This window comes from Mangifera indica, unplaced genomic scaffold (genome assembly GCF_011075055.1).
Source record: "Mangifera indica cultivar Alphonso unplaced genomic scaffold, CATAS_Mindica_2.1 Un_0019, whole genome shotgun sequence".
In the NCBI taxonomy this organism is placed as follows: Eukaryota; Viridiplantae; Streptophyta; class Magnoliopsida; order Sapindales; family Anacardiaceae; genus Mangifera; species Mangifera indica.
In genome coordinates, this window is record NW_025401111.1 from 287457 (window position 1) to 359545 (window position 72089).

The 72089-nt window shown below is 30.3% G+C and overlaps 6 protein-coding genes across 8 annotated transcripts; 3 read left to right on the forward strand and 3 right to left on the reverse strand.

Moving 5' to 3' along the window:
- The first annotated feature begins 24884 nt into the window (after positions 1–24884).
- LOC123205906 (lipid droplet phospholipase 1-like) lies at positions 24885–28432 on the forward strand. The gene is made up of 11 exons (XM_044622973.1): positions 24885–25210; positions 25368–25435; positions 25829–25899; positions 26034–26276; positions 26571–26734; positions 26818–26873; positions 26985–27037; positions 27132–27240; positions 27686–27783; positions 28044–28171; positions 28243–28432. Exons 1-10 carry the CDS (start codon positions 25074–25076, stop codon positions 28113–28115), a joined length of 1071 nt encoding a protein of 356 aa, XP_044478908.1. The 5' UTR covers positions 24885–25073; the 3' UTR covers positions 28116–28171; positions 28243–28432.
- A 4488-nt stretch (positions 28433–32920) lies between these two features.
- On the forward strand, positions 32921–45819 carry LOC123205919 (ATP-dependent 6-phosphofructokinase 4, chloroplastic-like). Of its 3 annotated transcripts, none has more exons than XR_006499912.1 (15): positions 32921–33296; positions 34046–34092; positions 34242–34281; positions 34362–34424; positions 34506–34643; positions 41589–41747; positions 41826–41879; positions 42028–42096; positions 42367–42496; positions 42592–42632; positions 43080–43304; positions 43773–43821; positions 44078–44232; positions 44432–44689; positions 45341–45819. XR_006499912.1 is itself a non-coding variant. In XM_044622997.1 (14 exons), the coding sequence occupies exons 1-14, from the start codon at positions 33045–33047 to the stop codon at positions 44588–44590; spliced, it is 1581 nt and encodes a 526-aa protein (XP_044478932.1). In that variant the 5' UTR covers positions 32921–33044; the 3' UTR covers positions 44591–44924. The 3 variants fall into 3 exon arrangements, 1 of the variants encoding a protein (XP_044478932.1); XR_006499913.1 differs by having other exon boundaries at positions 45347–45819; XM_044622997.1 differs by lacking the exon at positions 45341–45819 and having other exon boundaries at positions 44432–44924.
- A 273-nt stretch (positions 45820–46092) lies between these two features.
- Positions 46093–46943, reverse strand: LOC123205921 (ethylene-responsive transcription factor ERF106-like). The gene has a single exon (XM_044622998.1). The coding sequence runs from the start codon at positions 46789–46791 to the stop codon at positions 46234–46236; it is 558 nt and encodes a 185-aa protein (XP_044478933.1). The 5' UTR covers positions 46792–46943; the 3' UTR covers positions 46093–46233.
- A 16488-nt stretch (positions 46944–63431) lies between these two features.
- Positions 63432–65014, forward strand: LOC123205910 (mavicyanin-like). The gene is made up of 2 exons (XM_044622981.1): positions 63432–63647; positions 64526–65014. Exons 1-2 carry the CDS (start codon positions 63479–63481, stop codon positions 64939–64941), a joined length of 585 nt encoding a protein of 194 aa, XP_044478916.1. The 5' UTR covers positions 63432–63478; the 3' UTR covers positions 64942–65014.
- Positions 65015–65290: 276 nt separating this feature from the next.
- On the reverse strand, positions 65291–66256 carry LOC123205909 (ethylene-responsive transcription factor ERF105-like). The gene has a single exon (XM_044622980.1). The coding sequence runs from the start codon at positions 66190–66192 to the stop codon at positions 65407–65409; it is 786 nt and encodes a 261-aa protein (XP_044478915.1). The 5' UTR covers positions 66193–66256; the 3' UTR covers positions 65291–65406.
- Positions 66257–67612: 1356 nt separating this feature from the next.
- Positions 67613–68706, reverse strand: LOC123205905 (ethylene-responsive transcription factor ERF104-like). Its single transcript, XM_044622972.1, has one exon. It carries the CDS (start codon positions 68605–68607, stop codon positions 67807–67809), a length of 801 nt encoding a protein of 266 aa, XP_044478907.1. The 5' UTR covers positions 68608–68706; the 3' UTR covers positions 67613–67806.
- Positions 68707–72089: the final 3383 nt, after the last annotated feature.

The following is a 72089-nucleotide window of genomic DNA, read 5'->3' on the forward strand; positions in this document are numbered from 1 at the left end:
ATATGTAGATGCTGGTTATCTTTGTGACCCCCATAAGGCCCGTTCACAAACGGGATATGTTTTTATTTATAATGACATAACTATATCATGGTGCTTCACCAAACAAACCTTGGTTGCAACTTCTTCAAATCATTCAGAAATTTTAGCTCTCCATGAAGCCAGTTGAGAATGTATATGGTTGTAGTCTATTATCCATCATATCTGGAATGCATGCAGTCTTCCTTCTACAATAAACACTCCTTCCATGTTATATGAAGACAATGCAGCATGTATAGCCCGAATTAGAAGTAGATACATCAAAGGAGACAAAACCAAACATATCTCATCGAAGTTTTTTTACACTCATGAGCTCCAATAGAGTAAAAAGATTGATATCAAACAAATAAGATCCAGTGAGAATCTTGCAAATTTGTTCACTAAGACAATACCTATATCAATATTTGAGAAGTTAATGTATAACATTGGTATGCGGAGGCTTAACAAGTAATCAAGTTAATGCTACTACAAAGAAGGGGAACGTTCATTGGGGAGAGCATTCATCATGCAAAAGTATGAAGTTTATCAAATATTGGACAAAAGGTACACTATACTATTTTTTTCTTTACTAGGTTTTGTCTCTCTAGGTTTTCCTAGTAAGGTTTTTAATGAGGTAGTTTAAGCACGTCTAACACCAACTTACAGGATATTTAATAATTATGTTCCTTTGCTTTAGTTTTTATCCCACTGGGTTTTTCTTTAGCAAAGTTAATATAATTATCTGTAAGTGGTGGAAATCCAAGGGGGAGTGTAACAAATCCAAGTGACTTTCCACCAAATGAAGTCAAGAAAAGTGGTGGGAACCCATTTATTATTGTAAGCACATGGAAGAAGAAATTGGTGAAGCTGACACAGGAGAAGAAATTTTGGCCAAAAGAGTGTGAATGCATTAATGGCATTAGAAAAATTGACTTGGAAATTTCCCATCTTTGTTGACTGGAGGGGCATCAAATTCTTTATAAATAACCCCCCTCCTCTCTTTACGTAACATACAATTTTTCTTCTCTTCATCCGGAACTTATATAAAATTATTCTCTCAATTGCTTTCTCTCCTTTCTTCTCAATTCTTCTTTAATCATTTATCTTTTCATATTTGTTAATTAAATTTATAACAATCTACATAATTTATTTAGGTACATCTTATTAGAGTTAGATTTGAATTGAGCTAAATTCGAGCTCGTTTAAGCTTAAGTTCGACTCAACTTATATATAATTGAGCTTGAATTTGAGTTTAAACTCATCGAGCTCGTGAAAGCCAAGCTCAAACTCGATTCAAATTGGGTTCGATTCATTTTTTGTTATTAAAACGACATCATTTTAATACATATTAGTTAAAACGATATCGTTTTGTATCAAAATTTTTAATTAGAAAATCTGACGAATAGCTCAAGCTCGGCTAAGGCTAACTTGTTTTAGGCTCGTCTGAACCGAGCTCGAGCTAACTCGATTCGAGCCTAGCCCTACATCTTATCACTAATTATGTTATTATTCTATTTATATAATACAAATATAAATATCTTAATTATAATATTATCATATTTATAAAATATACCCTATGGGTGTTTCAATTATTATTCTGTTTAATTTTTTCACTATATTTATATTTCTGTTTGTGCAAAGCAAACTACAATTATGTTAATTTTTATAATTATTTCATATTTATAAATAAAAATTATAATTGTATCTTATTTGCAATTTGAAGTTTATAAAATCATAAATCTGAACCTGAAATTTTGAATAAATTTATAATTTGAAGTTTGTAATATTATGAATTTGAGTATGAAGTTCTAAATATCATTTAAATATTTATTTATATTATAATAATTGTAACTGATTTGCAACCTAAAGTTTTCAAAATTATGAGAAAAAAAAAAATAAATAAATATATATATATATATATATATATATATATATATGTATATAGATGCACTTAATGTCTCAAATTTCATAAAAATATTTATTTGTTTTATATTAATTATATCACATTTGTAACCTAAAGTTTGCTTAAATTATAAAAAATATTAACTTGCAGTCCGAAATATAATCAAAATTAAATTTTTAAATACTAATTATCAAACCAGAAGTTTTGTAAATATGAGATAATATCTGAACTTAAAGTTTAAAAAATTAATCTCAATATTTTCTCTACAGAACCATCTGTTTAGTAAATACGAGATAATATTTTAACCCAAAGTTTTAAATATTAATCCCAATATATTATTTGGAAAACCATAAATTTTGTGAATATGAAAGTATTTAAACCTGAAGTTTCTAAAATTGGATGAATAATATTTAATAGGTTTTTTGCATGATTTTCCACTTAGAATTTGAGTCTTGAAAAACTGATTAAATAAAATGTCATAAAAAGACAAATCTAAGGCCACTATTTTACGGGTATCACATTCCTGAAGGATCATAGACTGAATATGTGGATATAATAGTAGATCTACTAGATTTATGAAAAAATTTGAAAGATAAATTTGAACATTAAATTCAATAATATTCATAATAGCTCTATAATTTAGTACAACTTTATAATATTCAGAATTTTTCCTTGATCGAGATAATGTGAAAAAAAAAATTCTTCACCTTTCATTTTTTTAATAATATGTTATTGTAGTAGCAATATTAAGAAAAAAATTCTAAATTAATATTATATTTTCTCATTAATGAAAAACCATCAAACTGAACTTATAAATATCGCATCATTCCTTGAAGTAAACACAACTATCAGTAATAGTTATCATCATAGGTGTGAGTAAGGTCATAAATAAAATATTTTTTTATCTGAGGACGGGTATAATAGAAAATCTCAGTTATACTATTAAAAGTGGACTAAGATTATAGGAAAATGAAGAATAATGCAAAATAAACAACAAAATAAGAAGTGCGATTGTAAATGTCATTGGTTGTGTACCAATAGTACACATAAACATTGGGTAGTTTTACATTAAAGATCTATAAAAATTAAATTTATTGACAATTTAGATTCTATCGATCAATGAATCTTGATGTTTTAAGACATTTTTCAAAAATAAAAATATAGGTCACTTGACTAATGACGTGAATGCCCAAGATTTTTATAATTAGAATCCATCGTATTTAATTATTTTAGAGTCATGAATATTATTTTGTATTTTATTATCATGTTATTCTCCTTTTCACTATTTTGTGTATGTTATGAGTAACGCAATTTTTAAATGAAAGAAAATGGATTCCAAACTTAAAGCGTTAACTTCAAAAGTTGATGATAGAGACATGTATTTGATGGATAGTACAACAATGCATAGAATTATAAAAGAAATTTTTTTTTTTTAACTTTAGCACCAATTGAATTCTAAGTAAATACTATATCAAGACCAATAAATGTGATTGAAAGCTCTAGAAAAGTCACAATTTTGTTAAAAAAATTGAATTAAATTAAGCATTAATGATGCATTATATTCAAGTAAATCCAAGAGAAATCTACTTAGTTTTAAAAATATAAGAAATAATGGTTATCACATTAAAACCATAAGTGAAAATGGTGCAAAGTTCATATGTATAACCAATAAAACATTTAGAAGAAGACTTATACTAGAAAAATTGTTCGCTTTATCATCTAAATTGTATTATATAATCATAAAGATAATTGAAACATACACAATATCAAACTAAAAATTCTCTAATCTAAAAGTCTTTATGCTTTAGAATGACCATCTAGGTCATCCAAGATCTACAATGATGTGTAGAATTGTTAAAAATTCACATAAACATATATTAAATAACCATAAGATTTTATTGTCTAGTGAAAAATTCTGCCCCACTTGTTCACAAGACAAATTAGTAATTAAACCATCTCCCTTCAAAGTTGGAGTTGAATTCTCATCATTTATACAAAAGATTTAAAGAGACATATATGGACTAATTCATCCACCAAGTGTGTCATTTTATTTTTTTATGCTCTTAATTGATGCATTTATATGATGGTCTCATGTTTATTTATTGTTAACTCGAAATGTTGTTTTTACTAAACTATTAACTCAAATTATCAAATCAAAGACACATTTAATAAATTGTTCGATCAAGTCAATACGGCTAGATAATGTTGACGAATTTACATTGAAAACATTTAATGATTATTACATGTATATGAGGATTGATGTTGAATATCCAGTCTCGTATGTTTACACTCAGAATGGATTAGCTGAGTCTTTTATCAAATGAATCTAAGTAATTGCACATACTTTATTGCTAAGAACTTAATTACCAACTTCTATATTGTAATATACTATATTACATGTTGCAGTGTTAATTCACTTGTGATCTTTTTTTTATTATTAATATTCTCCCTTACAATTGATTCTTGATCACCAATCTAATATATCTCATTTAAGAATATTTGGTTGTATTGTATATGTCTCTATTGTATTTTCTTAAAATACAAAAATGAGACCTTAACTTCATTTGAGAATTTATGTTGGATATAATTCCACATTCATTATCAGGTATCTTGAACCATTAACAAATGATATTTTTATTGCACGATTTACAAATTATCACTCTGATGAGATAATATTCCCACTATTGGGAAAAAAGAAAATGTCTTCTAAAATTAGGAATGAACTTCCTTGGTACAAATCTATCATATCTCATCTAGATCTTTGCACATCTCGAAGTGAAACTAAAGTGTAAAGGATAGTGTGTTTACAAATTATTGTCAACCAAATGTCTAATGCATTTGTAGATATGACAAAAATGACAAGATCATATGTATCAGATACCAACGCACTAGCAAGAATTAATATCATCAACATATATTGAAAAATTGTTACCTATTAATCACATATAATACTTATCCATTAATCAATAATGGTTGATACTTGTAGATCGAGCACAATTCACCAATAACAAAAATGACAAGATTATAAATTATTGTCAACTAAATGTCTACTATCTAATGTTTACAGATCGAATACAATTCAAATGAAATACTTATCCATCAATCAACGTATATTGAAAAATTGTTAAAACACTTTAATATGGATAAGGTTTATCCTTTAAGCACCCTAATGGTTGTTCGATTTTTTGATCTAAAAAATCACTCATTTTGTCCTAAAAAAGAAGATGAAAAGATACTCAGTCCTGAAGTATTATATCTTAATGTTATTGGAGCTTTATTATATTTGGATAAATGCATTAGACCATATACATCATTCGCAGTAAATTTATTGGGTTAATTTAGCTCTACATCAACTTGTCACCACTGGAATGAAATCAAACATATATTATGTTACTTATGTAAAATTAGAGATTTGAGATTATTCTATTCCATCATATCCCCTAAAAATCCTAGTTTGGTTAGATATACAGTAGTTAATAATGTCATGGCGCTTTACCAAACAGACATTGGTTGCAACATCTTCAAATCATTCAAAGATTCTAGCTCTTTATGAAACCAATCGAAAATGCATTTGGTTACGATCTGTCATCCATAAAAACAAGAATACATGCGGTATTCCTTCCGCAAAAGACACTTCTTTCATATTATATGAAAACAATGTAGTATGTATTGCCCAAATTAGTGATGAATACATTAAAGGAGACAAAACAAAATATATCTCACCGAAGTTCTTTTATATTTATGAGCTCTAGCATAACCGAAAGATTGATATAAAACAAATACAATCTAATGAGAATCTTAAAGATTTGTTCACCAAGACATTACTGACATCAATATTTGAAAAGTAAGTGTATAACATCAATATGCATTGGTTTAACAAGCAACCAAATTAATTTCACTACAATCAGGGGGAACATTCATCAGAAGAAACACTTATCAAGGGAAGCAAATTGTTTAAGTGTGACACATATTAAACAAAATATACACTATGTTCTTTTTTTTTCATTAGATTTTGTCCTACTGAATTTTCTTAGTAAGATTTTTAATGACGCAGTTTTAGTACGTCCAACCCCACTTTATAAGATATTAAATAATTATATTTTTTTGTGTTGATTTTTATCATATTGAGTTTTTTCTTAAGAAGTTTAATATAATTATTTATAAGCGATAGAAATTCAAAGAGGAGTGTTACATATCCAAGTGGCATTCCAACTAATCAAGTCAATGGATGTAGTGGGAATGCATTTAAAATTGAGGGCGCATGGATAAAAAAAAGAGAGTGAGTTTTGAATCTTTAAACAGACAATCAATACATCAAAGACAAAACTTGTGCACTATAAATACCCCTTCTTCTCTTCCTTTGTAATATACATACAACCTTCTCTTTTGTAATTCTCCTCCCCTCAAAAGCGCATATCTTCATTTTAAGGAAACTTCAAAATGGTATCAAAGTCAAACCATCATTGCTGTAGTAGACCTTCCAAACAAACAACAGGCGGTAGTGCACGGGGTATGTGAAAAGCCTGATGTTAAGAAGCAAATGTCAATCATGCCATAACGAGGGGGTGCACCAGGTGGAAGACAGGGGTCTTTCGGGGTGTCAACTGCTCCTGACATGATGGGGGGATGTCGCGCTTGACAGGGAGGTCAAGCGTCCCTTTAGCCAATAATGGGGGACACTCATCATGTGGTCTGATGCGACCAGTGGGGACTGGGGGTATTTTGCGAGCGAGCAGAGCACGAGGGCGTGCTCCATTTTTCATGGGGGAAGGTTTGTCACGGGCTCAGGCTAGGAGTCGTGGCAGGGCTTTGGGCAGCTAGGAGATGGTGGCGATCTTGAAAGTGAGTATGTGTGATCATTGGGTTCGTGAGGCAATGCCTATAGATGGGAGTGCTCCAACCACGGGGCGTGCACAATGCTATCTCACTCCAGCATTGAAGAGGGGATTAGGCCAACCTTGCACAAACTGGTCGGGAGCTGGAGCCGCTCTCCTAATGAGTCCAAGGCAGGATGAAACCAGTGATTCGATGCCATAATATAGGCGCATGCAAGGCTGATCCTCGAGACGGTCCATCGAGGATGCCACACAGGCTAGTTGAGGGAATTAGCCCTGTGACAAATATATATATATATATATATATATATATATATATATATATCAATTGGTGATGAGCTATTATATACATATATATATATATATATATATATATATATATATATATATATATATATGTTATAAAATAATAACTGGCCAGAGAAAGATGAAAAAAAGAATAATATTGAAGTTTCCTTAAAATGAAGATATGCGCTTTTGAGGGGAGGAGAATTACAAAAGAGAAGGTTGTATGTATATTACAAAGGAAGAGGAGAAGGGGCATTTATAGTGCACAAGTTTTGTCTTTGATGTATATATATATATATATATATAGAAAATTATGAGTTTTATGCACGGTAAACTAAAAGAGCAATGACTTGGAATCTGTAAGACTTAAGTATGTCTATTATGATATATTAAAATGTAAACAAAAGAAAATAAATGTAAAGAGATAAAACACATGATTTTAATATGATTTGAATCTATAATCAGACTGTCTATGTGCACGGTATTGTTATTAATAGAGATGTATTACAACAAAATTGCAAAATTTTAAGTTAAAATCAAAATTAATTGTAAATAATTTTTCACAGCAAACTCGTATTATATTTTCCCATATAATTATAATATAGTTTTGTAAAAGATAAATATATTTTCAATGAAATATTATAATGGAGAATGGACAGCTTTAGCCCATCTTCAAATTAAAAACCTATCTCTGATCCAATAATGACTATGTTTAGTATACTTTGGTTCAAAATATAAAATTAGCTCAAGTTATTCAAAAATTATAGTTTCATTTGGTTTAATTTATAAAATGGTTTGTTTTGAATTGACAAATTTTGAAATGGTTTAGGTTGCGGTTCGACAGTTTCCAAACTAAACCTTAAACCATATTTTTTCAAACCCACTCAAGGTTTAATGAAATGAAAAGTTTCCACATTTAAGTTTGAGAAAAAACCATTTTCCTACTCATTTGTGCAATTTATTAATAAAATTTATTAATTTTTCGTGAATTTGTTCAAAAGAAAAACCATCAAGTTAAATAACAGTTTGTCATCAAATTTTTGTTAAATAATTTTTTTGTATCCCTAATTATATTCATTTCAATTAAAAATTAAAAAAATTACAAGTATATATTGGGATGTCAATAATGTGTAGCCGTATATTAGGAGTGAATTGTAATTTTTGAAAATTTTACAAGTGTTAATATTATATGTTTATGTCATGTCATGGATAATTATAATTTAATTATTATTTATTAAGTAGAAATATTGGAGAGGGAATGATTTTTAATAGATTCAAACTATAATTTTAATTAAATTAAATTGTATTTTTTTAATTTTATTTGATTTGAAATCTAAAATAGTTTGGTTTGGTTCGTTTTGAAAATTTTTTTACATTATTTTGTTCTTCTTTTAAAGTTTAGTTTTAAAAAGTTTTTAAATTACATCAAACTGAACTTTACACACCTCAATAGATACTTGAACCTTTAGGATTACAGGCATTGTAAGAGGCCGAATTGGCCCGTTAAAAATGTATGACCTGCCTTTGCATAGCCCACAAAACACGCAAGTCAACCTTTAGGGAAGAGGCAGAATTGACCCGTTAAAAATGCATGACCTGCCTTGGCAAAGCCCACAAAACACGCAAGTCGTTATGTTAAAAACTCATAGAGGCACAATCCAAGGAACTTTTAGCCTTGCGTTAAGTCTTACTTTTCAGTAAGTCTTTGCTTGTCATAAGCCGTAAGCTTGGCAGGCCATGCCAAATTAAGCCTGGCACTGTCAACAAGCATTTCTATTTAGGAATTTTCCATTGTTGTTTATGTGATAATAGTTTATTATTTTCGGTAAAAGCTGGAGATGATGGATTTGAAAGAATGTCAATGAATTGTAGTGGTTAATTAAGAGACAAGTCCAGGGTTGGAGGAGGTTGATTGAAGCTAGACTTGGTCTTCTAAACTCTAATCCACAGGAAAGAATCTTTCCTGCCATCTTTTTAATTGTATTTGTAGGACCTTTAATAACAATAAAATCTGGTATAAATAACTTAGAACTTAGCCTATTTTTAGCCCAACTTGATTGGGTATCATCCTGTCCTTTCCAAGAATTATAACTGCTAATGTGATTATCAGAATACATAGCTGACAAAGAAAACTGATTAAAAGTTAATGTCATCATATTTTATCATAATTAGGTTAATAATGCTATATACGATCAAGCGAAAGTAAATTAAATATCCTATACTCATGTGCCCAAAGCAAAAAGGCTTACTTTATAAGGACTTAAACAAAAATACCCACAATTCAAATTACTTAAGGCAAAAACTCCTAACTTTTGTTTTAAAATATCAAAAATACCCTTCATGCGTTCTATATAAACCCTCACCCTTCATGCTTTTTTCATACCATTCAGATTTGGCTTTTCACTCAAATTTTGATACTATAAATTTGATTAAAAGAAAATAAGTTCGTGTTTCTGAATTTGATTGGAAAAAAATTTTGTTCCATTGTTGGTCTCCAAACACACATCTGCAATACCAATGACATTAGCCAAATTGTCATTGTCCATCTTAACACATCTAAAATTACCAAATGTATAAGAGGTAAAGAAATCTCTGCGAGATGTAGCATAAATGGATACATTGCTATCTATCACCAACTAGTCTTATGGTATACAAGATTGACAACATTAGCGTCATAAATGAGAAGAAAGTCTGAAGTGGTTGTGGTAACTTGATTATCCTCACCAACATCATCATTCTTCTTCTCCTTCACTTTCCCTTATTTAATGTCTCTCTTTAGCTGGCAACAATACTTTTTTATATGCCCTTTCATATCACGAAAGTAACACTCAATATTGGCAAACTTTGTTAGACCTGTTTCTTCATTTATCTTTATTTTTCAAACCTCTGCTTTTACTTCTTTCCATTTTTTAGTAACTAACACTTCTAATTGTGATGAACATTGTGCTTTTCTTTTTATCTCTTCGTTCAGAACATTACTTTTTTCCAACTCCATATTAATTATACCATCAACGGTAGAATTAGATAAAGTCGTTTGAAATGTCTCTCGAGAGTCTAGTAAAGTGCCAAGCAACTATAGTCCTTGCCCTTCATCATCAAACCTGATTTCCATTTCTGCTAACTAATTAAGAATCCCTTGAAAGTATTCAAGTAATCAGTCATGGCAGCATCTTCTTCATACCTCAACATCATCAGTTACTTAATTAAAAACAACTTATTTTTTCTAGTTTTTTGAGCATAAAGTTGTTCAAGCTTTGTCCATAATGTACATGCATGTGTCTCACTGTTGGCATGATTCAAAGTATTGTCATCAACCTATTGTTTGATGTAACCACAAACTTGTCTATGAAATAAGTTCCATTGTTCATTGGATTTATCTTTTGGCTTCTCAGAACTAATTACTGACAAATAATATTCTTTCACATATAAGAGGTCTTCCATCTTACCTTTCCATACATGGTAATTTGAGCCAATAAGGGTAACCATTCTACTTGTATTTGCTTCCATCATTCAATGCAAAACAACAAGATTCAATAACCTAAGGCTTTGATACCATGTTGTTGGGAGAAGCCATACAATGATACAACCCAATTGTAAATTCATACAATCAATCAATACTCAACAGTGTAATTTTCTCCCAATTTGTGTGAACCGAAAAATATAGAAGCAAACAAAAACAAGTAGCACAAAACACAAGCAATTTTAACGTGGAAACCTCATCAATGTAAGAGAGGAAAAGCCATAGGGTTGTTGCCCGTAGTCCACCCAAAAATTTTCCACTATCAATAAGATTTGGTACAAATCTCTCTAGTTAAAACTAAAGACAAAATTCCATGACTCTTCAAGAACAAATCTTATTGGCAAATGCAACAAATTTCCACAACAGATATAGAAAAGTCTCACAAAAAACAAAGGTGTGTTTAAGGGTTGAATGATAACTTTCTAGAATTCCAAATATGATCTCTACCGTTTAGAATGATGATGCTCTTAAAATTTCAATTCAATCGAACCATAGCTTGACCTTGATCAAGCTATTGATCAAACATGAATGAAATGTTCTTACCAAAAAAAATCTGCACATTTCCTCTCTGTTTATTGTTATAAAAACCAATTCTACCATCTACTTACTCCCTTAAACTTTTGAGATTTTAATCTCTTAACTAGTTATCAAAATTACCAATTTAGCCTTCCTCCGAGTGAAAAAAAAAAAAAGAAGTTGACTTGGGTTTCACTTTTAATAAGTGAACTTTGAGTCATCCTTCACATAGAGGGAAATCCAACCCAATAATTTTTTAATATGGTTTGAATTGATGATTGGAATGGCTATGTGCATGGTATTGTTATTACTAGAGATGTATAACAACCAAATTGAAAAATTTTTAGTAAAACTCAAAATTAATTGTAAATAATTTTTTATGGCAATTTGGTATTATATTTCCACATATAATTATAATCCAGTTTTGTAAAAGAAAAATATATTTTCAATAAATATTATAATTGAGAATGGATAGCTTTAGCCCATAAGTTATTCAAATTAAAGACTCATCTCTGTTCCAATAGTGACTATATTCAGTATACTGAATGGTGTGTATAATTCAATTTAAATTATAAACTTAAATTGAGTTATTAAAAAATTATAATTTCATTTGGTTTGATTTATAAAATGATTTATTTTGAGTGAGTAAATTTTGGAAAAAATGGTTTATGGTTTGGGTTGCGGTTTGACACTATCCAAATCAAAACTTAAGCCATATATATATATATATATATTAGTACATATAAGTAAAATAACTATGTCCCACTCAAAATTTGATGAAATGACAAATTTCCACATTTAAGTTTAAGAAAAAAATAATTTTCCTACTCATATGTAAAATTTATTAATTTTTCAAGAATTTGTTGAATAGAAGAAAAAACCAACAAGCTAAATAACACTTTGCCATCGAATTTTTGTTAAATAATTTTTTTGTATCCCTAATTTATATTAATTTCAATTAAAAATTAAAAAAATTATAAGTACAAGTATATATTTGGGTGTCAATAATATATAGTCATATATTTAGAGTGAATTGTAATTTTTAAAAATTTTACAAGTGCTAATGTTACATGTTTATGTCATGTCCTAAATAACTATAATTTAATTATTATCTATCAAGTAGAAATATTTTAGAGGGAATTACTTTTAATAAATTCAAACCGTAATTTTAATCAAACTAAACCGTATTTTTTTAGTTTGATTTGATTTGACTTGAAACCTGAAATAGTTTGTTTTGGTTCGTTTTGAAATTTTTTTCATACCGTTTTGATTTTTTTTTTTTACCAATTTGGTTTGAAAAAGTTTTTAAATCACACAAAATCAAATTTTGCACACATCGATAGATACTTGAACCTTTAAGACTACATAACTTAAAAGGGCATGACCTGCCTTGGTAAAGCCCACAAAACGCACAAGTTGATATGTGAAAAACTCACAAAGGCATGACTAAAGAAATTGTTGGCCTTGCCCTAAATCTTACTCTTAAAAAATGTATCGTTATATGATTAGATATCATGTTGCCCCTCAATAGTTGAAAATGCATTGTATTAATGCATTTTAAACTCGAATCATATCAGAATGGTGTTAATATTGTGAAAATCTCACTAAAATGATATAATTTTAGTTGGAATTATACAAAAATGATGCAATTAAGCCAAAATTAAATTATCGATTCTTGTTGAAATCAAACCATTTTGGTGTAATTATAATTAAAATCTCATCATTATATTGTGATTTTAACAGGAATTGCACTATATTGATACTATTCTAATTAGAATTGCACAAATATGATGTGTCTCAATTGAATCACACAAATTTAATGTAATGTTTGTGCTTTATGGTAATGAGTATGTGAGTGGTAGACAAAATATTAGTGGCTTGTTACTTCCTCTTTGGATATTTATTTGTGTAAAAAGTTGTCTAAAGCCAATGAATTGTTCTTTGGGACAATCTCGTAGTTGTTTGAAATTGATTAATTGTCCCTTCAAACAACTTTTAAGTAGTGCAAAACTAATAATTAACTATCCTTTTGTGTATTTCTATAAAAAAAATCTTAAAAATTTTTGTATTTATTATAAAAAAGTTCTCTAATTGTCATGTACAATTAATTAAGATAATGTTGAATGTAAATGTTTTTATAAGATGAAATTCATCTTTTCCTCCGTGTATTTGAAGGAGATAATGAATAAATAATTAAAATAATAAGGTACTGAATTATTATCTATCAAAAATTTCTCAATAATACAACAATGAGCACTGCTTAGAAAATAGAAAGAATTTAACAGTACAAATTAAAAGACAAGACAAAGCGACAACAAGTGATGTTAGCCCTCTTCTGAACAGTACAATAAAATGACGGAAATAAAATCAATTAGTTAGTGGCCAAAGGACTATTTTCTAGCCAAGTTTTAATACAAAGATAAATATATAAATGTGAGGTTTAAAAATTTAAATATTCACTCATAAATTAATAACTGTTAAAATTTTCTTTGACTTTGTCAACAAAGAGACGACTTCTTCGTCAACAAAGGTGAAGATTCATTTGTTGGAGATGGTCGTCAAGTCTCTGTCTCGTCTTCAGATAGTCACCGTTGCCAGAAATGATCACTAAAGAGGGGAAAAAGAAAATCTAGGGATTTGGGGGTGAAACGATCACTTTTCAAAACTCGAAAACTTTGAATAGGGGAATATTGTGAGATTTTTAAACATGAGAAGAAAAATGTAATAAAACTTTAATTTTTTAAATTTTTTTAGTAAATAATAGTTTTATCCCCAACCAAAACTGAAATTTTTAATAGAAATTGAATCATAGGTGGATATTTGAGTTTTTAAAACCTTACGGATATGTATTTGTCTTTGCATTAGGGTGGGAAATAGTCCTTTGGCCTTAGTTATATTAGCTAAGCAAGGAAGGAGAGGGGATTTTATACAATGTGATGGTAAATTCTACTGCAAGCATCTTTAAATTCTAACATTACAAAGACTACTCAGAAGAGAGATGATAATATACAATATGATAGCATATATGCTTTGGTAACTTTGTATATCCAAACCAATTATTTACACAAATTAACTAAAATAAGCTTATAGTTTTTGCCATAATTTGGAGCTTTTATATTGTCTCATGGCAATAACATAAGCTTACATCAGATGACATGTGAAACTAGATTAGATATGTGAAGGTCTAACTTGAGTTGCCTATCGTGTCCAACTCAAGTGCCTTTGGATATTTTTTTCTCTTTTCTTAGTGGTCTTGCACTATATTTTACCATGACACTGTATGTAAATCTAAGAGTTTGTGTTATAGGATTGTGTTTGTGTCATGTCAATATCGATTTTATGTCAGACACATTTAATTTTAATCCAATCATAATTAAAATTATATCAAAATTTTTTAACTGTATATCTGACCGTTTAATATTTAGGTTGACATGACATAGTTCAAATTGACTATAAATTATTTATTGTTTTCACTCTCTTATGTGTTTTTGGTATTTTAATTTATTTATCAAATTATCCCGACCTACTATTAATAAAATACACAATATAATATTTTCTTTTGTTTACAAATGCTCTAGAAATTACATATCAAGACTTTTAAAACACATTAATAATTTTATTAAACAAATCACATTTTTACCATTGGATAATAAAATAATTATTTAAATAAAAATCAAGAATAATATGAATAATTACAACTACGTAAATATACAATTATATATAATATATAAGGATTTAAACTGTTATTGATAATATTCTTCAACAATTCTATAATTTATTTTTAACAAATTTTTTTAAAGTAATATTTTGTTAAACATTTGAGTTAGTTCAAGTTACTTTCGTGTTAACTATAATATTATTTAATTTAGGTTTGAATTATATCTGATTGACCCGAAATAAATTTTATATAAAAAACTCAATCCTAAACTAATATTTTTCATGTTGTGTCATATTAAGTTAACGGATTGTATTAAAAATTGTCTAACTCCACCAGCATGCAACTCTGTCCTTGCAAGTAGACACGTCAATTGGGCTGGGCTAAATGGAGGCCCGACCCGAAGTAGGAAAAAAAAGCCCATCACGAGAAGCCCGGCTAGACACTGTTGCGTATCGGGCTAGGCCCATGAGCCTATCGGAGCAAGCTTAGGGCTTTAATATTAAGCCTATGGGCTAGCTCGGCCCGACATTGTATATAAAAAATAAAAATAAAAAAATATATTTTTTTTTACTTCAGCCTTGTCTGCCTTGCTTTAGCCACAAGGCAGAGGCAGAATCTGCTTTTGCCTTTTGTGGCAGAAGTCGTTGGCCTCTACTTAATTTTTTTTAATTTTTTATATAAATTAATTCTATTTTCTTTCATTTTCACTTTTATTTACAAATCTTTTAATCTCTCAATCTCAATTATTTCATTATATTTTCAATCTCATTTTCTCTCATTAACTCTCTTTTGAAAAATATCTGAATTCGTAAATAATAATTATTTATATTTATAATTTCATTTTTATTTTTATTTTATCATTACAAAATATTATAAAATATCTGAATTCGCAAATAATAATTTTTTATCTTTGAAGAATTCAGAGATTTAGATATAGAAGATGAGTAGATAAATGTTATATAGTAGATATATTTTATTTATATTTTCTAATTTATACAATATGTAAATTAATTTATTTATATTATGTTATCAATTTATAATATTTTTCATCATGTAATTATGATATTTTTTTGCCACAAGTGAGAAATTATAAATAAAATATTTCGAGATACTGTCTTTGTTTTAATAATTGAAAAATAATTTGTGTTTAAAAATTTTAATTAAATTATTTTTTAAAAAATTGATTAAATAGGTCAGCCCGGCCCGATCCAATTAAAGTCCGACCCAATTAAGGTCTATTATTATATGAGCCGGGTCTTGTGCATTTATATATCAGTAGGCTAACCTGACCCAAAGACCCATTACTGTTTGGGCCCGATCCAACCCATTAGCACAATGGGCTGAGCCAGAGCTGATCTGGCCATTGACACCACTACTTGCAAGTCAGCAATTGTAACTATCTGATGTTGCCTTTAGATGTCATTGTGCACAAGTCATCGTCCTTAAATCATGTGTCAGCAAGCATTATCTGTACAGCATAAGAAAAGAGATAAAAGGCCTGAAGAAATAAACCCACAACAAAAATAGTATTTAAACTCAAAACTCATATAAATCTTAAACTCCAATGTTGGCATAAATGGAAATGAACCTGCTTTTTCTGGATGAAACCATTGAGTTTCAAACAAAAAATGTAGATTTGCTAACAAATAACAAAATAAAAATCCTCATATTTAAAAACATTGTCAAATTTAGCCACAAAGACAATAATAAAAAACCTCATATTTAAAAACATTAGGAGTAAACACATGCTTTATATTATAAAACATGAAAATGTTGAGGTTAATTTCACAAGATTAAGACAAAATAAATCATTCACTTGGCTTGAAAATGGAGAGATTTTTTGAAAAGGTAAAAGAAGTTCACCCTAATAGTTTATGCTTGAAGATGAAGATATAGGATTATATTATTAAGTTAAGGGGCATTTGGTTAAAGGGGATTAAATATTATTTTGGTAATTAATATTTTATTATTTAGATCGTTTTATTTGATTTAAAAGTAATAAATAATTTCGATAATTTTTTATTACCAATAGTAATGTAATATATAATATAAGAAATAATCTGATTATTATTTCCACTTTAAGTATTACAAAATTATCAAAATAATCTTGATTTTATTATAATTATATCCCTATTTATTAACTTTTTTAGAAAAAAATAATCTCATTTTCAATTAATATAACAAATAACATAAAAAATATTTCAGAATAATTATACCTAATAACATTTAAGTAAAATAATATATTAATAATTTTTTATTATCTGTAACCAAACACAATAATTATTTATACCTATCATTTTTTATTAAATTTTATCAAATATAGAAATAATTTATACTCAGTAATCTTTAAAATATTCTATCTTCAAGATAATATTTTAATTTTAATAATAAAATATTCATCAAACCAAACATCCCTAAAATGTATTTATTTGTTGTGATAAGAAAAGTGAACGATAACAAAAAGTGATTTATAATTAGATTAAAAAATTAATAAAATTTTGTGACAAATATTCATGAAAAGTAGAGAAATGACATTTACCTAAAGAAAATGTAAAATATACTTGTTCTTAATTCTTACTCCCAAATTGCATCATTCAATATAATTATTCAATAACTTTGTTTCTTATATGGATTTTGTTGTACCTACTAGAGCATCTTTCATGGTAGATGACTTTCGGGGCGATTACTTTATTCTATTAAGGCAAGAAAATGTGATACCTTATAATTAAGTGTTCAAAATTATAAGTTTGATATTATACCTAATAATAAAAAATGTTAACATACTTTAACGTAAAAGTGTATGCAAATGATTTGGTGATTGACCATAAGAATTAATAAAATTAATAGAGTATTAAAATTTTTAAAGAGAAACCCTGAGTTTGAATCTCTGTCATGTTTATAAAATTTTGATTTATTTGATTCGATAATTATGAATTCAATTATTGTATTCTAAATTTATCTGTTTAACATATACGGGCGAATTCCTCAAGTACAAAAGAAAAAAAATTGGAACATCATATATATGACAAGCCTTTCTCAAACTTTAGTTCTGGTGAAAATATCTTAAAAGTCAAACTAGTAAATTTTTACTTGAAGCTTTGAAGGTAGGCAATATTGCTCTGTGGGTCATTTAAATATTTTATTTTATTATTTGGAGAATATGATTTAGTTAATAAAATTATTAGCTTGCTTTAAAGGTTTAGGTTACAATTTTTACACTATTTGCAAACATTAAAAAAATATTATATTATATGTTTTATTCATAGTAGGTTGAAGTAATTTGATGAAGAAATTAAAACACTAAAAACACTTAGAAAAATAAAAATAATAGATAATTTTATGTTAATTTATATTGAGTTGGGCTAACCCGAATATTAAATAATTGGGTTAGGACTGAAAAAAGTTGTCACAATTCTAATTCGAATCTGGTTAAATTTAAAAGTTTTTTATCTGAAATCTAAACTGATATAATACAAACACAATCTGATAACACAAACTATCAGATCTATACTCACCCTTTGTAGCCCTCTCATCTTATGGACAAATTTACCCCTGATTAGCCTTGGTTACCTAGAGTTGAAAGTGACACAATTTTAACTTTCTTATCATGATAGCCTTCTTATTTTCGAATTGACATATAACCCCAAAATGATTACGTGAAACTTCTTTCTTCTAGGCGTGTTAAAATAAAGTTGTGGATGACAATACCGTAATTTGGTATTAGAATTTGATGAAATCTAGGTTTAGTAAATCTGGTATTCACATTTTATTCTGCCGCAGTACAACCAACCTTTTTTGCTTTCTGTAAGGAGGGCAAACACCTAACTTATTGGCTCCAATTACCAAATGTTATCTTCCCAAAAGCATAGTTGATTATTGAGTACAGTACGTCTCACCTAAGGCCAAAAACTTGACATGGAATGTTGGAAGTAATGGTGGAGAAACAAGAAACAGTTAGACATCTTAAATATTCTGTCATTACTCAGAATTCGAATTACACACAAAGAGAATCAAATTACCCTCATGAGATAGTTTAAGTGAGAAAAGAAGAAACTTCATATAGAAGAGAACATGGGTTCAAGTCTCTTCCAATAACATATCAAAATCAAATTTTTAATTTGACTGATTTAATAATTGTAAGATCGGTTATCGAATCTGAATTTATCTTACTCATTATGGTTGGTTCGATCTTAAAAATGACGATCCGGTTCAAGTGGGATTCATCATTACATAGGAAAAAAAAACAGTGAATCAAATTAATTCATGGTGAATATAAAATATTATCTTTCCAATGTCATTTAAGTATTGAACTATAACATAATAGAGCCAACCTCCTCCTACTAAATTCACAACTCTTTCAAATGTTGAATTACAAAATTGATGGTGCATGTGTTTGTCAACATTTGATAGTAAATTGGGGTTAATAAAACTAGTGGAATGTTCAAATTTTCAGAGAAAATGTTTGTATTTGAGTTTCTACCATGTTTGTGAAACTTTGATTTGAATTACTTAAAAAGAAAACTATTTGTTAGTAAATTGATGGTTGGTGGACCTATAAATAGGTCATTATAAACCTATTGTCTAAATAAATTGAGTAAAAGTTTTATTACGCATATATGTCTATATATCAAAATTACATGATGAAACCTATTTACATCACAATTACATAATGGAACCAATCTCATTCACAATATATGCTTGTTGACTCAATGACTCATTATGCTTTTATTTTGATGATAATAAACTAATATGTTCCTAAATATATTAACTAATGATTTTACTTGAGTGTGAGCTTAGATTGCAAGAATTTATCTAATGCACTTGAAAAAGTTTCAAGATGGAAATAAAAGAGAAAACTCAATTGAAGAATTCTTGAAGATTTGAAGAAAACCTCAAGTTTTAGGTAGATATATTTGTAATTTGGAGCATTCGTTTTGATTAGAATATTTATTTGCATGAGATAGCTCACTTGAAAACTCATTATGATATCTTTCACATTTTGGGTTAAAATGTCATTTTTTAAACTTATTGGGTTAAGCCAATTTTTTCACCAAAGTTTATTAATTCATTTAAAATGATGAAGTTTTGTGAACTACATTTTCATATCTTAAAGTTGGTTTTGAAAGAATTTTAAAAAATGGGTTAAATTGTCACTTTTCAAAGTTTTACGGGTCAAATTAATTTTTTAAAATTCAAGGGGTAAAATGCAATAAAATTTGGTCTACCGAATTCTTCAATGGCAGCTTCCAAATTGTCCAAAAGCCATGTATTTTGGCTTTCAAAAATTCGGTTGGGTGAATTAAATCCGATTGACCGAATTTTGGTTTGAACTCTCTAACAGCTAGTACCACGTAGGCACCACGAGAGTACCACATCACATCCGGTTGATCGAATTACATCCGATCGATCGAATTGTGTGTTTTCTGGAAAGCTAAAACGGCTATTCTTTGTGCACAACGGTAACTTTCCTTATTTTCCTCTATATAAACCCAATTAAATTCATTCGAAATGAACTTTTGCCACGAAAAACTTTCATAAATTTGAGAGCAAATTAGTTTTGAGCTATTCACTTGCAAATTTTGTTCTCTAATCAAAACCTTTGCTCATATACTTTGTAATTTTATTTTGTATTGGGTTGTACTAAGCTTAACTTTCATATACACTCTTTGAGAGAGATCACACTTTGAATTCATACTAAAATTCGTACTATAAAAAAGTGAGGTTCACTCTTGGAGAGATTAGAAAATTTCTAGTGAGAGAAATTGAGCTTTAACACTTGTAAAGGTTAATAGCACCTTGGAAGCTATTGTGTTGTGAAGAAAGTTTGGAGGAGTGGACGTAGGCCGAGTTGAGTCGAACCACTATACATCGCGTGTTTGATTTTCTCTTCCCTTAAACTCATACTTTATTTTATGTTATTTTGATTGTATTGATTATTTGAAATATTTTTGTTATTTTGATTGTATTGATTATTTGAAATATTTTTGTTATTCTCATAAATTGGATTAAAAATTAGGCAATATTCATTGATTTGAATAAATTGTCTTAATTTTCTAATTTGGTAAAAATTGTTTTAAATTGTCTAACTCACCCCCCCTCTTAGGCCATTCAATCCTACAATACTCATGTTAGAGTAATTGCCCTAAAGTCAATTGTTATAGATGTATAAATTGTTGTAATAATTATTTTAAAACCTATATTCTAATTGCAATAGCTTATGTGACTCATATGACTAGTTGCCAAATCTCTTAGTCCGATCAACATAATTATGTGATGTTTCAAAGAAAAAAAAGATGTTTTATGAAAAATACCTTCACCAAAATGAATTTTATATGCATTGTATTTTTTGTCATCCCAGTTTTGATTCGTAGGTGTACCCTAGATGAATAAATACATAAGTTAAGGAATATAAGTTTTAAGTGTGAAAGGAATCAAAATAGAAGACATATGAGACCTAGTGTCTTCAACTTTATTAAGTGATTATCACTCACTTTTTTTCTTTAATGTTTTATAGCTAATTACAGGTAATGATGACGGTTGCGTAGAGACAGGTCACCTAAAGGTGTGCATGGTGGACACATTCTAATATGTTATATTAAGAGTTACAAACATTATGTTTATGATTTATATTATGTTTTTTAGACTCATGGTATATTATGATTTAGTTATGCTACATACATTATGTTGTTTTAGATTGTGATATTGTTTGTACGCTTGTCACTTTACGAAGTTTTAATATAATAAGGTATTTAACTAATTTTAAATGATAAATTTTGTATGTTTTATGTTCGAGTTATAATCATGCAAGGTTAGTCAAATAAGTGACATTTCTTTTTAGGGTGGTATCTTTGGAGAGAGATGTTACACTTCCAAACTATTTGAATTACACAATTGATAGTTTATGTACTTCTCAAAATTCTTTGCTATCAGTAGTCCAAGGGACCTATGCTAGGTTTCTTATATACATTCTTCTCATCTATAATACTCATCTTTAAATATATATCCCCATATAGAATATGACCCAAAAAGACATATACAACTTAAACTTTTTGTTAACCATAATGGACATACAATATGATATAAAACACTTACATAAAATGCGCATAAAAAGTTTGAAATAACTTAAATGCTCAATTGAGAAATACTAATATTATATCATCAACCATATAACATCCACATGTCTTAATATAATCCCAAGTACATAAATATGCTTTAAAAGTCTCAACTAATAAAATCGGTGCATATGTGAAGGAAAATTGGTAAGGGAGGGAAACTTAATTTATAACTATAGCATAAAAAGTCATAAATATGCATAAATATGGTAAGGGAAGGAAAATTTATTGCAGTCTCTCCCTTACCATATATGCATAGTTATAGGATTGTTGACTAGATTATCATCCTAAGATGACTTCTACCATGAGTATACATGTGATACATCCAGCTGATCACATGAGGATACTACTAATACAACAATCTCGTACCAGACATGCCTAAACTGAAATAAGTGGCTAATGTGTCTTGGCGTCAAGTGCATAATACATTTTATAAAAATACTACTAATATAACAATCTCATACTATGCACACCTAAATTGAAATAAATGGCTCATGTGTCTTAGTGTTGAGTGCATAATGTATCTTATGAGTATCTAACTCTTGTATAATCCTATTGTTTTCGCATATAATGCCACTTTTGCACAAAACTGGTGGCTATTTCAATATACATCATTTTTGCCTACTTTCTCTATTTTCAAATATTATTTGCTTTAGTTAGGGTTTGTGTCGTCTTCCACACAACCAGACACGTTTGATTAACTAGTTACCTTAATTTCGCCTTTAATAGGCATTTCTAACTTTATCTCTACTCTAACACATAATATAGAGAAAAAATAGTACTTTAATTTGCTCTATATTAACAAGAATCACTAGCCTTTGCTTACTATGCATCTCACTAAGCTTGTGCATGAGTGTTTGCATTTTGTTATGAGTAGGCGTTCATTATTCTTTTGACTAATGACAAACTAACATTGACTAACTTTGTTAAGTCTCTTTATCTTTAACTAATGGTCTTTCTTCCCATAATCTTATCGTTCGTCTTAAGACACCATGAATAGATGTTTGTCCCAAGATACTATGAACGGACGTTCGTCCCGTACCGAATGATTGTTCAAGTTTAAACCCTAGAATAAACGTGCATCAAATGAATGGGAAGTGTTCTTATTTCTAAGGGATGAACATGCATCCATGCTTGTGTGAACAACTGTTCATCTACATCTAAAAATTGCGATCTTACTGGTTTTTACTATTTTCGATCAACCAACAACAATTCAAGCAGTTATAAGTATATCAAACTAGACCAAAACATTCTAAACATATCTCTGTCGATCAAAAATCCATAAACACACTTCAGATATTCAAATCGCAAAAATCATCCTCAATATTCAACTACATGTATCCAACTATAACAACATCACACTTTTCAACATGTTTTACCAATATATCATCATAAAATCCTCTTAATAGAAGTATTTACATCAGCAAAGTCATCAAAACATACATATATTTATAGATATTGCCAAAACCATAGCAAATTTGAATCAAACTAAAGGGTGAAGGTCACCAACTTACTTGCCCTCTAAAGACCTTGCTTTTCTTTACTTGGCTTGGCAAAAATCAGATGATCCAATCCTCTCTTTTGCTTTCTGGCTCTTAACTTCTTTGGTTTGCTATTTAATTTCTAAAACTAATAAAACAATACTTAGCCAAACAATGCAACAACTATTTTTTTATTTTGCCAAAATAACAACATGAACGGTGGTCCCTTCCATTTCCCACTTCATAATAAATCTTGAAATCATTACTAAATTGTTAATTATCCAATTTCAAATTTGACAAATGGATGAACGGGCATCATCTTGATCATAAACAATCGCTTGTTCTTACATTTAGACAATTTCATGCGTTTAACATGAAATGACCATTCTGCCCTTGTTCAGGCATCAACGTGGATCCACCTTTGTGATGTATGACTGTTCATACGCTTCAACAACATATACTCAATTAAATCACATAGTGTTGGAGGAAAAGATTTAAATTCTCTTAGACATACCTATGAGTGTTATACCATCTAAGAACGTAACTACAAGGGAAATGGTGAAGCGAATATGAATCATCTTATGTGTTGAATTAATTGTTGGAGCAATTTTTAGAGAGGAAAACTCAACCATTATCTCTTTATTTAACTAACTATGAGTAGTTACAATGATATTGGAGAGAGAAAGCCAACAAAAACCAGATTGAGGGAGAGAAAGAAGGAACCATATTAATCAATGAAGAAGTAGTATTAGTGGAAGTAAAGAGAGATTTGAGATTGGTGATGACAATGACGATATTGATGAGAGGATTGGTGGTCATTTGGGTAAGGTGGCCTCCGTCCAATGTTTTTGATTGAGTGGGAGATGAGGTGAAATGTTTGCTGGTTGGCCATAAATTCATTTTCACCTAGCAAGATCTAGTGGGTTTATTTTATGTGGTGATGAGGTTAATATAGTAAATTTTAGTTAGGGCAAAATAGTAAATTCTGAAAAAGTGAAACAATTAAGAGTAATATGGTGATTACAATATGTGCATTGAGTTTTTTTCGTAAACAAAGTTTAATTTTGGATTTAAAAAAGCAATTTATGCCATTAAATGGTGGAAAAATGTTTTTGGGCTAAGCCTCAAGTGGAAAAAATGTAATTTACCTTTTGAGTATCATATAAATTATAATTTTAAAAGATAGTAAAAAAATAAATTTTATAATTTTTTTTTTTTTGCAGGTATGACCAAGTTTTGTGTAATTATCAAATCATAATTAGTCAATATTTAATGAAATTTATAATAAATTTAATTTCAAATAATATTGTTATTAAAATTTCCATAACTTAAATCTATAAAAAAATAAAACAGTAATTATGAATTAATGTTATTAAGTAACAGTTAATGTATATTTACCAGTAAATTTTAAAAATAGTAGATCTTGAATTTTGACGAAGATCTCAAATCACCCTTTCTGCTTACGTGGCGACAAATCACCGGCCATTGCTGTCTACCTAATTTTCTTTTAAATCGTACACCCCTCACGTTTTCCTTTCCATAAATAGTTTCTTACGGTCTAAGGTCCGTCTTCTTACTCTCTCATCAAACTTTCCCACCTGTGTTCCCATTTTCGTCCACTTTCTCCCCCTTTTTTTTCCCAATTCTCCCGAGAATATTATCAATCCTAAACACCTTTGATTCGATCTTCATTTTTCGGTTATTTATAATCAAATGCGTAATTAGATAACGACATAACTGTAATTATGGAGAACGGAATAGTGGAGAACGGAGTTTGCTCAAAAGAATCAGTGAATGGGAGTCGCGATGTGTGGAGTTGTGAGGATTCAGATTCTTCTTCTGCTGATCATCTCGTAGTTATGGTCCATGGTATTCTCGGAAGGTCTGATTTTTTTTTGAATTCTCTAATTGTTTTGGTTGATCATGATTAATTGTTAATCTGATTTGTTTATTCAGTTTTTATTACTTTTGGAATTGTAGGATTCAATTGAATGTTAATTTTTCCATAATTGAGTGGTGAATTTATGTTGATTGTGCAGTGCTACTGATTGGAAATTTGGAGCAGAGCAGTTTGTTAAAAGGCTGCCTGATAAAGTGTTTGTTCATTGTAAGAAGGATTTGTCCTTGTGTTATGCTTTCCAAAATTCTCTCACATTTGTGCTTATCTAACACGTTTGCAGGTGTTATAATTTCTGGTGTTAATCATCATTTTCGTAACGAGATACAAAGAAGGGCTTTTTTTCGTTTGATTGAGATGGCATGATTTGCTCTTAAATATGATTAGCCTTATTTCCCAGAAATTCTGTTTTTCCCCCCGATTCTTACTTGTAAAATTGTTGTAAAATCAGTGGCTTATTCAAGTGGATTGTCAACTACCAAATGTTTCAATTTTTGTGTCCTTTGTCATCTTAATGTCTATGTTTCATGCTCAAGTGGGTATTTGTAAACTGTTGTGAAATGGTTATATGAACATCAATTATATTTTTGGCTTGTTCTGCAGGTAGTGAACGAAATATGTCTAGACTGACTCTGGATGGTGTGGATGTGATGGGTCAGCGGTTGACACAAGAGGTTGGTATGTGTGGATTGGCATAAAATAATGTTACTATCAATGTGTTGAGATCTCTCAGATCTGTTCAACATTTCATAAGAGATCCATCAACTACATCTTCTGTCTAGTAATTAATGAAATGCTTCAATAATAGGTCCTTGAAGTTATACAAAGAAAGCCAAATTTGTGTAAAATCTCTTTTGTTGCTCATTCTGTTGGAGGTTTAGTAGCAAGATATGCAGTTGGTAAACTATATAAACCTCCTAGGATTGAAAATGTTGACAATCCATCAGCTGATACGTGTGAAAAGAATTCATGTGGCACAATAGGTGGCCTGGAGGCTATGAATTTCATCACTGTTGCTACCCCACATCTTGGTTCTAGGGGTAATAAGCAGGTATTCTTTCAATCTACTTTTTTTTTTTTTTTTATCAGATTAATTAGTTAAGAACTTGTGAATATTATGAACATTTATTTCCCATTTATATAATGAATAGGCTATGTAAGTGGAAATTATTGTCAAGTACTAAGTTCTTGGTCTATGATATAGACTTCCTCCATCCCATTAATTGTGTGTTGTCATTCCACACCCTGCTCTATGTCAACTATTAGTTATTTTTTTGTTCCGTATATCTATATAAAATAAAACTTCCCTGTTAGTTGACTTCAAAAACTTGGTATTTTTTCCCAGGTACCTTTTCTCTTTGGTGTAAGTGCCTTTGAGAAAGTTGCAAATGCTGTTATTCATTTGATTTTTGGGAGAACAGGTCGGCATCTTTTTCTAAATGATAATGATGAGGGAAAGCCTCCATTGCTAAGATGCATGATAGAAGATGATGGTGAAAACTATTTCATGTATGATACATGTCTAAACCTTTTTGCATGTGTTGTTTTATAGTTACAACAGTTAATGAATAATACTCCACCTTTTTATGCAGGTCTGCACTGTGCACTTTCAAACGGCGGGTGGCTTATTCAAACGTGGGCTATGACCGTATCCTTTTTTTATGATTTATGTAGCTCTTTGGGTGCAGCTCTATTGCTGTTTGCTTCTAATTTCTGTGAAACATTGTCTACTTGTTTTCCATTATAAATTTAAATATAGATATCGTTGGCTGGAGAACATCATCAATAAGACGTGATAGTGAATTGCCAAATGTATTATTATTATCTACTTTACTTTGTTAGTTTACATTCCATTTCCCGACCTTTTGGTTAGAGTATAACAAGCAAATTGTGTTTTGGTGAACAGTGGGAAGATTCACTTAATGAGAAATATCCACACATTGTAAATGAAGAACACTGCAAGGCATGTGATGCAGAACCTAATTCAGTGGAAGATTCTGGTGACAAGCTAGAGGGTCAGTAACAAATAAACTTTTGAACTATAGTTTTAGTACTGATAGTTTGCTTGTGCTGATTGTGATTCATCAGACAAAGTCCTTTGAATGACAAAAATTACATGTCATATTTGACTTGAAGATGCATTAATGTTGCATGTCAGAAGTAGTCTCAAATGTGAAAATTGAAAATGTTTGTTATGATTTTGTAAAATATCTGGTGTCCTTGATCAGGGCCTTGAGTTTATACATTTAATGCCTGTCATTCCGGGTGAAATTACAATTCTGTTTAATTTGGTTGAACATAATCAATCATAACTTTTTAGGCTCTATATGGATGATAATATTGAGATGTAAGTGTCTGTTAAGTGGGTCCTTCTTCAATAATTGCAAAAGAATTGTGCGATATGTTTTAATATAATGATTTTTCATGTAACATGGATATTTCTTGGACCATTTTCTACAGAGGAACTGGTGACAGGCCTATCTCGAGTTTCATGGGAAAAAGTAGATGTTAGCTTTCACAGCAGCAGACAGAGGTTTGCTGCTCATAGTGTTATACAGGTAAAGCAGATAATGTGCACACATACACTGAGACTCTGAACAGATATATGTATGAAATTTTGTATAAGAATTACAATGCATGCAAAATTTTTTATTCTGTGGGTTTCTTGATGTGTCATATATTTGCACTTTTTGATGTTTGGAGTGCTGATTTTATGGAACACCTTAATAGTTGACAGAAATTAAACAAATATAAAAGAATATACAAAAGTTATATTTTCTATCCTGGAGGGGCAAATTAGTGAGTATCTTTTTTACAGGTGAAGGATGAAGTCATGCATGTTGAAGGTGCAGATGTCATACATCATATGATCGATCATTTTCTTACTTAGAAGTCATTTACTCTCAGAATTAACACATACAAGCCAGTGGTAGAAGGTTCGCCTAGGTAAGCACAATGAATGTTGCTGGAGAAATCCCTCTTTCCAAACCAACCTTCTGAGATCTCTGTTGTTGCAGGTGAATATGTCGTGAATCTAGGAGTGGACCAGTTGCATAATATGCGATTAAATTCAGTCACAAGAAATTTTATTTATTTATCAACTATTATTTTGTACATGTTTACAATATTTGTTTATCGATTGATTAAACTATGTATACAAATAATATGTAAAATTTTATATACAAGTAACAATGTATGATTATATAATTGGGTGCCGTTTTAGCTTTAATTTTAAATTACTCAATTATATGTTGCTTCATTATTGTTTATGTATAAAATTATATAAATTATTTGTATACATAACATTATTAGATTGTTAATATATCTTGACACTACACCTATTTCTACATGTTATATATATTATATATAACCTCATATGTGATAACAGAATCAATTATTTTTTAAAATAAATATCTAAATGTTCAGTAATCTTAATTTGTTAGTTATAATTTAGGGGTATTAATTAAAATAAATATTATTTATGACAAAAGATGATTTTGTTTGTTTAGAAACACACGATTATGAGTATAAAAATTGATGTCAAAATTATTTTTATATAAGTATTTTAAAAAGTGTTTATTTTAATATCTCTACAATTTAAGATATGAGTGAGTAAATAAAGAAGGCACAAGCATATTCAACTGGGAAAGTGAAATTTTTACCGCTCGTACAAATATACTTGGCTTTTATTTCGTTAAACATTTATATCACAAATTGTTATTTCGTTAAACATTTATGCCATAAATTCAACAAAGTCTCTAAATTACTCCTCAGTTTAAGCACTCATTTAGGGAAAAGGACTATTTCTCACCCAACTTTTAGGCTATTCTCAAACCTATACTCACGGGAAATGAAAAACTCCTATTTCCATCCATAGACAAATTTCTGTTAATTTTTTCTGTTAAAGAAAAGGGTAAAATAATCATTTTACTATTTACATTAAAAAGTTATAAAATTTATTACTCCCTGTCTCCCCAGGTTTTAGAAACTAACATTTCACTTTTACTTAAAGTTTTTAAACTTTGAAAAGTAACATTTTCACCCCCAAACCTAGGGTTTCCACTTTTTTAAAACTCAGCCGAACCCTATATCTTTCAAAAATAGTAGTTTCAACCCCATTCTTCAACTTCATCTTCTGGTGTCGTCTCCGGCCTCCTTCTCTTAGTGCGACAACGGTGGTGTGATAAAGAGACCTTCATCTCCTCATCGCACAGTGCGACAAAAAGACGAAGATCTCTTCGTCACTCTACCCAGACAACGAAGGATGACTCTTCGTAGTCCTTTGTCACTAGTCGTGTCATCCAGACGCAACAACGAAGGACAACGAAGTGTTGTCCTTCGTTTGTTCTTTCAGATTTAGACGACGCTTCGTCATCTAGATCTGGGTTACAAAGGGTCGTCTTTCGTCATCTTTTATAGTCAGAGATGAGAGATCGGTGGAGTGAGTCAGCCATCGGTGGTGGCCGGAGAATGAAGCAAACCCTAGGGGTGAAATTAAACTTTTCAATCTTTGAGGATGTGTTAAGGTGTTAGTTTTTAAAACCTAGAGGGGGAAAATGGTGAAATTTTAAAGTTTTAAAGTTTATAGTTAAAATGACAATTTTACCCCTGTCTCTAACTAAAAATTTGGACGACAGTTTGGTCATGGGTGGAAATAAGGGTTTCTCATCTCCCGTGGGTGTAGGTTTGAGAATGATCTAAAAATTAGGTGGGAACTAGTCCTTTTCCCACGCCTTTATTAAAAGGATTCAAACAGTTGGACGAGGTCTCAAAACACCGCTCCAAAATTCACTCACCCAAAGACAACCGACACCCAAAAACTGCTCACCCAAACACACCTAACCATAGTTAGAAGTCGAGCGACGTTACAATGGTAGACGAGGTGAGTTCTTTGTTGCTTTTTGATATAAGATTAATGGATTTTGATGATGATTGCATTTGGGTTATAAATTTTCAATTTAAAAATCGCATTTTGTTGAAGGATAGTGTTTGGTTGTTTGTTTAATTCGGGATTTACTGATGTTTGCTTTTGTGTGTCGCAAGAAAGTGTCATTGTTGTTAGCGGCTTGGCTATTAAAATTAGGGTTATTTTAGGAAAAATATGATTTTTTTTTAAGTTCAAAATGAATGCTTTGTGTTGGAAAGACAAATATTTACAATTATGTATTATAACACCCTTCCATGAAATATGACCTGAAGAGATGTGTATAATTTGACTTGTTAATTCAAATAGTGAAAAATAGCATGATATTAGATTCTTAAACTTAAATACGTGTGAAAAGGTGTAACTAGAAAATTAACTGAAATACTTTATTTATTAAACATTGTAAACTAATGTGTTTGAAAACTCAGTACGAATAATTATTATGCATAAACATCCACAAAACAGTAATTGAAATGACAAAACACATGAATAAAATTACTCTGAAAAATGACGATTGCCCCTTGCCCTTATGTAATAGCACGACTAGATCTTTGATTTCTCTGCATGCCTCGTTACTTACCTCTATCTACAAAACCACAAAAAAAAAAACACATAAGTGAAAACACTCAGTAAGTCAATGTCCTCTCGGTACTTTGTATAAAACATAAAATTGAAAAAAAAATTTGACGTCCCACTAGTTAATCTTAGTATGGTCATAACTTGACTGCTCTTACCCTAACATAGGTTATCTATAAAGGTAACTAAGGCCTCTCTTATCTCAAGATATATGATATTTTGGTGAAAGCATATGACACCTTGTGTATCTACTCATTATCGTGTCTTGTGTACATGTCATACAATCTATTGAGCTAGCTAATTGTGATACCCTGGTCACATGTAGAATCTGGTCACAATCCCTCTTTTACCATATACACTAGCTATGGGACTACTATCTACAAACCATCCTCGAATGGCCCCTACCATAGGTATGTATGTAATGCATCCTATTAATCACTTGAGAAATTAACTAAAAAGGTCACATCCCTTACCATGCACACTTGAACTAAACTGAACTGTGTGGCTAATGTGCTTTAACGCCAAATACATGATGCATCTTATGGGTATCTATCTCTCATATAACTCTATTGCTTTTATGTGTCTTGCCACTTACATACATAGTTGGTGGTCATCTAAGTATTCACTACTTTTCTTAATTTTCTTTATTTTTTATTGGAATTTGACTCTATTAGGGTCTATGTCAACTTCCACACAATCGAGCACATTTCTTGAAGCTAGCTAACTTCTTTTGTCTTAGTAAAAAAAAACATAAGATTAGGGGTTTGGATTACTACTAACCTAAATTAAGATAAATTTTATTCAAAATATTTGCAAAATAACTGTTATTTTATAGTCAAAAGTTAGTTGAAGCTTTTGTTTTTAAGGTTGAAGATAAAGGTAATCTTGACATTATACTAGACTTTGTAGTATAGATGTATAATAAAAAAGGAAGTTGAGTAAAATTGTATAGATAGGAGAAAATCATGTTAAAATTTTCAATTTCCCATATTGATGGACAAAAATGCATGCATTCAACCATATGGTATTTAGGGCTCTTAATTAGGTCTGTGGAATCGGGCTTGGTTTATTCAAGCCTGAGTTTGTAAAAAAATTTCTCACTTGAGTTTTGGGCTTGTCTATTAGGGCCTAAGAGTATTTTTTTTTTTCCAATTCATTTTGTTAAAAAATTTTGGGTTTTAAACTTGTTTTGAACTAATTTCAAGATTGTTTTATAATTTTAAGGGACTGTTTGATTTTGGAAATATTTTATTGTTAAAGTTGAAAGATTACTTTGAAGATATGTTACCTTAAAACTTAATAAGTATAAATTATTACTATATTTAATAAGATTTCGTAAAAATGAGTGAGTATAAATAATTATTGTGTTTGGTTAAAGGTAATAAAAAAATACTAGTATATTATTTTACTTAAATAGCCTTAGGTATAATTATTTTAAAATATTTTTTATGCTATTTATTATATTAAATGAAAATAAGATTATTTTTGTTGTAAAAAAATTAATAAATAAACTATATATTATAATAAAATCAAGATTGTCTCGATAATCTTTTAATACTTAAGGTGAAAGTGATAATCAGATTATCTCTTATATTATCTTCTCTATCACCATTGATAATAGAAGATTATCAGAATCTCTTTATTACTTATAAACCAAATAAAGTAATGCATTTTTAGGCTTATCAGGTCTCCGATTTGAACAATCTTTGTTCAAGCTCAACCCTGATGATTCAATGGACAGTTTTTTCTGTCCATGTATACCCAAGACCCCAATTCTATTAACTTCAAAGTCAATTTTTTGGATCAAATAATTAGGCTTATGCTTAGCCAAACCAATGACAGTTCTGACTGTATTGCATTTGTATGGTATATCAATATCTTGCAATAAATTGCATGGCAAATGAGATGCTAGAAAGTCATGTTAAAATAAACGCGACAAAATTTTAATTTTCCACATTATTATAATAAAACTCAGTTATTCTCTAAATTACTAGATTAATAATAATTGATTTTTCAATTTGTAAATTAATAATAATTTTGTCGTAGACTGTTGCCTGTCACATTATAAAGGCACTGCCTAATTGCGTCTTCCATTTTGGCAGCAGAGTTGAAAAGTCAAAAGCTTGTGTCTTTGATTTGACCATCTCACGATTTAATTACTTGGCAACTGGAATTTGCGTTGGCAGCTGCCCTTCCCCTGGAACGATCCCGTTTTGTCACTTCGTTTTTCTAATCTCTTAACAAATCTATCTTTCCTCTTTATAATAAAAAATTTGTACAATCAACTTCTTAACATTTTCAAATCTTTTGGTTTTTTTTATGGATCTTTCAATTTCTTCTCGTTGGTTTTCTGTCTCTCCGCCTCCAGTTTCATTCAATTCCAATAACTGCATGATTCTCAATCCACTATTACGCAGCTGGAATTTCGATTCCAGAAACTTCCAAATTAAGCCGTTGGTTTCGCGCCAAAATCGTCCAGTCAGATGTCAGGTTTTGGATCAACCGCCCATGGACGACGGTTTTGTTCTCGAGGATGTTCCGCACTTGACTAATTTTCTCCCCGAATTACCGGTAATCGCTCTTCTTCTTCTTCTTTTTTTCTTTTTCATTTTAACTTATCAGTAAAACTTGTTCATATTTAAATTTTAATTGCTTGCTCAGATCGTAAAGTGTATAAGTATACATTTATAGTACAATTGCATTTGACAATAATGAGAAGTGAATTTTCAATTGAAAACTAGGGAGTATAATGTAGTTTGAAGGAAATTAACGTAAATTTTGAGGCATAGAATTTGACACAGAGATGAAATCAGGAAGCTTGATCCTGTCAAATTCAAAAACAGTTAAAAAGGCGTTCAGTTTTGTGTTTGAAAGCAGGGTTTGAAAAACACATTGCTCCTGTGTATTTTTTCTTCTATAAACGTAGCTGAAGGATTTTTACTATTTCTGTTTTCAGAAAATGATTGCTTTACCGGACTCATTCTTAGATATTTAAAAGGAAAAAATTTCAAATTCTCAATTTCATAAAGTTGACCAATTGTTTGGTTATATGCAATGCACCCATATGCATTGGTGGAGTTTAGGTTGAAAAACGTGAATGGGAGGATTAGGATTTAACAGCATGGAATTGTGAGAAAGAACTCACAAGATCATCTTTTGGTTGAGTTGTGACTTATATTTAGTCTAGAAATCCTCCATTGAAAATTTGTTAACGAGGACGTTCTTACCCTTTCGTTGGGGCTTGATATTTGGATGGTTCTTTTGTCTTTTGAACTATTTGATGGATATGTAACACAGGCATGCTTGTCCCTTTCTTTCAGTCATACCCTAATCCACTGGAAAAGAGCCAAGCATATGCTATTGTCAAGTAAGGCATTTCAATTTTTCATGAAGTTCCATTTGAGCTAGTAATTAGGCCAAGTATTTGTGGACTTATCTTACTAGTTTTTCTCCTACTCTCAAGAATCTCAGTTCTGATTATTGATTTATTGTGCATATATTCTTTTGTTTTGGTAGGAAAACATTCGTTAGCCCTGAGGATGTGGTTGCCCAAAGAGTAAGTAGAAGTTTTCAATTTAATTTTGATATGTGATGTTTCTTGCTCTCTCTTACTTAATTTTGGTGCATTTGATTCAGATAGTTTTACAAAAAGATAGTCCTAGAGGAGTACATTTTCGGCGTGCAGGACCACGAGCGAAGGTAAGCTTTCTTTTTGAAGGACCAATATAGGTTCTTTTTGATAGAAAATACAAAATATGATTAAAATATTCCCGATATTAGGTGTATTTCAAGCCAGAAGATGTGTGTGCTTGCATTGTGACTTGTGGGGGTTTATGCCCTGGGATCAATACAGTCATTCGGGAGATAATATGTGGCCTGAATTACATGTATGGGGTTGATAATATACTTGGCATTGAGGTGAGTTCAATTGATAGTCAAGTTCCATCACTTGATAGGGTTTTCCCTTAATAGTTCAATTTATCTTCCATCATTTTTTCTTTGTTTATACAAAATTTTGTACCAAACCTATTGCTAAAGAATTGTGGTAACTTTTATATGCTTATTGGTTTTTGCTTATTGAATTGACATCTTTTTTCCTTGTAAGCATTGAGAGATGAAATTTTGGATAGTGATCACGCTAACTTTAGAAGGAGAATTAGGAATGGTGCTTTTTTTAAAATAAAATAAAAATGGATAAACATAAACTTAAAATTGAAGAAATATTTTAAGCATCTCGTCATGTGCCTACCATTTCTAATTCCTTGTATTTGGTATTGCCGGAATTGTCCTTCTCCTTCCTTGTCTTTTATGCATATTAGTGCCACTCTCAATTGGCAAGATTTTCAATGGTGATTCGTCTCATACTTTTCATCACACCAAAAACATAGTCTTTTCTCTAACTTTGATTGAATTTTGGCTTTCAACAATCTCCAAATATTCCCATACCTTTGTGCACTTGAAATTGACTCGTAGGATCTGATGGGTTGATAAGTACCTAAAGATGACTTATTGCTTTTGATTAGGCTTCTTCTTTTCTCTAGTTACAAGGGGCTAGTGCCTAAGAATGAAGTTGGTTATTTGAAACTATTGCAATTCTATTGAATAGAATGTAAAGTGTTAAGTTCACTCAATCAATAAAACAGTGATGTTCTTGTAATCATATAACTTCTCTATATTAAATGAAATGTTTTCAATAACAAATATTTTCTTGCATACATAGCAGTTTCCAACAAGTAAAAGAGTAACAGAAAATTCGTAAATCTAGAAATGCTAATGACTCAGGAACTCATAACATAACACTTAAACATTCAGTAATCCTTCATCCAGCATATGAGAGGTTGAGACTTTCCTGTTTTCCTCAATTCATGATTTTTCTTCTCTGCCTCCCTATCGCTCTCTAGGTGCTCTTTTTCTTTTTGCTCACCCTTGCTGCTCTTCCAATCAGATGGTGCCGCTTCAGTGAAGAATAATTTTGTGGTCTCTCTTCTAGGCAATTGGTTCTGACATATTGGTTGTTGGTCTGTTGTGTTGGTTGTCTGCTCCTTGCTTGGATGAGTGTCATTTTGATAGGTGTCAAGAGTCACTTGAGCTGATGTATCAACAGCAAATCAAGAGACTCTCCCAGCAAGAAGAAATTCCGACGGATATCCAACCACAACCTTGCCAACGGCTCAAATATATTGATATTGTATATGGATAAATGTATGAGACAGAGATGTAATAACTTCTGTGTGTATTATATATTTTACTGGAAAATGAATACAAAGTTCAATCCCTAATCACTGTTGTTTCATACACTAAACTGATTAATAACCAAAATGCAAAAGATTAACAAGCCAGTAACAAAAAAGTAGCAAGCCAAAATATATTCGACTAATCCAGCATTCGAGAGGTTGGTCTCTCCCTTACTCTACTTCTTCTTCTTCAATGTTCTGCCCTTCTCCTTCCGTTCTCCAGGTTTTCGTAATTTTCCTACCCTTCGTTCTCTAGGTTTTTGTAATTTTCCTACCCTCATTTCTCATTGTTCCTCCATTCTTCTGGCACCATATCAGCCTCCCTTGACTTGATGGTTCCCAATGTTTGCTGCCTACTTATCTTCTCTACTTCTTGTCGATCTTGGTCTATAGTGGTTTCCTTAGTTGGTGGGTTGACATTTGTTCTACAATTTGTTACAGTTTCCTTAGTTAATTGGGTAGCATTCATGTATCTTGCACTGTTATTATATAGATTGTTGCTGCTAGATGGATTAGTGGTGCCAAGTGGACTTTCTCTTTTTTCTTTTTTTGTCTTCCTCCATATGAACACTTTCACTCTAACACATTTGTACCTTCTACAACTAGGCCATCTGTGTTTTGATTTCTTCCTCTTTCTCCTCTTTACATAAACCCGAGCCCTAACATTGCCCCTCTCATCCAGAGGCACCTTGTCCTCAAGGTGTAGCTGATGGAAAACTTGGATTAGATTCTTATATAATTCCCAAGAACTGTCACAGTCGGATAACCCCGTGCCATTTGATTAACAACTTCTAATCTCTCTACTGCTAATATCTAAAATTTAACACCTCTTCAGGTTGCATCTCTAATTCCACTTATTCGTTTAAGCAGCTCGGAAGAGGTTGACTTTGCACAGTGGGTCTTATATAATTCTTTAGCTACGATATGTGGAAAACAGGGTGGATTCGCGCTGTCTCTAAAAGTCTCAACTGTAAGCAATTGCTCCTATTTTCTCCTTAACCAGGTGTGGTCTATAGAACCGAAGACTCAACATCTCATTTGGTTTTGAAGCCAATGAACAAAATCTATAGAGCTGTAATTATAAAAACACTTGATGTCTCACTTCTAGCTCAATCTTCCTTCTGTTTTTATCAGCCAAACGCTTCATTCTTTCTTGGCCCGTGTAAGATTTTCTTTTAACTTGTCCAGGACTTCATTTCTTTCCCTAATCATCACATTCACCTTTTCTACTCTTAAAGTCTCATCCACTAATCTTAAGAGGGGCAGAGAGTCTCGCCCATACACCGTCTTGAAAGGACACATTCCTACTGATCCATGGAAAGTCGTATTGTACCAAAACTCAACCTAAGGTAGCCAATTGGGCCAACTTCATTGTTGCTCTTAACAGAAGCATCTGAGTTATGTTTCGAGGTTGCAATTCACCACTTTGGTTTGCTCGTCTGTCTGTGGATGGTATGCCAAGCTAAACTTCATTTTTGTCTCTACTGCTCTAAATAATTCTAACAAAAAATGGCTCATGAAGATTCGATCATGGTTCGATACAATCGTGCGAAGAAAACCATGGAGTCTTACTATTTCTCTAATGAACACGCTAGCTATGTCTTTTGTTATGTAAAGGTGTTGAATGACAATAAATTGTGCATACTTAGTTAGGCGATCCACCAAGACTAACACCGTGTCGAACCCCTTCACTTTTGACAATCCAAAAATGAAATCGATTGATAAATCCTCTCAAATGTTGGATGGAACAGGGAGGGGCTGTAGTAAACCTGTTGGCGAAGTGGCTTCATACTTGGCACGTTGGCACACCTCTCACTCAGCCACAAACTGCTTTACGTTGTTCTTCATCCCTTCCTAGTAAAGTATCGATGAAATTCTCTTATAAATGCAGAAGAACCTAAGTGATTGCTGAAAGAAGAAAAGTGAAAATTTGTCATAAATTGTGAGATGAACTTGGAATTCTTTGGTAATACGACTTTGCCTCTGTATAATAATCCTCCATTCCTCAAAGATTAGCCTACACAGGAAACAAGATCTCTTAGGAGGTCTTGTACAATCTGTCTCAACTTGTCATCCCATAAAACCTCTGCTTATATGCTATCTACACTCATTGGATTCCTCATAGAGATAGACTGGAGTTCCTCTACACCTTCATAACAAGCCATCGACAACTTTGTTTTCACAGCTAAATTTGTAGAGTATCTTAAAGTTGAAACTCAATATCTTTACCAACTATTTGTGTTGTTCATGTCTGATTTTTTTTGTCTATTAGGAACTTTAGGCTTCGTTGATCAATTCTCACTTTGAAGTGCCTACCAAGGAGGTAATGACGCCATTTCTATAGTGTCATCATAATGACCATAAGTTCTTTTTCATACACTGACTTTCCCTAGTTTCGTTGTGACAATGTTTTGCTCAAATATGACACTGGCCTCTCCTGCATAAGCACAACACCTAATCCGACTCCAAAGGCATCAATCTCCATGACAAATTCTTTGGAGAAATTAGGTATTGTCAAAACCGAGACAGTAACCATTGCTCTCTTTAAAGCCTCAAACGCTCTTTGTGCTTTTTTACTCTATCAAAAAGAGTTTTCTTCAAAAGATTTGTTAACGACTTGACGATCTTCCCATATCCTCGCGCAAACCTTCAATAATACCCTGTCAATCCCAAAAAGCCTCTCAAGTCCTGTAAATCTCGTGGCGTTGGCCAATTTGCCATGTCTCGAATCTTGCTAGGATCAGCTTCAACTCCATTTTTAGACATCACATGCCCCAAGTATTCCATTTTGTCATGTCCAAATCGACTTTTTTTAAGTTGACTACTAATTGATGAACTTGTAGAAGTCTCAACACCTCCCTTAAATGCCTAACATGGTCGTGAAGCCCATTGTTGTATACTAAGATATCGTTGAAAAATACGAATACAAATCGTTTCAAAAATGGATAGAAAATATCATTCATCAAGCTTTGAAATGTGGTCGGTGCATTTGATAAACCGAACAATATTACCAAAAATTCGTAACGGTCATCATACGTTTGGAAAGTTGTCTTTTCGATGTCCCCTTCTCTAACTCGCATTTGGTGGTAACCCGATCGTAAATCAAGCTTATTGAAGACAGCAACTCCCCACCAACTCGTCAAACAACTTATCAATTATAGGAATAGGAAACTTGTCGAGGATGGTGACACGGTCGAGTGCCCGATAATTAACATAGAATTTCCATCTTCCATATTTTTTCAGAACCAAAAACATGGAATTAAGCAAGGACTGATACTAGACCAAATTATCATAGCTATCAACATCTCTCTCCCCATCCTTTTTATTTCCCCCTTTTAGAAATGTGGGTATCTGTAAGGCCTAAGGTTTGGTGGTTGAGCCCCCTCTACCAATCGAATAATATGATCTCTGTCTCTCCTAGGTGGAAGGCCACGTAACTCCTAGAACAATTCTCTGAATTCCTCTAATAAAGGCGTCAGTTTAAGGGGAATTTGGTGATCTTCAGTTTGTGGAATCTCTAATTTACTCTCCATTTTCAAATAAAAATCATCATCTCCGTTATTAATTATCTTTGATAGAGCCCCTACAGACGACTCTAGCCTTGATAAGGAAATGTTGCCCTTAATCTCCACTTTTCTCGGATCCCATTCAAATTTCATTGTCTGGTTTCCCTAATTTGATTTCACCTCCCCCAATTGACTCAACTAATGAACTCCGAGAATCACATCTACTCCGCCCAATTTAAAAGGAAATAAGTCTTGCACTACTTTAATTCCTTGAAATGCTAACTCCACCATTTCTCATTTCCCCACCCCTCAGATCTTTCTGTCATCACCCAGCACTACTACAAATTGAGCTGGATTGATTAGAATATTCAACTCCTTCATTACTCTGTCTGAGAGAACATTATGAGTCACCCAATGTCTAATAACACCAACACTTGTCTCCCTTTGATTTCCCCAAAAAATTTCATGGCCTTTAGAGAGTATATCTCAAACACCGAATTAGAATTCAAGCCAAGTTCCAACTCTCTGCTTTCAGTGGGTTCTTCCTCTTCTATCTCTGCACCGTCGTCTTTTGACTCTTTTTTGTAGACTATCATGACATAGAGCTACCAAAATTGACAACAATGTCGTGGTGTAAACTTCTCATTGCAATTGAAACACATCCCTTTTTCAATTTTTGATCTGTACTCTTCGTTTGTCAAGCGTTGTAAGTTCCCCCCTCTTCTGGTTTGATGATGAGGCTCTAGAAGTTGCCCTAATTGCCAAGGTGATCACTAGATATTGAGGTGTGGTTTCAGGTCGATTTTGGGCGAAGAAACGATGATTATTTTGTCTTCTGTTTGGTCCAGTTAGGTTAGTTAAAGTAGCTTAGGTGGTGTTATTGGGTCAATAGTTGGAGTTGAAAATAGAGTTGTGGGCTGCGTTTTGTGGGTTAGGATTCGAAAGGTGTACATAACAGGTTGGGTTGTTATAGACTTTCCGATTAGGCTTCACAGGACGGGCATCCAATTTATTATCAATCATGGTGCTCTTCTTCTCTATTTCTTACGCACGCTCCATGGTTTTTTTAAGCATTGTCGGCCGAAACAACCTGACTTCCTAATGAAGTTCTTTTGTCAACCCGTTCATAAAAATCACCATTAGGGTCTCTTCTAATCATCCATCAACCGTCACTGATAAGAGTTCAAAACAACATTGATATTCATGGATAAAATCCATCAAACGTAGGGAAAACAACTCTTCTTGGGCGGTACGCTCGTCTTCCGGTTAGAAATGTTTGAGTGCATTTTTAAATTTTTCCTAGTTAAAGAAAGGTTGTCGCTTTCTCTTCCATCTAAACCAGTGGAAAGCAACTCCTTCCATGCACACTCCTATTGTCATCAATCTCTCCATCTCTGCCAATTTGTTCACATCAAAGTATCTTTCCACTTCTTCTAACCATTCTAAAATATTTTCTTCATCAAATAGAGGTAAGTCTAGTCGATGGTATTAGAGGTTCTTGCACATCAACCCTTATTACTCTACTCCACCACGCCTACCTTCGGTGGTTTGCTCCTTTCCTTCTATCTCTTTAGTCCTTTTCGACGGAGATGCCATAAATACCTTGATGGATAGGGAATTTGATGCAATGGGTTGTTGACCCATTGGGGCTTTACCCTTGTCCCCCATTTCTTTTTTGACCAACGCTTCCTTGAAATCCTGAAGGTACCTTTTCATGATCTCCACACTTGCTTCAACCCCTTCCATTCTTGAGTTCATCTCCCCAAACTAGTTACCCATTTCGTCCAACTTTTCTTTTATTGACATTATGTTCTTCTACATCGTTTCTACCCTTCATTCCATCCTCATCATGCTCTGATACTAAATTGATAGGTACCTAGAGATGACTTACTAATTCTAATTAGGCGCCTTCTTTTCTTTGGTTGCAAAGAGCTGGTGCCCGAGAGTGAAGTTGGTTATATAATCCTTAAGGATTTCAAAACACCAATTCTTGTTTCCTCTTTCCAGCAATAATCTTGTGGTTTGCATTATATTATTTTCTTAAATTTTGTGTTTATTTCTTGATCACTTGGATCAAATTTTCAAATATGACTGCATCTCCATGATCTTGTTGGATTATCCAGGGTGGTTACAGGGGCTTTTACTCTAAAAATACCATGATGTTGACTCCTAAAGTTGTGAATGATATCCATAAACGTGGTGGCACTTTTCTTCGTACTTCGCGGGGAGGTCATGATACCCACAAGATTGTTGACAATATAGAAGACAGGGGAATAAATCAGGTGGAGCATGAGTTTTTATCTAACTAAAATAAATAAAAATTTAACAAGTAGAAATATTGATCTTTCGATTGAATTTAGGTGTATATAATTGGCGGTGATGGTACACAGAAAGGAGCAGCTCTTATTTACAAGGTGAGAAATCCTCGTACACATATATACTTATATAAATTCCTATTCCTATTTTTCATGTCTACCTGTCAGGCAACGTTGTTGTGATGTAACGTCAATGTGTTTTTGTATTTCTATTTTTTCCTGGTCTTATTGGCACATTTTGGTTAAGGAAATTGAGAAACGTGGTCTTCCAGTGGCAGTAGCTGGCATCCCTAAGACAATTGATAATGATATTGCTGTAAGTTTTTCTGTTGTACTCTACAGTGCTGGTTAAGTTGATGTAGTTATCTTATATAAGGAAATATCCATGGATTTGATTGTTTAGCGCCAACAGATTTTATGCTTCAACATGAGAATTGATGCATGTGCATATAATAGCATTGTTTGTTTAAAAGAAATTCATATGTATATTATGAGTTTCTTCTTTTTCACCATGCATTGATATGCTCTTCCCAAATAAAATCAGTATTATTCTCCATATATTTACTATTTACTTTTGTGGTTTCAGGTGATAGACAAGTCTTTTGGTTTTGATACTGCTGTTGAAGAAGCTCAGAGGGCCATTAATGCTGCACATGTGGAGGTGGAAAGTGTTGAAAATGGAGTTGGAATTGTCAAACTGATGGGTAGATATAGTGGTAAGTATTGTAAGAAACATGTGATACATAGGTGCATATTGGTTTTACATTATTTTCCTTTTCTTGTTACATGTTTTTGAGCTTGACTTCTGCAGGTTTCATTGCTATGCATGCAACTTTGGCAAGTCGAGATGTGGTAAGACTTCACTCCCATGCTATAACAACCTGTTCTCCTGCTTATGACCCTAAATATTCTTGGATCAAATTTTGGGTGTTTTTATAGTGCTAAAATATATGTAGTGATGAAATATAAGCTCTGGCTTAAAAAAATCTATCCAAAATATAAGCTCCACTTCTATAAACTCTACTTGAGAAAGTCTTACCAAACAGGCTTTAATTAGAATTATCAAAGATAATAGTTAGTCTTGGTATGTCTATTTTATAGTGCTAGAGCTCGATGGTTATTTTTCTTTGTGAGTGATGACATTTTGTGTCTAAAAGTTTGTTGTTTGTGCAAATAAAACAGTAATTATGAGCTTGTGGTTTAGAATATAGTTTCATGTTGTAATGATTTTCAGAGATCAGTATGATAACAATGTTTTTTTTTTTTTTTAATCTGTAAGATTTTGTTTGAATGTTACAGGATTGTTGCTTGATTCCAGAATCTCCATTCTATCTGGAAGGCCAAGGTGGACTTTTTGAATTTATTGAACAGCGGCTTAAAGAAAATAGGCATATGGTAATTGTGGTAGCTGAAGGAGCAGGACAAGAGTATGTTGCCCAAAGCATGCCTACAGCTGAGGAGAAAGATGCATCGGGAAACAGATTACTCCTTGACATTGGTCTCTGGTTGACTCGAAAGATTAAGGTGGGCAACAACATTTCTTCTCCCAGACTCTTAATGAGACAGTATCATTGTATGCAGTCTGATTAATCAAATAAAATTTTACAATTTATGACCTTTTGCAAGCAATGCTGGTTGTGATTATATCCTAAGATTCTTTATGTGTAAGCATGTTTCCAAATTTGATTCTATTAGACTTGAGAAGCATTATATGATTGCAGTTTCAAAAAGATAGTATGCAGGGTTACACACTACAATAAAATGAGTTATGGAAAACATGGTTGATTCTGTCTTTACATGAAATGTTTACTGGAACAATAACCTTGAGATAATCTTCATTTAAAGAGTTATAATTTACATTATAGTTTTTTTAACCAATGTATTGCTTTTTTGGTTTTTTTCCTTTTTCTGAGTACTGACATCTTTTCTTCATGTTGAAGAAATTTTTTTCTAATAATTTTCAGTCTAATGTAAGTATGCTTCATGTCACAGGATCACTTCACTAATATTCAGAAGATGACAATAAATATGAAATACATAGGTATATTGCTGAGATATTTTGTTTCTATTCTCTCGTGCATTTGAGTTTACTTACACTAGAATTCAATATTTCTAGTGGTGGTAAGGAAATGTCAAATATTACTTTGGCAACTTTAAGCATTCTGTTTTATGGATACTGAGAGAAACATGAGGATAAACAAAAAATTGTGGATGTCTGCAAATTTTGGCAAAAACATTCTCATTTGTTAAAAGTCTATAATATTTATAGTTTTTATATTATATTCCATTTTTTGCAGATCCAACATACATGATACGAGCAATTCCTAGTAATGCGTCAGACAACATCTACTGCACTCTTCTTGCCCATAGTGCTGTTCATGGGGCCATGGCTGGGTTTACAGGCTTCACAGTTGGACCTGTAAACAGCAGGCATGCTTATATTCCGATTTCTGTAAGCACTGCTTCTCCTATATCTCTTTTTCTGGATAATATAACATTTTGTGTATTGTAACTGAGGTTACTGATTTATCTTTTGTCTTAGTACTTTCTGCTTGTGATCCTTAATTGAGTTTATTAAAATTTCAATTTTGCGCTGCATTGGTACAGTCAAATTTCTCATTAATTTTTAATTGCATGATGCAATTTTGCAGCATGTTACTGGGACACAAAACACAGTTAAGTTGACTGATAGGATGTGGGCTAGGCTTCTTGCATCAACAAATCAACCTACTTTCTTGAATAGTAGTGACATTTCGCAATATAGAGTTGATAAAGAAGCAATCAACAACATGAAGATCACTTCAGTTTAGATCACTTCAGTTCAGATCCAAACAGTTCAGTGTTTAGTTCATCAACAAGATAAAAAGATTATTTCAAGATGGATTTCATTTGCGCTCAAATTCAAGCAGGTTAGTGAATTTTTTCCTTGTGATTGTCACAAGCATATGGCAGAGTGTCTTTTGTTGAGACATTTTATTTGCTGTTTAGGTTTCATTATTGCTACATTTATTGGCTCTGCAGATTTTAGATTGTATATTGCATGCACTTTCAGTTTTCTCATGCCAAAATACGTGTAAACAGCATCCTGCAAAGATATTCTATATTCAATGAATATAAATTAATTCAATGTAAAATTATGGCCAAGTTCTCTGCAAAGTGGCACAAGTTAAAAAATGGATGTCTTCCTTTTAAGAATAGAGTCTTTTGCTTGGTTTGAGTATTTTGTATGCTTATGTATTTTTGTATCATTAAGGATAGAGAAGCTGTCACTATTTTGCACTAAAATACTCTTCTAACGGTAGTGTTTTATAGGTTATACATTTTACTGTTTCATTCTCATGTTTTCTTAGCTTTTAATATGGCTAAGAAGTGGGCTTCCTGATCCTAGCCTAGAAGCAAAGGAATCAACCAACCCCATTATAAAATCCAATTAATATGACCTCGTGTTGTTGAGAGCTGGTGACGATCTTTAAAGCAAAGAGTGTCTTGAGTTCTTCTCATAGCTATAAAGTCAGCAAGTTGCCCCCGGTATCTCTCATTTACACCTGGTTTTGCGCCAGTTGCAGATATTTATACATTCCACACAACAATGCACGAGACTAGGAGACAAAACTTTTGCAACTGGATCAAATAGTGGTCCTGGTCATCCAACTTGTTCATCAAGTCTATCTTTTTCAATTTGTACCATCGACCTATGAATCCTTCATATTAATTCCTTTAGGATAAACTTGTACTGTCTCAATCCTCTGTGTAGATACTCATACATGCACCTGCATGCTTAAATTTGACGTGGGGTTTATTTAGTTTAGATGGAATCAACTCCAGAAACAGCTGGTGTCTCTGCCCTTCCTTTTCTAAAAGGTTGTTAACTGAGTTGTTTGTTGAAAATACGCTGTCAAAAGGGTTTCTGGGTCATACAAGCTTGTGTACAATTTAAAAAAGATCATAGTTTTCTGTGGAATCATTGGAAAATGGCCAAGTTTTAACCACTTTTTCTTCGTGAAATTTAATGTGGAAGGCCGGCTGCTATTGTGTAGTAGAGCAGTAGTTTACTATGTCTTTGTTATTGTCATTGTCCTCCACTATAGAAATATCTAAGTTCAATTAGTGACTTTTTATTTTTTAATTTTTTTTAGTAATACTGTATGCATAATTTTTGTGTATAAACAACGATGTGTCATCATATGATTAGATAGTTAAAAATTAAAGATAAAACATCTAATCATATAATGACACATTGTCATTTGTACACAAAATTGTGTATAAAAATTATGTAATAAAGTAATGAACAAAATGTCAACCCATCTCCATCTAGAAGGAAAATCAAGTCTAGATTCAACATTTATTGTTCAATAATTCTTCCTGCAACTTCAAGTCTACCTGTACAGTAACAATAATACAACTTATCTTATGCTTATTTCACTGTATGCTTATTCTTGAGAATGTTAGACCTTCAATTTCCATGGATATGACTTGAGAATCCTGCAGCTCCATTTCCTTTTTCTCTTTTCCTTTTCCTGCAACTAGTTGTTGCCGGAGGGCCACCCACTCCAGCCTCCAATGGAAAGTTCAAGATTGCTTTGCGACCCCTCATTTTGAAAGCAGCACAATCATAAGCTTTTGCAGCATCAATCTCAGTATCAAAAGTTCCTAACCATACCCGGCTTCCCTTTCGAGCCGGATCCCGGATCTCCGCTGCAAACTTCCCCCATGGCCTTCTTCGGACGCCTCTGTAGTGCTTCCTCTCTTCAGGGTCTGCCATTTTTGGACTGTAAGTATCAGTTGAATCCAAATAAAGTTCCTCTGGAGACTCCAACTCCACTGTTTCAGGTTTTATCTGAAAAGCAGATGGAGAGTGAGGTTCGGATTTGGGTACTGGGTATTTGGGTTTGACGGGTTGGAGAAACGAAGTAGAAGAGATATCGAAATTGGGTTCATCTATAGAGATGACGTCTCCAAGAAGAAATTGACGAATAATTTCCAGGGAAGAGATATCTTCTGAAGTTGCCATTTGATAATAGAAAAGAAAGGCAGTGAAGGAGCTTATAAAAAGAGGACAATGAAGGTGTCACTAGCAGAGAGGGGCCTGAATTTGAAAGTGGGACCTCCCATGAATTTAACTCTCAGAAAGCAACCATATACAATTTGAAGCACGACAAAAATAAGAAAAGAAACCTGCGAGTGAGGTAACAAGGCGATGGCCTAGAAAATAAAGCAGTGTATGACATGTTGAGCATTGACTTTTAATGGATTAGGAAACAAAACTACAACTAGTTTTGTTAAAAGGGGCTCCACGTCGAGCTAACTACAAAAGTTTTTTTAAGATTTTTTATGGCCAGCTTTTCCACGTTGTGTCAAGTTGGGAAGCTGACCCAGCTGATAGACGAAAGACAAAGCTTTTATTTCGGCACCCCTGATGTTTTGTGAAATAACAGGAAGATTTATAGACTTTAACTTGGAACCAAACTGGATATTGATCTAGTAGAGAGGACAGTCTAATTCAGTCGACAATCAAATCAACTGAGTGGTGATTAGGCTAGTTAACTATTTAAAAATAATTTTTTAAAAAAAATTCATACAATTTATCACTAAATATATAATACAAATTATTTTAATTTAAAAATAAATTTAATTTAATGGTATATATATTTAAAATTAATTAATGAAGTCTTGGGTTCAAGTTTCAAAAATAAATTTTAAAAAATAATTTTTTTACATTGCTAGGTCTTTACCCGATTCAATTTAATTTAATTTAATCTAATTTGGTTTAACTTTAAAAATAATTTTCAAACGAACTCAAAGTGTTTTGGCTAATGGCTTTTAGTTCAATTCAATTAGATTTTTAAAACCACATATTTTAGAACCAAAAACTTATACGCTTATGACTGAATCATCTTTGTGAAAAATCACTATTATAAATATAAGAAATAAAAAAAATAACAATATAAAATTTTTTTTTTTTTCAAATGTCATATTAAAACTTAAAGTTTAATATTTTGAAATTATTTAATGCTTTTAATATTTTGATGATGAGATGAGTCATAAATATGAACTTTTTTTTATTCAGAGTATTTGGTCATTACAGTAAGGTTTTTGTTGAAATAACTTCAATTGTGAGACCATCTGAAATCTATTGGGCTCTGATAATTCACTAAATCTTAGGGTTTCCCGACCATGTGGCTGCGACCAGCCGACATGAAATGAAACCGTGCTTGCATCTTTCATAAATAAGGAGACCTTATCCGTAATTATCACCAATGAGGAAGGGTAATTAATTTTTATAAATATCTTTTAGGGTTTTTATTTAGGCAAAATTCCTTAGTTGACCCTTTTTAAAAAGTCAAAATAAAATCAATCAAACTTATAAATATTTTATTACCAAAATTAAAGAATTACCTTTTAGGGTTTTTACTTAGGCAAACTTATGTCTTATCTTTTCGAACTAATCACATGAATGCTATTAGAGGGCTTTTAGTTTAAGAAATATTTTATTATCAAAATTGAAAAATTACCTTAAAGGTATATTATCTTGAAGATTATTCGATATAAATTATTACTATATTTAATAAAATTTAATAAAACTAAATAAATATAAATAATTATTGTGTTTTATTAGAATTAATAAAAAAATACTAGTATATTATTTTATTTAAATACCCTTAGATATAATTACTCTAAAATATTTTTTATGTTATTTATTATATTTATTGAAAATGAGATTATTTTTACCTTAAAAAAATTAATAAATAAAAATATAATTATAATAAAATCAATATTTTATTACTTATAAACTAAACAAAGTAATATAAATAATAAAAAATAGATTAACAAAATAATTTTAATCTTTCCTAACCAAACGCTATTTTATTTTCATAAAAATGTTTAATTTTTTTATTGAAATGTAAGATTTTATGGTTTTGGGTTATAGAGTAAAAAGGCATTTTAAAATGCCAAAAAATATTTAGTGTTTAGAAAATAAAAATAAGAAATTGTTAATTCATACTGGTTGAAAATTCACTTTCTCAAAAAAATAATAACAACAAACCAAGCAAAATTGAAAGAAGTCAAGTTGCTTGAGTACAATCACTCGAATATAATCACTCAAATTTAGACACTTGAAGGGGGTCGGGCACGCACTGTAATAGCTTGTGGGCTGGCCTAGCCACGCACAATATTGTGCAAATTTTTTTAAAAATTTATTAATTATTTTAAAAAATTGTCATTTATTTATTATTATATAGGAAATCCAAAAATATTCATTAATGCTATGAAAAAATAAAAAGTAATAATAAACTTATTATTAATTTATTGGAAAACCAAAAGATAATATGGGAAATCTAAATTTATTAATTATTTGTCATTATTCTTATGGGGAAAATTAAAATATTAGTATGAAAAATCAAAAAATATAACAAAAATAAAAAATTTGAAATATATATATATATAATTGATTTAAATGAAAATAATAATATGATTGATTTAAATGGATTAATTAATAAGTTTAAAAACGATTGATGCAATGTAACTGAGATATCTATTAAAAATTAAAATTAGTATTAAAATTTTGAATATTTACTATTTATTAATCTAAAGTCTTCACAAAATTTAGATGAGAAAACTTTCGAAGAATTTTTATTGATATCAATTGAGATAGCTTAAAACAAAAACACACTTGGTTCTCAATCAAGGACATGCATGCATTTATATTATAACTTTTGAACTATTCTTGCAGCATAATAATCACACGTCTTGATTTTTCTACAAAAATAATTGAAGTATGCAGAGGAATCTTTTGCAACCTTCCAGAAAATTTTATTTTTGTAGACGAATCCTTCAATTATGTAAGAATGCTTGAGCATCTTTACGGAAAAACTTTTAATTTTTAGTTTTGTACAGTAAATTTGCAGTGGAATCTTGAAATAATACTCCTTTTGTGCAGTTTTCTAGGTGGCATAATTGATTATCTTGACATTTTGTTGGGAGTAATTGTGTCGGGCTTGAGTCCAACACAATCCTCAAACACAATAGGCTGCAACTAAACTAGTCTAGCACAATTTATTGTCATGTTTACTCAAATGGCTTGAGTCTAATTGTTATAAGGATATAATAATAGTAATTTCACTTGAGTAGATTTTTTGTACCTTTTTCTAAAAATCATAATTTTTTTTAATTCAAGTATTCAAAGGTGAGTCTTTTCTTTCTTTCTGTTTTTTGTTTTTTGTTTTCCTTAAACATGCAATATATGAACATAATCCTGATATATAAAAATAACAGAACTCTAGAAACACTAAGGAGAAGAAAAATGAGAAGAAGAAGAAGAAGGGGCAAAATCATCCAAAATTTGTATTAATCAAAATCTTTAAAAGAGAAGGGTTGTTTTTTCATTTAACTCTTAAAATAGGGTCATAAACGTGATTCTTCCTTTAATTTAATGAAATATACATACCTGATATTTGCTAGCCTGATATTTATTATATTAATAAGAAAACGTGATTTGACTGTGAAATTGTCATCCGACAAATCTTTAATTTTGGTTTGACATTGAGTTGCTTTGAACAAAATAATGTCTTTACAACAGTAAATGATAGGATGGCAAGAGAGAAGCGGATCTCAAACATCATTCTTGTATCCATAAGAGATATCAATCTTCATCTTTGATTCATCTTTATTGTATATAATTTTAACTATTAAATTAAATATTTTATAAAATATCATTATGTAATTAAGTATTTATCTTTTTTTTAATTCAATATTATTTAATTATATAATAATATATCACATAAATATTTAATTATATACTCAATATATATAATTTTACTATTATTTTATTGACTCTAATATGAGTTATGTCAGTTGATTTGTATAATGGTTTTGGTTGTATATAATCATATGTCAATAAAATTGTATATATAATTTTTATATATAATTATATATACAAGTAATGATATATTATTATATAATTGATATTATTTTATTTTTAATTTTTAACTATTTAATTATATAATAACACGTTGTTATTTATGCTGGCTATATATAAAAATGTTCACTTATTTTTATATTTATTGAATATACATAAATCTTAGATATTAATTAATTTTTATATTAAAATTTAAGTATATAAAAATAATATTTTCATTTTAAAACTATTTTGTACTATGATTTTCTAAAATTCGATGTTATTGGCCTCTTGGATTTGATGCTTCAGACCCTAGTTGTTGTTATTATGTTTTTATTTATAATTTTACTCTTTAAAAATTACTAAATACGATATAAAAGAGTTATGCATTTAATCCATTATTCCATCCATGATTAAAAAATTTTAATTTTTTTTTTAATTTTATCTTAAATCCTAAATGGTTTGTCAACCAATAAAGATGAAATTTATAAAACAGAAATAATTGATGAAAAGCATATAATTATTAAATAGTTATGTATATATTTTTAATTTTTACTTGTTTCTTCATATGTCCTTCAAATTTTGTAAATTATTTAAAGCATTTGTATTATTATTATTATTATTATTATTGTTATTATTTTGAAAAGAAAAATGGATTTTATCACTGAAAATTGCGTACAAAATATCAAGCACAACAAAATGTCACAAAAGGTTGCTTATTTTATTAAAAGGCGGCAGTAAAAAGCACGGTGGCGGAGCCCTGTAAGTCCCTATAAATCTCGATTCTGACAGTTTGATCTCTTCAAGTTTTTGAATTTGACCTTTAGACCCTATAGCTTCCTTGTGTGACACTATCCATTGAAAATTTCATTTTGACATCCTAAATTTTGTTTTTGTTTCAGCTCACCCCTGAAAAAAAAGTATGATGTAATTAATAATAAGGACAGTTTGGTATTATATGATAAAAAAGTAACGTTATATACATTCAGTTTTGAACATTTAATTAAATATCTAAATGATATGTTATTATGTTGTTAAATATAATAACACATTATTTAAACATTTAATTAAAAGTCAAAATTGTATGCATATAATTATATTAACGATAAAATAAAAAATAGGAGTTACAAATGCAAAAATCTCTTTTACTTGATAAATAAATGTTAAACATATATTTAACTATGTGACTAAAGATAAAAAACGAAGAATATATATATTGATTATGCAAAATTAGAACTTGAATTCACGATTTTCAATGTTGTGTCACTAGTATAATATATATAAGCTCGTATTCTTTGGTCTAATTGATTTTCAACCTCATTTATATATCGTCTAAAACAGTCTATTACTTTTAACTCATGAGATATCAAGTAGACAAGATCAAATCAAGTATAGTCTTCAATAAAAAGAACAAAACATAAGACATTATATCTAACTTTACATACATATGAGCATATATATTTGAGTATATAAATTACAAAAGAACTTAAGTTCTTGCAATTTTGTCAAATAGTTTTCTAGTAGTTATTTTAGCTAGGCATTGCTCTCATGTTGACAGTTAAAGTTGTATGAAAGTTCCTAATAAACATTCATAAGTCAATCTATACATTCTATTTTGGTCAGCATGCCCTAATATAATATATCATATATTTATATTCACATTCACACTTATTGGAGTAGCAAATAATGAAAAACTAGCATTATCATAATAAAGGGTGACTAACATCATATAACCGTTCAACAACAAACTAAACATATAGAAATCACTTTTATTATATTTTGATAGAACGCCCAAAAAAATTCAAATTATATCCTAATTTAAGAAAAACAAATATTATGACCAAAATTTGTTAAATATTATTGGACTTTATGTAGGTAGAAGATTCGATCATCTTGTAAAACTAATTTATGCATGTCTATTCTTTTTACTTCAACCTTTATGTTGTTGCCTGCATGATCCAACTCATCTTCTTTGGAATTTGACAAAAAAAATCCATAAAAGCTATTTTATCATGATTTACTTAGTCAATGACTTCTAAATTCATAATCCACATAGGATAAGACTCAATTAATATCATAGTACTAGAAACTAAAGTTTCATTACTTTATGAAAAATGCATCAATATCATTTTCAACTCTATGAATTCAGGGGCGACATAACTCTTTTTGCTTTAGTTGCAACATATTATCTTGCTTTTGTTTCTTCTTCTAGTATGTTTGTCACTCTATCATTTTAATTTCTTGTTTTTATTCTTTGAGCTTCATATGACCTTTTTCCCTTTCTCATACTTAAGTTACTTACATTTGAAGTCATAAATAACTCTTGAAGTTTGACTCTATAACATATACATGAGTAATTAGTCTAGTTGCGTCAAGGATGTCTATCCTCTAGTTCAATGTGACGAGTATTCTTAACAAAAGTCCTTATATTCTCATTGTAGGTCATATGCACATTTGTACGTTCTCACTTTTGAGAAGAGATCATTTTACTGTATGAACCGATTGTTTATTTGTCAAGTTGTGCCTATCTAACTTTGGTTCTATAATCATATTTGCTATTATATCAAATTTAATGATCAACTGTCTTTATTTGGAGACTACAATTCTTCTAAATTTTTCTATCAAAATCATACTTATGACATTTGTAGTTGAGCATTACTGGTACTTATATACTACATCATTATTCATGAAACTGCTCAAGATATCACACAAAGTGAGTCTTGCTTCTTACATGCGCGATGTGTGTCCATATCACATTTGTGTAAGACACCATTTGGGTTTCTATCCCATAGTCAGTTCTCTATCATAACCTGATTTACGACCTCCAAAACCTTTTGCTCATCTAAGGTATAATGCATCTTTAAATAACATACATTATAATTATCTCTATTTAATTTCATCTTATTTAAATCAACCATCATATTTTAAGATGTTATGGGTAATTAGATCAGAGAGACATATCATATACAACTTAATCAATGTAACTAAATACACATCAATTGTTGTAATTACATATTAAAATTTAAAATATTTCACATAAGACACAAAATCAAAAGTTTACTACGTCCCTAATCATCTTCTATGACTCAAATGCTTGACATTTTAAAATTCAATCTAATTACACAAATATTAATTTTGGATGAGAAGTTCACTAAATTCTACCAATCTCAAAATTTTCACATTTATTAATTATAAAATGTGATACAACAAATGCATCACTATTATGAGTAGGACTATTTCATCAATTCGTACAATTTTTAGAGTCACTTTATTTATGATAAACTTTTTATAAAATTTGTGGTAAGTCAAATACCTAGTATTTCGTTAATTTTGAGAATAATAACAAAGCGATGGACTTTCTCATGTACATTATTATATGTTGCTCTTTAACAAGTTGTAATGTATCCACACGGTCCCAAAAAATTTTCATATTTTTGTCTCAAACAAAATAATTTATTACGGTGGCTAATGGTTATGCATGAATACGATTAGATTATATATCATATTTTTCAAATTAAAAGAGTACGATTTATCTTTAAGTCTAATTCTTTATTATTTATATAGTCTCAACCTGTATCATTAGATCATCAGATGATCATACTTTCTACTTAATGTGATAGTTCCTAGTCAACAAACTTGCATGAATTAGAAATATGTGTTTTGAAACACCAATATGTGTTTTCATAAGCTAGAATGAGGTATTATATGTCTTTACATAACATAGGACCCGTAGAATAATTCCATGTACAAATTCAAGCATCGAATAAATGCCACATATAAAAAAATGGGTTTTATGCTCCCAAAAGCGTCGTAAACTATAGCTCATGCGCTATCACATGCCAAAGCATGGCCCTATGTGCCTTTATGCGTGGAGACAATGTCACACACATCAAAACAATACATGCAAGCATGTTCACGGATCAAGTGTGACCTACACGTGCTGTCATGCGACGTGAGAAGTCTCTCACGCACCTCTACGCACTCTCATGCATTAGTAGAATACTATTGACCATTGACAAGTGGTGATCGATCTCCGTTAACAGATCAAACTTTGACCATTGATTGGTCAACTGACCTGAGTGGACATTAACTAATTCAACCCAGTTGACCACAGATCAACCCATTGACCAATAGGTTTGGGCAACCTATTGACCAAATGGGTTGGGCAATTAGGTTTTCCTAACCCTATTGTAATCCAAATTCCCATGAAGAACCTTAATTTTCTTACCATGAATTCACCATTTTTGGCCACGGTTGGTGACAAAACCAAACAACTTTTTCATCTCTCATGCTACCTATTCTACTTAAACCAACAATAGTCGCCAATGTCATAGGAATCTAGCAACATAGCAATAAGAAGAACACAAGTTAGGTCCCTTTTTTTGGCTCAATTTTTGTCGATTTCAAGTTGTTTTCAATATGATTTTCACATCAAAAAATATAAAGGACATCTGACAATTATAACAACACATTTCTAACCTTCAATTTCATACAATTTTAGTGAATTTAATTCGTGCTCAAAATTCTATTTCAACAAAATTTCGTCAAAAGAAATCTAGAAAAACAAATTCAAATATACAAAATCAATGGCATGCATTAAACTTGAGCCCTAATACTAATGTTGGACAATTTAGGTATGCCAAATACCATTATGTAATTTCACAACAACGTAAATACGTACCTGATTGTTTATTCTAGTTTTCGGATGATTCGAATGCACTTTGAGGTTACGACGGTTAGTCACTTCCACAAAGCAATTTGCTTCCGTACTGCAATTTTGATTTCATCAATTTGGGAGACCATAGATTTTTGTACATTGCATTTTGTGTTTTACAGATGCTTGGAGGAGAGAAATTTTGTGTATCTTTTCTCTAATCACTCATAGGACTACAGTTGAGATATATATATATCCAACTGTTTTTCAACTCCCACCAATTGCCTTTTGGTAGTTGGTTCCAAATGAATCGGGTTGACCTATCATGGGTGAACCCGAATCTAATAAACACAATGTTGAGTAAGAAAATTTAATATATCCATGTATTAAGATTGACTTTAATTTTAAATTTGTGAATTTACCAATTCTATAATTTTAAGTTAGACTTAAAATAATTGTATAGGATTATTTTGGAGTAATATTATGTGTACATATTTTTTGTATACAATTTGAATACACTAATGATGTGTCATTATGAAATTGAGCGTTATATTATTTTTAATTTAAAATCATATAATCATATGATGACATATCATTTGTATATATAAATTATATACCAAAAATATGTACGAATAATTTTATTCATTATTTTGTTGATTTATTGTTAATGTACAAATTGTTTTGATATTTAAAACCCACAAGTAGCAATATAAACAATAAAACTATATGTACATATTGTTAGTATATAATTTGAGTATACAGATGATGTATCATCATGTAATTAGGTGATTTTGAATTTAAAATAAAATAACACTTAATTATATAATAACATATCATCTATCTATATAAAATGTGTACACATAACATTGCTCTAATGTAAATAAGTTGGTGCTTACACATAGTAGAAATTTAAAAAGTTTAAATAATAATTATATAAAGCCATATTAACCTAAAATGTTAATGGGAATAAGCTACCAATTAGATTGTATGAATTCAACAAAGGCATCTTGAACTTTTTCTTTTTATTTTCCTTAACCTTTGCATATCGAGTGGGAATTGCTTTCATATACAGTTAGATGTAAGATCCCAAACGCCAGTCAAAGTTTGGTTGGCCGAACAATTGGACATGAAGGACTTGGGTTGAAGCTAATTATGTTACAGGAATTCAAATCTTTAGAGATAGAAAGAACATCATGGTGAATTTATACAAGCTTTAAACATAGACAAGATTATCAAGAAATTTGTAATGCAAAATATCAAGGAAGATGCACAACCTTCTCATGGTGGAATAACTCTTACTCTTGATAATTATCCAAAAATAGTTCAAGAAAAGGAGTATATGCAAAAATACAAAAGATACCCTATTTATCTGCAGTAGATCGTCTTATGTATGCAATACTTTATACACGATCGAGCATCGGTTATATAGTTAGGATAGCGAGTAGATTTTAGCTAAATCTATAGCCAAATCTTTAGATTTATGTAAAACATATTATTAAGTGTATGAGAAGAACAAGAGATTATATGCTTGTTTATTCTAGATTAAGCTTGGTCCCCTTTGGTATATTGTTTTTTATTTTCAATCAAATTTGGATTTAAGGAAATCTACATCAAGATTGGTTCACCTGTTAAGTGGACTTCACTTGATCATGTCTTGAAATAGTGCCATTATATAAAGGAGCATTGAATAATTATGCATTATTGATTCTATCATGAAATCTGAATATGTGGATGTCAAATGTTGGTAAACCATCTAAGAAAGTGGTGTGGCTATAGAAGTCTCTTAAAGACCTAGAAGTCATACTAGACATGGATAAAGCTAGAATGCTCTACTGTGACAACAATATAGCCACAGTTGATACTAAGAAGGGAAGGCAACACATCAATTGAAATTATCGTATAATAATGAATTATGTAGAATATAAAGATGTGTTGATATGTCAGATCACGTTAGAAGATAATCTTGTAAACCCTTTTACAAAAACTTTAGTTGTTAAGAGCTTCAAAAAGCATATAGAGAGCATGAGGATACATAACAAATCACATTTGTTAACTTAGGACAAGTGGGAGATTAGAAGTTCTTAGTGCCCTAAAGCTAATGAATTATATGAATAAATGACAATTTGTCAACAATAGATTAATAGGGATGCTTTATTTATATGTCATGATTCTTCTTTACATTCACTTACATTGATAGTATGTTAAACAAACAATTACGTCTTTCTTATTATTTACTAAATTTAGAATCATGTATATGCAAGTTTTATATTTAGAAAGACATTATTCTAGAGTGATTGTCAAAATTCCCAGTTTGAAATTGAGGGAATAAAAAGCAATATTTCTAAAACTTTATTTGAAAAATCATCACCATTTGCTATCACATTTCTTAGTTTGTGTTTTCACAATGTTGTGTGCACATATGTTGCATTATGTAATCATATTATGAATCATGAATCTTATCCTTTGGATATGATAATATATTAATCTTTATTTTCTAGTATAATATATTTTTTTTTGATACTTGATATGACATTATTTTGATATTTATCTTTTTCATATAATATTATTCTTATCTTTAAATATGATGTGACATTATTTTGATATGATATAATTTTTATTTTCATTTATTGGATATTGAACATATTTAAGACATGATATCATTTGTATCCTTATTTATTGAATATTGATCCTTTTTATCCTAATTTGGTTTGATTGAAAAATGGAAAATTGTACTATTTTGTTTGAGAAAAAGGTCAATAGTTTTAAGAACAAAGTTAATCATATAAAAATGGTTATGGAGTTAGTTATTTGATTCAGGGTTTGTCTTACTTAATATAATTAGTTTGATTCTAATATAACAATTTAATTCAGATGAGGTTTCTTGTTATAAAAAAAAAAAAATCATGTAAATAACTTAGTTTTCCTTCGTTTGGGGAGAACCTAAATATTTTGTTGTTTATATAGAGGAATTTTCTCTTTTTTTTCCATGATCTATATAAAAGTTTAAGGGGACTTGAGTTTGAGCTATATCTTAATCAAGATACTTAGAGGACAAGCGGGATGTTTGTGAAAGTTTCATTTATGTGTTAAGTGATTGTCTAAGGAGTTTAAGAGTTAGATTTTAGAAAATCTAAATATCTACTTATCAAGTATCACTACTAGTAAAATATATTAGTATTAAAGGCCAAAGTACTTTTTCCTATCTAAAGTTTATTCTTTTATCAAATTCTCATCCGTTAATTTTTAAAAACTTAAATACTTATCTATTTTTAAAATTTTGTTGTTATTGTCAAGGTAAAATCATCATTTTGAGATTTTATTTAAAAAAATAATAATGTATCCCCATTTTCCATCTCAATTTTAAAAACTAAAAATTTCCTTCTAACTTAATTTTAAAAAGTTATTTTTTCATCCCACCATCTAAGGTTTATATATTTTAAAATTAACAATCACTCTCAAAGTTTAAAACATTACACTTACACTACCAAAAATTCATTCCCTCTTTCTAACAATCTTATTTCCTAGCGATTCACTCTGACATATCATCAACCCCACAAACGGCACATATTCTTCCTCTTTGGCGGGTTATCAATGTGGAATCCATTAAAAATATCATCAAAATAGTCGGATTTGTTGTGCGATAATTTGTGTGAAGTTGACGATCTATGTGTCAACAGACTCACAAATTGGTCGAATGACATCAGACAAACATGGACGTCATCCAACTAATCTATGCGTCATTTGGCCAATTCGTGCAATTCACATAGATCATCACATGACAAATCTGATCATTTCAACCAGATTTTTTATGATTTCCATACTGAAAAACCATTGGAGAAGGAGATGAGGTGTCGCTGGAGTAAAGTGTCAAGAAGAATAGTAGTCAGAAAGAGGAAATAAATTTTCAGAATGTAAGAGTAATATTTTAAATTTTGAAGGGCAAACATAATGTTAAAATATAGAAACCTTAGGAATCTTAGATAGTGAGAGTGAAAAAGTAATCTTTTAAAATTAAGTTACAAAAAAAATTATTAATTTTTAAAATTAAGATAAAAATAAAGATAAATTATTTTTATATAAAACCTCAAAATAATAATTTTCCTTATGAGAACAATATTTAACATACTTAAAAGAATTTAAAAAAAAAAACAAAAAACCCCTGCGTAGAAATAAGTCCTTTACCCAGTATTAAATATATAATTAGTATTGTACCTAATATTAAATTCATTGTACTCAATAACAATTGCGGTGTACAGATTGCAATCAATCAGGGATAGAGCGAGGAGGTGATCCAGTTGAGACTCGAGAGAAAGAGAGAGAGGGTATCAACTGTTATCGAAATGTATCAGTATAAAGAGTATGATTTTCATGAGCAACGCCAAGCGATTTTTTTTTTTTAATATAAATATATAAATATATGATAAGTAGTTTTGTGGTGGGATGATAATTTATTTTTAATTTAAAATTATTTAATTATTTAATTATATAATTATATAGTTATATATTTATATATTTAATATAAATATATATAATTTATTAAATTATTATTGTATCTGATAATATTAAGTTAATTGTACCCAATAAAATTAAATTCATTTTACTCTGGAATAACTGCTGTGGACAAACTGCAATCAATAGCTTGCATTATAATTGAATCATATATCGTATTATGTATTAAAATTTTATTTTTATATATTATATATCAAATATTATATTATATCATATGATATAACTTTTAAAAAATAAAATAATAAAAAATATAATTAACATATTATCATTTAAAAAAACATCATATACATTTTTAAAAATTAAAAAATTTTCACATATATCTTATTATATCATCATTTTTTTTTAAAATATATTGATTTATATTGATAATATATATAATATCATAGAATATATATATCATATTATATATATTTATTATATAATATTAATTACGATATATATTATTTTTTATTTATATTATATCGTATTTTAATATATATATAATATATCATAGGATATTGATAATTATAAGCCGAAGAAAAGTCGAAAAGATGATACAGTTGAGGCTGGAGAGAGAGAGGGGGATAAATGTTTTGAGCCCAAAAAATCCTTTCCTTTCCATCTGTCACAGCCACAGGGGCTTCCAGCAGTGATGGCTGAACTAACCAGATGGGCCGCCAAAAACCTGGAGCAACCATGGAAATCGAAAATCAACGTCGGATCCCGAAAATCCGAAAAGCATAGAAGACTGAGGTCTGAAATGCAACAAAACAAGGGGCAAACCAAGCGCTTTTTCTAAGGAAGAAGCGAATCAATCAGAATGGAGACAAGCAAGAAAGGCGAAGAAAGATTTTCGAGCCTGCAAGCAGCAAGCAACAAAGGGTTTTTAGTTGCATTGTGTTGGAGACTCAAATAAAAATAAAGAAAAAAAAGTCTCACATCTAATAAATAAAATATAAGAGAGTAGTATATAAGTGTATAGATTAGACTTTAACACAAACTAATTGATTTTATATAATATGAGTTTCAATCTTCACACTTGTAAACCTAATTTATATTTTTGATATGGTATCAGAGTACGAGTTAAACGACAGGTTTAACAGTTTAAATGTGTCTAGATACAAGTGACAATGCATTCAACCAAAAATCGACTGAGCCAAATAGCAGGTCTAACAGTCTCGATGCTTATACTTAAACGGGAGTGTTGGAAACTCAAATAAAAAGTAAATAAAAAAAGTCTCACATCTAATGAATAGAACATAAGAGAGTGATATATAAGTGTATGGATTGAACTTTAACACAAGTCAATTGGTTTTGTGTAATATGAGTTTCAATCTTCACACTTGTAAACCCAATTTATATTTTCGACACATTACACTATAGCATGAAGCTGGATGAGAAACCTCCTATATGGCCTCTTTACTAGTGGTGGAGTGGCTTGCTACTTTCAATCATAAACATAGTTATCAGTATCATACAATATATAATATGTATCCTATGGTACGATACGATACAAATGAAAAATAATATTATCATGTGATGTATCATAATTAATATGATACAGTAGACATATCATACGATATGATACGTATTATCAATATAGATCGATACACTTTTTAAAAAAGATGATATAGTAGAGATATATATGAGAAATTTTAAATTTATATAAATGTTCGTGATATTTTTTAAAATGATAACGTGTCTATTATATTTTTTTATTATTTTATTTCTTAAAAACTACATTATATGATACTCGATATATGATACGTAAAATTAGATTTTTAATACACGATATGATATATAATTTGACTACCATGATCATAAAAAGAAAATGGAGAAAGAAGATACGATGTTTGATATACAATACATAAAGTTTGATTTTTAATATACGATATAATATACAATTCGATTACTATACTCATAAAAGGAATGAGGCAAAGCAAGTGAGAAAGATGAGAAAGAAGTTGTCCATTTGGTAACCCGCCTAGTAAGAAATTAAAGAGTCTTTGGCTTCCTCGATTTTCTTTTCTTTGCCAATAAAGAAAGTGCATCAGTTGCGGTGCAAGAAAAGAATTTAAGAGCTTTTCATTGGGAAGGTAAAGCTTTGCACAAGGATAAACAACATTCACAATCTCTCTTTTTTTTTCAGTCGTGTGCTTTGCTCTTGAACTCTGACCTATCGTTCGTCTCTAAAGAAAAATAGAGAGAAGTGAGAATTAATGTTGTTAAGGCTTTTACAGAGAAGTCAAGCAGAGTTTAAGGGGGTAATTTTATAATTTCAATTACAGAGAATGAATTTGTGATTTAAAAAATATCAATCTTTTGGGGTATTTTTGTCATTATATTATAAAAGGATAAATTAGTAATTTAATTTTAAATTAATCAAAATTATTACTATAATTAAATGACAGGGAAGTAGTTAAATTTTTTTAAATTAATGGATAATAAAATGAACTAAATTTTAAAAAAATGATATCACATAAGCATTATAACTTTGTAAAAACACAAATTAAGAAATATAATCACAAATATTCATAATATATCAAATACATCTTCATAATCAAAATCTTATTTTCTTATTTTCTGCCTTTAATAGTGAGTGACACTGTTTTTCTTCATCAAATTGGCTCCAAACAACAAGAAATCAAAGGTGCTTTCGTCGATTTGGCTTCGAAAAAGAGAAAGAAAGTGTGATTCCATTGAATCGACATCCATCATGCACTTATGTCGTCCAAAGGTTTCATGTCGTCATCGACTTCTTCACTTCTTCATCTTTGATTCGTTGTGCATTGGAGTTTTTTTATTTATCATCAACCTTCTTTGTTGGTGGCAGATGGAGAAGAATGGGATGAAGGTGATTTTGGTCAGAGTCCAATCACTAGAAAAAGATTGAAATCTTAGGAGAGAAAATATAACTTTTCAAAACTTAATTCTTAAGAAAAATTATTTGTTTTATAAAATTATGGTAGAAATAAATAATATTTTATTATTTTTAATATTTTACTAATTAAATGATGATTTTACCTTTAAACTTAATAGGTTATGTTAATTTTAATCGTCTATGAGTGAATATTTAAATTTTTAATATTTAATAAATATCAATTTGAGAATGGGTGGAAACAAGTCCTTTGGCCATTTAAAAAATATTAGCTCTTAAATCAAAACTGGTGTCATATTTAAGTGTTTTGTTCATTTATATAACGTTTGAACACACGTCATTGTTCTTCTTCTTCTTCTTCTTCTTGTGTTTCTCTTGAAAATGATAATTAATTTCCAATAAAAGGAACATAATAAAAATTCTCCAGATTTATTTGTCTCTATATTTATTATGTCTATTATTAACAAAACATCCCCAATTGGAAGTTGAAATTTCATCCTTTGTACTAGTTTTATTTTCTTTATTTTACCCATATTTTCCAAAAGAAACAAAATATATCAGTTTCTACTGTTAAGTTGGGCCATTAAAATTTTTGAGGTATTTTTTCTATTCTTTCGCAAATCGTTTCTCTATTAGAAACAAGAAGTTATATTTAGACAGAAATGGATGGCCACAACAGAATCATAAACCTTATAAATGCTTTCCATCTTGAGCAGAATATTTCAATGTGAATTAGCTGATAATTTGATTACTTCGTTAATAATAATAAGAATAAAACCAGAATGGCAATGGCTAAGAGTGCTGTTATTGTCTTCTCAATCATTGCTCTCTTCGGGGCAGCTATGGCAGCTTCCTACGACGTTGGTGACACTGCCGGCTGGACTACAAAAGACATGCCTGATTACAAAAAATGGGCTGACGATAAGGACTTCAAAGTTGGCGATACTCTTGGTATGTTTACTCAAAAATCATCATACATGAGAAATCTGCATTAAATTTTCAACCAAAACTATCATATTCTGCATATTTAAAAATATTCAATCCTTATTAATTTTTTTAATTTCTTGATCACAATGCATGAAAAAATTAGAAGGAAAGATATAGAAATATTATGGTTGAAATCCTCTTAGATGCTATTTTCTATGTTTCCAGAAATAATGAAACTACGAGTATAAACCTTTGGTACATAAATATTTACACACATATATTTGTTGTGATTGAATAATTTTAAATTAATAATAAAATAACACTCAATCACATGATAATATATATGTATACAAAAAATTTGTACACATAGTATAACTCTTCCACAAATTTCTTTAAAATTTTTAAACTCAAACAAGTTCACTTCTCTTCTCAACAAGAATAAAATACATTCAATTAATCTTTTGATTATTACAAGCCTATTTAATTTCTGTTTCAAATTGAAATTTATATTTTAAATGATAAAATCTATTATATTAATAAAAAAAAAAAGTTATTGGTACAATTCCCTTATATCATCAACATTGACATGTTTATTTATTTATTTATTTTGTAATTTAAAAAAAATAAACACCCCTCCCACCATGAAAAAAATTCTTACCCCATCATATTATAAATTTTAGTGGTAGGGATTTATTTTCTGAAATCTCCTAAGGAATTTTGTTGTCTGAATAAACCAAAGGGGATCAAAACAAAAAAAACCCTATTTTCAACCAAAATGATTATATTCTGCATATATATATATGTGTGTGTGTGTATATATATATATATATGTATATAATGAAAATCTGGAATATATTGTTGTTGAATATATGGTAAAGGATTTTGAATAAATTTGCATGTAGTTTTCAAGTACAACCAAGAAATGCACGATGTGATGCAAGTGAGCAAGGCAGATTTCGAAGCATGCAGTGCAAAATCTCCAATTGCAAAATACACTACCGGCGCCGACAAAGTCACCCTCAAGGAGCCCGGGAAAACTTACTTCCTTTGCAGTTTTCCTGGACATTGTGAAAAGGGCCAAAAAGTTGAAATTGAAGTGGAAGGAACTGCAGATGGCCCTGCTGCAGGCCCAAGTGGCGCCAATGCTTCAAGCCCAACTGGGACTGCCAGCGGCGATGCTTCATCCTCAACTGCAAGTGCAGCAGGTGCAGACTCGTCAGCAGCATCAACTTCATCTGAATCATCATCTTCAACCGTTAAGTTGAGTGGTGGTTTGGGTTGGGCACTGGCTTCAGTTGCAGCTGCTTTTGCTTTCTAGATAGCTATTACCTTTTAACTTTAAGAGCAATTTCATTTCATATTTACATATTTTTAATACATAATTGATATGATATTATGTGATTAAATATTATTTTATTTTTATTTATGTTATTATGTAATTTAAAATTATTTAATCATATAATAATATATCAATTATAAATTAAAAAGTGTGCATTTTATCACGACTTTAATCAAATGATAAAACACTTATTTAAGTCATGATTTTGATCTCATATGCTCATATTTAATTCATCACACCTCACTGCACTATTTTATTTTTTTATAAAAAATAAAATAAAATTACATTATTATATATCTGAATAATTTTAAATTAAAATAATATAATATTTAATCGTATAATAGTAAATTATTTAACTATTAAATTAAATATTTACAATCATATCTTGAAATAATAAAAGAATCCCAAATTTAGTTAAACTCCCCTCCAACCATTTACCCTCCGTTACATAACCGTAAGCTGGCAGTATCCCATAGATGGATGTGGTGATATTAACGGAGAAAACAGAGGCATGTTAAAAATCCCGTCACCACTGCTGGTAGCATCCCAGGATCCCGTCCAACTTGACGGCGTCCATGGAGAAGCGTCCAACTTAACGGTTTTCGTTACCTTTTCTTGGGGCTCCTCCTTCACAACCTCTCTCTCCATACGCTCCTTATCTTCATTTTTCCTCTTTTTCCCGCAATTCACTGGTAATTCATATTCAATCGAATTTGAAGTTTCAATTTCAAGAGGAAAGTTCAAGATCGCTTTGCTTCCTCGGAACCTAAAAGCAGCTTTATCATAAGCTTTTGCAGCTTCAATGGCAGTGTCAAAAGTACCTAACCAGACCCGGATCCCTTTTCTGTTTGGGTCACGGATCTCTGCTGCATATTTTCCCCATGGCCGTCTCCTAACTCCTCTATAATGCTTTTCTTTATCAGTCTCGGATTTCGTTTCCGTCTTAACAACTGGATTAATGCCACCGTCGAAGCTTGTTTTGAAGATTGTTGGAGGAATTGAGACGTTTATGGTTGGCTTTCTCCGACTAAGAGGAGTTGAGTGATGAATTTGGTTGATGACTATCTCTTTTGGTTCCAAGTAATCGGAGATGTCGATATCAGATTGTGGGTGTTGAGGCTGGCTGCCGGAAGCAGTGTTACAGTCGAGGTTGGCCATGGAAGTATTGAAGTCATTGAGAAGATAGTGGCTGATGAACTCTAAAGTTGAAGCTTCGTCTGGAGATGCCATCAAAAAGTAAGAAATTTCAAGTGAGTGAGAATTGAAATTGGAAGATGAGAATTGATGAAAGAGTGAGAGAATTTGGAAGTATATAAAGGGAAGAATTTTCAGAAGAAATGAGTGATTTCTTATAATGTTCTGGGGTGGATCCTGGATGTTGCCATTTGTTGTTGACTTTGATTCAGTGCTCCAAGTGGAAGAAAGTGCCTCATAAAGGCGATGTTTTGTTCTCTTTCGTTAATTTCAAGTTTTTCGGTGGGCACTTGGAAGGGTCCATCCATGGCTCTATTAATGCTTTTCGAAACTGCTTCTTGGATACTTCGGCGGCCCATCTCCATGCAAAATGGCTAGGGTTAGGGTTAGATTCGAATTAAATTAAATTCGAATTCTTTCCAAAGTTGTTCTGATATAGATTCAAATCCAAAGTTATCAATAAATTTTTATTTAGCTCAACTTACTTCGATTGTGTTCCACCCATCCAACCCAAGTCTTGGGTAACCCAAATAGACAAATCAAACTCTAAGTTATGTCATGTTGAAATAAGACAAAATTATACTACTCGAAGGAAAAAACATATGAGAGACAAAACATTAAACAAGAGCTTCATTTTGGTTAAAAATAAAGTTTTTTTTTTCGAGCTCACTACTTATTCCCTCCTCTTATAACAAATTTTTTTAATTTGGTTGACATTTATTTTGACAAAAGACAAGACTAACTTTCTTTGTTAACTATTTATTTAATCTATTGTGGTAAAACTATTTGAATTTGAATTAAGATCCATAATTTGTACTAATTCTAAGATTTCCTACTTAAATTATAGATTTGTTTCAATGGTCAAGCATTATATTGTGGATTTTGAGGTGCCTTTACTTGTTTATTGTTCCACTTTTTATTTGACCTATAAATATAGTCTTATTTGCACTTATAATCCTTTAGACTTGAATGATATTTGAATAAAATCCTAAATTGCTCTTGAAAGAGTTTTCTTGAAAAATTTATTTCCTTTATTCAAATCTTGTCTAGGTTTGGTGGTAAACAACCAAGTTGGTGGTCTTGCCTTTAGACTTGAAATTTTTGGCATTTTCACTTGTAGATTTATTGTATTTCCTTTCCTTTTTATTCTTGGCTGAATTTGTCCAAACTCAACTCGCATGAGTGGAACTAAGCTTGGGTTTGAGTTCGAATCACATCATGAATCAATAAAATTATATATACTTATTTTAGATATATAAATATATATATATATATATCATCATATAATTAAATATTTTTTAATTAAAAATAAAATAATATCTAATCATATAATAATATATATAAATATGTATATAATTATATACCCAAAATAGATTTACGTAATATTACTCATATTGAATTATATACTCAAAACAAAAAAAAATATATGTTTATAGTTTGATTGGTCAAATATTAATGAAATAAAAATAATTTTAAAAACTCATATTAAGAAATAAACGAATTAATTCCAATCCAAACATATCGCAACTAAACTTAATTTGTTGCGTATTGCAGTCTAATCTCTACTGCTTACTATATACATATATTATCCTCAGCCCTCCAACATTCTAAATTTACTAAACGTCCTCTTAACGGTCGTTAGACCTTTTTTCACATAACTGGAAGCTGAGAGTATCCGATTGTGGGATGAGGAGATAAAGGAGATAACGGTGGCACACTGAAAACCCCGATCCCGTTACCAACATCCCAGAACCCCTTCCAACTTGACGGCGTCAAAGGATGATCGCCACTGGTTTTAGTCTCCGTCGCCTTTACCCTTTCATCGTGTTCTTCCTCCTTCTTAATGATCTTTCTGTCCGTAGTACTGTTTGTCTCTTCACTCTTCCTCTTTTTCCCACAATTCATTTGTAATTTAGACTCCACAGAACTCGAAATTGAATTTTCAATCTCGAGAGGAAAATTCAAGATCGCTTTGCTTCCACGGAGCCGAAACGCTGCGTTATCATAAGCTTTTGCAGCTTCAATTGCGGTATCAAAAGTCCCCAACCAGACCCGACTCCCTTTTCTATTTGGGTCACGGATTTCCGCTGCATATTTCCCCCATGGTCTCCTCCTTACTCCTCTGTAGTGCTTTTCCTTCTCAGCTTCAGTTTGTGGTTCCGTTTTCGCAACTGGGTAATTGTTGGAGCTCGATGAAAAGCATGTTGCTGGAGGAATCATCACTTGTATGGATGGTTTTCTCTGGCTTAAAGTACTTGAAGATTTTACAGGGGTTGTTGTATGTTTCTGGGAATTGATTTGTTCGAGTTGTTTTTGTTGAGGTCCTTGGTTGGTGGATGAAGCATAACAATTGAAATTTGTGGTGAAGGATTCCATCGAAGCACTGCAATCATTAAGGAGGAACTGGTTGATATACTCTAAGGTAAAAGCTTCGTTCTGATCATAATCCATTTAAGAGAGGAAATAAATGAATTGGAAATTTTTAAGTGAGGACTATGAAGAGTAATGAAGAGGAGAAGCTTGAGTGGAAATAGAGAGTGTCATTTGTATATAAAGAGAAGAAAGCAAAGGAGATCTGAGGAGCTTCCTTGGAGGTTCTCCGTAAGATCCTGGAAGCATCGGATTGAGAGAGAGGGATACTCAAAAGAGTTTTTTATGTTAGACGTTTTGTCGTTTTAACAAGTTTTTAATTATTGTGGATTTGTATAGCTTTCACGGAGACCTTCCAGGTTAGTTCGGGTTAAACCCGTGCGCCAAATGATCAAGTAACTTAATCTTCTAGTAAATTTGACTTTCAGCGTAAATTAATAGCATGTTGAAATTGCTACAAATGATTATTTCAATTTTTTTTTTTTTAATTTTCAATAATATTTTCATTTTATTTACAAAATATCATGCCATTTACTCTTAAAAATAAAACACCCATAATATTAAATTTTAGAGAGGAAATACCATTTTCCCATTGAGAGTTAATCTATCTCTAATTAATATAAAAATATAATAATAATAATTGTATTGTCTATTAATTTTAAAAAAAATAGAAAACAATTGCCTTACAGATAAAATCAAAGCGATTTAAAAATGATAATATATTCTTTAAAAAATTTTAAAAATTCACAAATCAAATATTAAAATTATTTCAAATCTCTATATATTTTTAAGATATTATTATGGACCTTATTATTTAAAATATGATATTTCTACTTTTAATTTATTATATTTTATTCAATATTATGAGAATGTAACTCTCGTTTTTTAAACTATTAGAGAATATATTGAAATTTTAAATATTTTAAAAACAACCCAAACTTTTTCTTAATTTCAAAGACCTTTTAAAATTTTATTAACACCTTTAATATTTTTTTAAAAATTATAATTTACCCACAAGTAGAATAGGAGAGGTATTAATTATTCATGTTGCTTCAAGAAGCACCTAGAATGGCAAATAAGCGGCTTGACTAGTGAAAATCTCCTAGTTTTTAAAAGATAGCGGGTGGAGACATCAAAAGTTAAAACAATTATACATCATTAACACTCATATTTACAGAAAAAAAAAAAAAGAAACGATGAGAAAAAAAAAAAGAGAAATAAGTAGATTTTTATATAACTCGGTTATTTAAATAATTTATATTTTTTTATTTTGTTAATTTAAGTTCATATGATACTTTGAAAAATGAAATAACAATGATAAATTGATGATTTCACTTTTTAATACTGTTTTTTTATTAATGAAATTTGATTTTGCTTGAAAAAAATGTTATTTATGCTAACAAAAAGTGAAAAACTCTTTTAAAGACAAACCTTTGATGGGAAAATATAATTCACTCTTTTGCAGGATGACACAAATATCCGAAATATTATTTAGCATATGTTGTATCTCCTATACAATTTAGTAAACCATGACTTATCATTTTGTATACACAAAGAATATTATCTATTACCATTAAGCTGGAAAATGAGGCCATTTGGATAATTGGTTGGCTCTGGCTAATAATAATGTAATAGACCAGTCGTCGGGACATGTTGATTTTGGTGGATTCTTGTACACCACCACCACCACCAACGATGACACCGCAACTCCTTATCCTTAACTTTATATAATTGTGTTATTTATAAAGCGTATAAATTACGAATAAATTGCTATTATATGATTGTGGCAATCATGCGTGTTGTTTCAATTGCTTCATTAATTTATTTGAAGGTGCCATCATTATCATTTTAATATGTACACGTTATATTATAAAATTATGAATAGGGGTTTAGATTTATTCATAAATATTAGCTTTTTGAACACGAAATCAAAACATGCGTTTACTAGTATACTAGAGAGACACTTATATAGGATTGTTTGATGGGTAAAGAAAAGAGATGTTAAGTTTGAGGGTATAAGTTTATCTTATCAACGGTATATTAAAATTAAAATTTTATTGATTTGTTTAGTTCAATAATTATGAACTATTTGTTAAATTTAAAATTTTATCTTTTTGATATAATTAATTAAGGTTTTCTTATTATCGAGAAAGAAATTATACAGTTTGATAATTAAAAAAAAGAAAAAGGTAATTAAAAGATAGGGTGGTCTACTTACATATATTTATTGACTGTTTAAATGAAAATTAAACCATTTGAATACATAATTAATAATACGCTAAAAGACTTATTCCTATCTAAGATGTAGTCTACTCTGCATTTTTCTATTTTCAAAAATTTAAACACTTATTCATGAGTTAATTTTTGATAAAAATTTTAGTTAGAGTTAGGGGTAAAATTATTATTTATTAAAAAAATTAAAATTTTATTATATTTTCCTCCTACATTTAAAAAATCTTACAATTTTTCTCTCATCCAAAGTTTACAAGTTTTAAAAAGTGACTATTTCACCCCCAAATCCCTAAGTTTTCTTTCCCCCCTCTTCGATGATAATGACCATCTGAAGACGAGATGAAGAGCCAATGACCATCTCTGACAGACTAATCTTCGTCTCTGTCGACAAAAAGATGAAGAAGAATCATCTCTTCGTTGACGTCCAAGAAGAGACGAAGATGATGTCTCTTCATCGATGGAGATAGAGATGAAGATTTATCTGTTAGAGATAATTGTTGGCTCTTTGTCTCATCTTCATATGGTCACCAGAGAGAGGAGAAAGAAAACTTAGGGATTTCATGGTAAAATGATTACTTTTTAAAACTTGAAACTTTAGATAGGGAAAAATTATAAGATTTTTAAATCTGAAGAGAAAAATATGATAAAACTTTAATTTTTTAATAAATAACATTTTTATCCTAATCCTAACTAAAATTTTTAATAAAAATTAGATTATGAGTAGGTGTTTAAATTTTTAAAAATTAGAAAAAAAAATTGAGATTTCAATATATCTTAGGTGGGTACAAGTCTTTTGGGCTTAATAATATCTTCAAATATGATAAAATAATGATTAAAAAAATATAAGAATACTTAATTAATCATGTGGTTATATATTATTTTATTTTTAATTTAAAATTATTTAATTATAATTATATATATGATTATTTAGACTCAAATTGATGGACCTTATAAACTAGTATAAGTTTATGTTATATAATATTATAATTTAGAAAAAGAATATAAAAAAATATAAATTGTGTCCTTATGCCATTAGATTTAATAACTTTCAACGAATGACCAGTGTCAATTCAAAAAAAAACAAAAATAAAAAATAAGAAAATGAAATTGAGGACTTTGGTAAAACTAGAACATTGATAGTGTCTTTGACTGTCAATCTTGTGGGCTTGAATTTTGACTTTAATGAACATAAATATAAGTTAAAATTTAAATAAATTATATTAAATCCAAAAGGAGGAAGAAGATGAAGAAGAAGCTGCTCAGCACGTGGCTGTTTGCAAATTCAAGTCGTTTTTCCAACTTGCCTTGAGAGCTATCCACAAGCCAGAAAT

Bases quoted from the DNA above. Each gene is read 5' to 3' on its own strand.
- LOC123205906 (XM_044622973.1), top strand. From the start codon at position 25,074: ATGGAGAACGGAATAGTGGAGAACGGAGTTTGCTCAAAAGAATCAGTG. The intron at 27,038-27,131 runs GTATTATTATTA...TTTGGTGAACAG, and splicing joins GTGATAGTGAATTGCCAAAT to TGGGAAGATTCACTTAATGA. The intron at 27,241-27,685 runs GTCAGTAACAAA...CATTTTCTACAG, and splicing joins TTCTGGTGACAAGCTAGAGG to AGGAACTGGTGACAGGCCTA.
- LOC123205905 (XM_044622972.1), bottom strand. From the start codon at position 68,607: ATGGATTATGATCAGAACGAAGCTTTTACCTTAGAGTATATCAACCAG.
- LOC123205909 (XM_044622980.1), bottom strand. From the start codon at position 66,192: ATGGCATCTCCAGACGAAGCTTCAACTTTAGAGTTCATCAGCCACTAT.
- LOC123205921 (XM_044622998.1), bottom strand. From the start codon at position 46,791: ATGGCAACTTCAGAAGATATCTCTTCCCTGGAAATTATTCGTCAATTT.
- LOC123205919 (XM_044622997.1), top strand. From the start codon at position 33,045: ATGGATCTTTCAATTTCTTCTCGTTGGTTTTCTGTCTCTCCGCCTCCA. The intron at 42,097-42,366 runs GTAAGTTTTTCT...TTGTGGTTTCAG, and splicing joins CAATTGATAATGATATTGCT to GTGATAGACAAGTCTTTTGG. The intron at 44,233-44,431 runs GTAAGCACTGCT...GCAATTTTGCAG, and splicing joins ATGCTTATATTCCGATTTCT to CATGTTACTGGGACACAAAA.
- LOC123205910 (XM_044622981.1), top strand. From the start codon at position 63,479: ATGGCAATGGCTAAGAGTGCTGTTATTGTCTTCTCAATCATTGCTCTC. The intron at 63,648-64,525 runs GTATGTTTACTC...ATTTGCATGTAG, and splicing joins CAAAGTTGGCGATACTCTTG to TTTTCAAGTACAACCAAGAA.